Genomic DNA, 72089 nt, shown 5'->3' on the forward strand with positions numbered 1-72089 from the left:
CCTGAGGGAAATCAATGTAGAACAATTTGAAAAGTAAAATATATATTATATATTATCCAATACCTCTTTTGGACAAAAGTATTTACATCCCTATCCCTTCCTTCACCTCGGGATGAAATTTCACATGCTGCTTGCAATAGACAATACAGAGAAGCCTGAGAAATTCATGAAACATGAGATGTCCTAAATGATATTTTCTGCCGAAAAACATTCACTCAAACAACACAACGGTTAGCTGTAAAAACCATTCAACTGTTATCCAAATTTTCATGAAAAAAAAACAGCAATAAAGTGTGAGATAAAAACTATTACAAAAAGAAATTCAAACTAATTATGAGGGAGAAGAATTCTAAATAAATTAGGAACAGCTTATAAGATATTATTAGAACCAATTATAGTACAAATAACTGGAGGATCTTAGGTGTAATTAACCCACTGAAGGTAGATTACTTGCAGTTATAGATCTAGCAGCTACTTTAATAATAAGATATCACCAATGTTCTATTTGCTAAATTAATGAAATGGAGCTGACAAAAATAGATGAGCAATTCTTTGAGTATAAAACCTCCAAAACTGCACGACAAAAATTGCTGCATGCAAACACAATAATTGTCCCACTACCCTACATTGTAGATATGATAAAGGAAAGATGAATGCCTGAGAACTTTATACATGCATATCACACAATTGAAAAAATAAAGTAGCAAAGGCAAGGTGAAATATGTCCACACATCTAAGAGTGAGAAAAGACCTGATAAGACAGTGTTTTCACCCATGCATTCCTGTCTACTCCGACCCAGGCTGTTGAAAACCAGGATAATTTTGAAAGATATCCCTGTTCTTTAATTGACAACTCAAAAACCCTTGCTGCATCATGTAAATATTGAACAAGTCTACTCCCATCATCTTCACCTTGCAATGTCTGACTGAGTTTGATTCTCATTTCATCTACATTAGAACTGGTACTTGGTTGGGGACTTCCATTAACAGATACACTATCATCTGCAGATGAAAATGAAAAGAAGGGTCCCATCCTTCTTGTTTTATGACTGGCCAATTTCGATTTCCTATTTACTGTGAGAATATGGTTGTCATTTCCAAACTTAGCACGCCTCATAAGATATCTTTTCTTTGAATTACCCCAACAGCTCAATATGTAATCCAATTGAGCAACTCTTGTGTAGGAAACATGCTTTCCAATCAAATTTCGTGAGATGCATGGATTTGAAGCACTGCATTTTAAAATACAAAATTAGTGATATAGGTTCATTCAAGAATGTTTCCGAGTTCCAATAGAAATAATGACTCTAAGAGAATCACAAAAGTTTAAAACACAAAACAGGTATAGCATGCCCAAGTGCAAAATAAAGTAATTGTAACATCATTTTTTATTCCCTAACTGTTTTTCAATTCCTCTCTTATTTCATTCTTTTCCCCTTAACAAACAAAAGAAAAAACGTCCATAAGCAAAGACAATAGCGCTAAAACTCCAATCCTAGAGCAATCAAGACAGACAGTTAACTCAATCATGAAGAAGTAGTCCTTACCTCACTCCAAACACTTAAATTAACAATAACGCCATTCAACTCGCCAAATTAGCCACTAACAAAAAATAGCTACGATTAAACGAATTATCCCCAAAGTAAACAAAAGAAAAAAGAAACCGTGCATTGAAAAGACAGGTAATAACAATAATAAGAATAATCACAATTCACCTAAAGAAAACAAGCAGATTTCAGAAATTCAAAAATAGCACAAAAGATATATACAATTGAAAAGGAAAATCAAAAACCTCAATGTAATAGTAGCAGAAGAACTCGATTATTCAATTCAGCAACGGAAAACATCGGTCTAAGATTTCATTTCCAAAAATAGAATCGCCAATTCAATTTTCGCCAGTTTCTTAGTATCCAACACATAACTCAACTAAAAAACCAGCGGATAACTAATTCCGTAAAACCTAGCTGCACCGAGAGTGATAATTAAGAAATCAACCACCAAATGCATAAAAACACAATATAGTGACGAAAATGAGGAAAAATAGCATGTCAGTGTAGAGAAGAAGACCTTGTAGGTATGAAGCTATGATTCTGCAACTTAATTGCCATAAACAAAGGAAAATCAAAAATCTCAATGTAATCGTAGCAGAAGAACTCGATTATTCAATTCAGCAATGGAAAACATCGGCCTCAGATTTTAATTCCAAAAATAGAATCGCGCATTCAATTTTCGCCAGTTTCTTAGTATCCAACACATAACTCGACTAAAAAACCAGCGGATAACTAAATTCTGTAAAACCTAGCTGCACCGAGAGTGATAAGTAAGACATCAACCACCAAATGCATAAAAACACAATAAAATGAGGAAAAATAACATGTCAATGTAGAGAAGAAGACCTTGTAGGTATGAAGCTATGATTCTGCAACTTAATTGCCATAAACAAGTAGGAAGAGACAGAATTCAGCAGGAAATTTTAGTGTTAGGTACGCGGGAAAATGGAGTGAAAGAGGGAAAAGATGAAGAGAAAAAGTGAAAATCTGAGGAAGAAAGAGAGGAGAGGTTGATGACGTGGCAATGAGACTTTATCCGTAGACGTGGAGAAACGAATAATCACAGAGCTCGGGAGTGGTGCTTCTAAGATGTGGCGGCTTCAAACATATCCTAAAACGACGTCACTTTAAACTTTGTGGGCCGGTCCAGTTCAGGCCCGAATTTATTGGTACACGTGTCACCAATCGATGGCTTAGCATCAGGTCAAAGTCAAAGTGCTTCCTTGGTCCATCTTTTTAGAGGAGATTGCTCCCTTGTCGGTTTTTAAAAAATTTCAATTGGATCATTTTTAATTGACTAAAGTAAAAAATAATCTATTTTCGTGTTTGTTACGAACATTTTTTTTATCCAAACGGAAAGTAAATCTTTTTTCCCGATGGGAAGATAATTAAGGTTTTTTATTTTGTTAAAAAAAATCTCAAAATTAAAATAATTGATAATAATTTTAAAATTAAAAAATAATTAATGACTTAATGATATTCTAAATAATTTCAACTTCTTAGTTTTTTAATTTTGAGGTAATTTAGGTGTTATTTGTTAATAAGAGAGAAAGTGGCTGTTTAGATAAAAAAAAAAAAAACTCTGAAAATTATGATTTTGGAAAAAAAAAATTGGTTTTATAGTAAATGTGGTATTAACCAACTTTAATTCTTGGAATTTTTCATTTTGATATCGTTAACGGTTATTTTCATAATGTCAAATTAAAAGATCTTTTTTTAGTAAAAAGAAAACTCCAGTCATTATTTGGACAAAAAAAAATTTGCATGTACCTGTTTGACAAAACGTGAAAGCAGCGAAATCTTTTTTAGACTTTATCCTTTTCAATTTTAGCCCTTAAACATTCTAACAGTGACTTTAAATGATACGGTACAAAATGTTGACGATTAAGAATAACTATATATTTAACGTAATAGTTAGTAGAATTAATGATCTAACATTAATAAGGTTGTTAATGGAATAGAGATTCCATATCCTTACCCTAATGACGATTCACCGTAATGAGAATGGAGAATTTTTGAAAAAATTCTCATGGAATGGAAATGTAGAATTTGTTTGTCTTCAAAATTAAAATAGGTCAAAGATGGGAAAACGCTCATGTCCTACGGGGTATGATCCTTGACTTTGTTAGGATCCCGAAATTATTAGTAAAATTATATATATATATATTTGCTGACATTTATATCGTTTTCACCTCATCTCACTTACATGTTCACCTATCTCATCTTCATACCACATTTTGTCATTATCATTGTGATTGGGAATATTTTCGGTTACTTCTAAAAGGTGTCAACTCTTAGAGAAAAAGTCAAATTAGCTATTCTCACCTACATTTGATAATCTGTTAGAATTTAACTATTTTGGCGCCTAATTTCTCAACGGATTTGAACAATTTTTTTTATCTTTGATTAGTTATTTTTTATTGTATAAATACATGTAAAGCTTCTTTGTACATTTAAGATTATTTAGTATATTTGTTGAACCATTTCTTCCTTTCATATACTTAACGCTGACTCGTCTTGAAATTTCCTTTACCGTAAACAAGCTTTGTCAATTTTTGCACACTCTCACTAATGAGTACTGAAAATGTGTCAAAAGGGTGATTTGCTACATTCAAGGTACATCTGGCCATGTCATACTTATCTCCTCCAGCATATTCATTGTTACTCTGACAGTGACCGGAGGGAAGTCTTGATGATCGGCGCTCGACTAGAGCATTCTCTGTTTTTTTTTTTTTGCAACAACTTAGTATACCGGCACACTAGGAAACAACTGAGTATAGCTAATGTCACTGCAGAATTGATATGGCTTCGCTATCTAATCAATGATATTGGTTACCCTATTTCTACTTCTATACAACTCTAGTGTGACAATGTTGGGGCCATTTATCCCACTAGTAATCCGGTTTTCATACTCGGACTAAGCATATTGAACTCAATTATCATTTTGTTCAAGAACATGTCCTATCTGGCTTTATTGTCGTTCATTTCATTACAACCGATGATCAAGTAGCAGATGTTCTTACCAAGCTTCTGATGAGCGCTCGGTTTCATTTACTTCGCTCTTGTCTCTCGGTTTATTCTCATCACCAGCTTGCGAGGTGTTAGAGATAATATTCCTATTATCTCTGAATTATCTCTGGATTCCCTCCCATTCCGGTGTCCGACGCTGGTCCTGCTTTTGGCCCGATTTCTGACACTGATATTAGAGCTGCCATCTTTGGCATGGGTCCTACTAAGGCTCCTAGTCCGGACGGCCTGCCTACCGGATTCTATCAAAAACACTGGAAGATTGTCAAAGAGGGGGGTCTGTAGGTTTGTTAGGGGAGTCTTTGCGGGCACTCAGTCGATCTCTGAGGTTAATGATACTCGCCTGGTTCTCATCCCCAAGGTGGAAAATCCTACCTACTTCAATCAGATGTGTCCTATTAGCCTCTGCAATGTAATCTACAAGACGGTCACAAAGATTATTGCTAACAGAATCCGGCTTATCGTCCATAGCCTCATCAGTCAGAATCAATCGAGCTTTGTGCCGGGGAGACATATGGTTAACAACATAGTTATAGTCCAAGAGATGGTCCACTCGATGCATATGAAGAAAGGGAGAAAAAGGATTATTGTTTTGAAGCTTGATCTTGAAAAAGCCTATGACAGGCTTGACTGGAGATTTCTGATTGACACCGTTAAGCTTGCTGGCTTTCCCCCTGCCTGGTGTGAGATAATTGAGAAGTGCGTGTCTACGATGGCTATGAGGGTCCTTATCAATGGTGACCTTTCAGACCACCTCACCCCTTCTAAAGGGCTTAGGCAGGGTGATCCTATATCCCCATATCTCTTCGTCCTTGCTATGGAAAGGCTTGCCCACCTCATTCAGGATGCGGTTGCTAATAAGAGGCTTCGCCAGGGGAAGATTTGTCATGGCTGTCCTCCTATCTCGCACCTGTTCTTTGCGGATGATGTTCTCTTGTTTGTGGAAGGTAATGAGGAGAAACTTTCCACCTTGATGGGCATCCTTCACACCTTCTGTTCGGCCTCGGGTCAGAAACTGAACGTCCAGAAGTCAAGTCTTCTGTGCTTAAAGAATATGTCTCCTAGCTTATGTAAGAAGCTCAGTGATATGTGTGGCATCCCACTTACTACCTCCCTTGGAAAATATCTTGGTGTCCCCCTCTACAGCGGCCGGGTGACCAAATCGGATTTCAAGGACCTCTTTGACTCAGTGAACTCTAAACTCCCTCATTGGAAAGCTAACTCTCTTTCTCTTGCAGGAAGGATTACTCTTATCCAGTCGGTGACCGGGTCAACCCCAAACCACATGATGCTCTCCAACCTTTTGCCTTGTAATGTGCTAAATCGCCTTGATATGCTGAACCGTCGGTTCTTATGGGGAGGCTCGGGGGAAGTGCAGAAACTCCACTTTATCCCATGGGAGAAGGTTTGTCGCCCTAAACGAGTGGGTGGGGCGGGAATTCGGAAGGCCGTCGACAACAATAAGGTACTCCTTATGAAGCTTCTCTGGAGAATGTGGCAGAATTCGGATGAGCTTTGGGTCCGAATCCTCCATGGTAAATACAAGAAGGATGGGATTTTTAGAGGCACGAGGGCGGGTCAAAAATTGCTCCTACCTTTGGAAAAGCATTAATGTTGTTTTTGAGGAATTTTGTAAGGGGATTGCCTGGAATGTGGGAAACGGGCGAAACATAAGATTCTGGACGAATAACTGGCTCAAAGGTAGGCGCCCTATTGACATCTGCTTGAGTTACCCTCCACCGTATATGTGAAACTGTCTGGTCTCTGACATGCTGCGTCGGGATGGAAATTGGGCCTGGTCCGAGTTTGAGCAATTCTTTAGTGAGGAGTGGCTGCTTAAAATTCGAGTGGTTAAGATTAGCCCCGGGATGACTGATGCGGATGCTCGATGTTGGGCCTACACGAACAGCGGTCGGTACTCCTGTAGCTCAGCCTACGATGCCTTGAATGACCTTGGGGCGGGGGACACTGAACCTATGTGGAAACGAATTTGGTCCCTCAAACTCCCTTATCGCATAAGAAGTTTCGCCTGGCTCGCGGCTCAGAACCGCCTTCTAACTAACTCGGAACGCCTTCGTCGTCACATCTCACATACAGATAGATGTGCTCGATGTCCTGGGCTCCAGGAAACCCTCGCACACTCTCTACGAGATTGTGAGTTTAACAACCGTGTTTGGCGCCTTATTCTTCCGCCAAACTTGCAGCATCAATTCTTTGCCATGGAAAGAGACACCTGGTTTCAAACTTGCTTAAGGAGCGACTTGTTTAACACTTGGGAGGAGGGTCAATTGCTGTTCGTGACCTCTTGTTATTTCCTTTGGCGTTGGAGGAATGAGGCTATTTTTAATGACAGCAAAAAGCATCCCTTACAAGCCGCATGAAGTGATTAAAGAAAGTGTGTTGGCCTATAAATCCTGTTTTTCTATGCTTGGGATTATGGGGGTTAGGCCGAGATAGGCGGAAAGCCTTGTTAAGTGGACCCACCCCCTCGAAGGTTGGTGGAAGCTAAACACGGATGGCTCGTGTCTTCAGTCAGGGAGGATTACTGTAGGTGGGGTTATCTGTGACGCTGCTGGTAATTGGGTAGCGGGCTTCATCCACAACATCGGCTCGGGTAACTCGTTTGAAGCTAAATTATGGGGCCTCTACTCGGGCCTATGCTTAGCCTCTACTGTGGGTGCCACGAATCTGATGATAGAATCAGATAACCAATAGGTGGTCAACCTTGTGGCCTCGGCGGGAAGGTCCCGGAGTGGTTCTTCGGCCTTAATGTCCTGTATCAGAAGACTGTTCCATGAGTTCAGCCAATCAAGCATCCATCATATTTTCTGGGAACAAAACCGCGTAGCCGACAAACTTGCTAATGACGCTCATGAGGCCCAGTTGGGTGTTACCAATATTGACACCCCCTGGGGACCTGTTGCTGCCTTGTTTTGGACGATAATGTTGGTGTCGTTTTTCCTAGGCTCATTCCGGGCTGCTCGCTTTTGTTTTTGTGTTTAGCTTTCGTTTTGTTACTAAAAAAAATAGATCATTCTTGTAATTATTTCTTTGACTTTTAGTCTATGTTAACGACTTAATTACAATTATATTTATACTCAATCAATATACTTCCCAATTCAAGGGAAAACAATTCAATTATATTCTCTCACACATTCCCAACTCAGCCCATTGAGTTTATTAAATAATTTTTCATTACCACATCAAATGAAATTGATGAACTATATAGGATATAATTTCACAGTATAAATACCTCTTATAGACTTTCAAGCAAAACTTCAATTCGATTCATGGAAAATAATAAAGTATGAGTTAGAGAGTAAGGAACGGAGTTGGAGATTTCGTGCGTTTCTTGTTTCTATAAAAAAGAAAAACATATATTTCTTTTTACCCAGGATGAAAAGTTATTTGTTTCATTCAGTATCCCAAATAAGTTAATATCAGTTAATTAATTTTCTTTCCCACATACATTTTTTTTAATATATAATTTATTCGATTACTCGATTCGAGTATCATCATATGTCATTTAAGTGGATCATCTCTCAATTGTAGCTTTCTCAAACACATATCTCCAATTTAAACGATTTGAGACCTTTAACCACTCAAGTCAACTTTAATTGGCCGGTCAACACATCTTGACCGTATGTAATATACTATTTCCAAGTGCTAATCCAAAATAAGATAAAGGATAAAATTAAATTTAAACTTAAACATTTTATTAGGTGAATTTGATTTTCCAATAAGTATGGATTAATATGTGTTTAGCAAATCTCTATAATATTCAGAGAGCCACTTGGCTATAATTTTGATCTCTTTTTTCCTCACTTCCTTCAACCATTTTGGGTCTTCACTAGTTGCAAATCTCAAATCCACATGATGAGCTCCTTTTTAAAAAAATAATAATTAGCAAAAGTTCAAATTCAAATTTCTAATTAAGACATTCTAATTAGATCTATCCATGGGCCCATCAGGCCCGTATCATTTGGATCAGGTTTGGACAATGAAAATTGATCGTAAGTCCGCCCGCTATAGTCCGATTATTTTTGAGCGGGCTTGAGACTAATGAAAATAGTACGGGCCAGCCCAACTCGGCCCGCTGTATTAATATTAATTAGAAAATTTATATATTTATAATTAAATATTTATTTGGCATAATACTCATTTAGGTCCCCAAACTAAAACTTCAAAGTCAATTAAAACCTTAAACTATCAAAATCATCAATCAGGTCCTTGAACTAAGTAAATATCATCAATTGAGTCATCATCCTAAGCAAAAATCATCAATTGAGTCTTCATCGAAAATCAGTATGTTGAACAGTTTCAGACTCTCTTCTCCAAATCTATTTTGAGCCAACACATAGATCATTACAGTCAATATCAAATAGTCACGGTTTCTGATTTTAGGATAGCATAAGGACTCAATTGATGATTTTTGCTTAGTTCCGGGACTTAATTGATGATTTTAATAGTTTAAGGTCCTAATTCACTTTGAAGTTTTAGTTTAGGGGGTTAAAATGAGTGTTATGCCTATTTATTTTTGAGTAAAAATTTTATTTTTTATAATTAAATATTATATACATTTTTTTAGGTGGACTTATACGAACTGGGCTTAGGATTCGATTTTTAAGCCCGAGCGCAACCTAGCCCAAGTCCGCCTAAATTAATATTAGACCGTGCTAGGTTTAGAATGCACATTTTTACATAAAAGCTTGTTAGGTCCTGTCCGAATCCAACAGGTCCTGTCCGAATCCAACTCAGTCCGACCCATGAATAAATCTAATTCTAGTCAATCCACTAAGTACTGACCTTTTTCTGCTACTAAAGCAATTAAGCTCTTAGATATGTCTTTAAGCACCCTGTTCAAGCAAAGCACAACACATTGAGAAAGGATTATCATATATTATTAATGGCAAAAAAAATGTACTTGATTAAACTCCTAATGATTATATTATTCAACAGTAAACATAAAACTCTGTTAGTATGAGAGAAAGTATAAAAATAAATTTTGTGGTTTGATCGATTTATATATAAAAACAGTTCTCGTGGTTTGCAGTTTACAAACAAAGATTCTGTGTTTTTGTGCAGTTTACAAACTCAATCCTAAAAAATTGTTATCGTGATTGTTTACCCCAAAAGGGACCATTTGGAGCAATTAAAAAAATAAAATTTGTAAATTACTCAAAATATAAGATCCGATTTTATAAATTAACTAAACCACAAGTATTTTTTGACTGAAAATTTGACTCACAGATCCTTTAACCGCAAATTTCATAAATATAAAATCTCAATTTATAAATTTTTAAACCACAAAAAAAAATATTTTTTGCAAATTCAACAAATCAGAATGTACTTTTCTCTTAATATTAATTAAGTTATTTATTAAAGAGAACTTACCCTCCACCACTCCAAGGATCTCTTAATCCATTAAAGAAAATGATGTTACTTCCAAATCTTCTCAATAGCCTCTTAAAATCCTGTTCAAAAGATTTAGCAAATTCAATTATTATATTGAATTCATGCTCTGTTTAAATAGGCAAAAAAAAAAAAAATAAATAAAATAAAATAAGCCTCTAAATTTTATATGTTTTAAGGACAAAGGTTTTAATAAATTATTTTTCCTCATTATTGATTATGTTATGGATTCAGCCTTTATTTAACTTTTCCATCGAGTTTGGAAAAAAAGATGATCGGTTTGGTGATTCTAATGCTGAAAATCACAAAATGTGAGATGAGAAGATCGAGTTTGGAAGAACATATTGAAAATTAATTTCCGTAATTTCTTTTTACTTTTTTATTCTCTATCTATTCTAGTCAATAAATTCTTATTTTTATTCATGTCAATAGGCCGAATTGGCCTAACGATGTGTGCCGCCCAAACTCGACGTCAAAGGTTCAATGTGAAAAAATAATTGATAAGAGACTTGATCCTTAAAACAGTAAAGTTCAGGAATTTAATTATGCTGGGTAAATTACATACATGTTGTACAATCTTTGTCCCTTTAACATTTTAGTGTACAATCTTCAATTTTGCACACTAAAATGTACAATCTTCTCCCACTAAAGTGTATAGCCGGTAATAATGACCGGTCAACACGAAGTCAACATGTCACATCAGAAATTTAACCTCTATAAAAGTCAAAATTGCTCACGTGACACGTTGACTTGCATTGACTAGTCAACTTTTGACTTTTAAGGATGTCAAATGGCTGACGTGACGTGTTGACTTCGCGTTGACCGGTCATAAGTACTGGATATACACTTTAGTGAAAGGTCATCAAAAGGTTGTACCCGTAAAAATGCAAAATTGAAGGTTGTGCACCAAATGTGAAATAATACAAAGTTGTACATAATTTACCTAATTATGTTTTTTTTTTGCCATTTTTTAATTGAAAATGAATTATATATATATATATATATTATATAATATGAAAATGAAAAACTCACATGAGCACCAAATTCAATGGGAATCCAATTGGGTCTAGGTTGAATGCCAAAGGTAAAGTTGCAGAAAGCAGCCCTATCATTATACTCCCATTTTGTAGCTGGAAATATGCTCTCCTCATTATTCCCTCCTGTTGGCAATATCATCTCTGTACATGCCTGCATTCATTTCATTTTAATAACAAAATTAATAAATAATATGCTCAAAATAATAATAAATAATTAAGAAATTTCCTATTTCCATTTTTCAAATATTAATGCTTATTGTAGGAATATAAACGGAGTGGAACGGGATAAAGTGTCCGTTTATTTTCATTTTTCGAAACTGCTTTTTGTCTTTCAATACTAAACATGAGATAGAAAGTGTTCGGTAAAATTCCGAAACAACTGCTTTTTTGCAGAAAAAACAACTAAGACCCGTTTGTTTCAACTGTTCTTGTTTGCTGTTGCTAATAAACAGTAAATGTTAATTGTTGTTTCTGCAAAAAAAAAAAAAAGAGCTGTTTCAGAATTTTACCAAACATTTTCTATCTTATGTTTAGTATTGAAAGACCAAAAACAGTCCCGAAAAATGGGAACAAACGGACACTAATATTTACTGCCTATCAGCAACAGCAAACAAGAACAACTGAAACAAACGGGCCCTAAAGTCTCCATCATCGATCCCTGACCTATCAGGGTTTTCCGTCCCGAATCCTGAACCGGGAAAATTTTCTCCCTTTCTTCACCCGAAGGGATCCTCATACCCCGTTTTTGTTTTTTTTATCATAATTTTTTTTATTCTATTTTTTCTCATTTTCTTGGCAACGACAAAGAATAAAATTAAGTTTAAGTCAAATGTCGGAAAGAAAAAATAAAATTGACCTAACCTAATAACTTTAAAAAGAATCACAAAAAAATATATAAGTAAAATAAATGTTAGACGAGAAATTAATTGGAGAATCTGCGGGGATTCTCGTGGGGGCATAACACATCCCCGCTTGCGGGGGACAAAACAAATTCACATCCATGCCCACGTGGATTCTAACCAGAGATTCTCCGTCCAAGACGAGGTGGATCCCCAACAGGGACGGGTAATTCCCATCCCGTTTGCAACCCTAATTAATACCTATGTGTTTTTTTTTATCTATTTTTATGTTTTTTTACTCCAAATAGTAGAACATAAGTGTTAGGTTAGAATTAAGAAACAATTATTCATATCTTTTCAAAATGAAAATTAACTATCTATTAACTATTAGTAAGAGAACTTCTACTGTACTCCTCGAATAATAAATCTCACCAATCAAAAGAATGATCGATGCATACTACTATAATAAATCTCACCAATCAAAAGAGGGATGCATACCACTATACGAGAGGTTATTGGTATAAACAAATAAATAAATAGATATAAATGACATCAATTGATTGATAGAGTATATTGCATTATAAATATTATAGAATTTTTCATATCAGTAATAATCAATAGTAAATAACAAACAAGAACAACCGAACCAAACAGAATGTTCTGTCATTAGAAATTTTAAAGAAAAATGTGATATTAAATATAAACATGGATTACTAATCATGAGGTTTTCTTTTGGCTCCAAAATTTGAAGTGGTAAATATTAGTATTAATTAACAATGATTACAAGGTAAAAAAAAACTTTAGCATGTGAAAGGAACGTGCATTTCTTGGATACTCTCTCTCGCATGCCCTCAAATTAATTATTTTGCATTCAAACTCAAGAAATCTCATGCTTTTTTATTTATCTTATAAACTAAGCTCTTCTTCCATTAATTTTAATAATCTTTGATAAACTTAAATAAATTTAAAGAGCTAATTTACTTGGAATCGGAGTTCCCTATCTCCAACGAAAAATCCTGAGTAGGGTGCTACATTCGCTAGAATTAGCCCTCCGTTTCTTTTCGACCTTCTCCTTCCCTTCTGAAGTCTAAGCTCTTTTTGAGAGTGGGTGAGGGAGAGTTGGAGTCTCCTACTCCAACGAAAATCCTGAGTAGGGTGCTGCCTTTGTCAGAATTAGCACCCTGCTTTTTTTTTCCCAACCTTCTCCCTCTCTTCTGAAAGTCTGAGCTCCTTTTGAGGGTGGAGAGTTGGAATCCTCCCATTCCAGTGAAAATCCTGATTAGGGAGTTACCTTGGAACATAATTAACCCACCGCTTCTTTTCGACCTTATCTCTATCTTATGAAATACAGCCTTCCGTTTCTTTTCGACCTTCAATCCTCTTTTTTTAAGTCTGAGCTCCTTCTGAAGGTGGGGGATGAGGGTTGGAGTCCTCTACCCAAGCGAAAAATCCTAAATAGGGTGCTACCTTCGTTAGAATTAGCTTCTTGCTTTTTTTCGGCCTTTTCCTTTTTTATGAAGTCTGAGCTCCTTTTGAGAGTGAGTTATAATGTATAGTATAATCTAAATCATTTAAATGTTTTTAACTTTTTTTTAGAGATAAATGTTTTTAATTTTCAAACTAGTTAAATATTACTCACACACAGCTTAATTAATCCCCTAAAAAGATAATCCACGTTTACTTTCATTGATGTGTAAATGTGTAATTATACATTAATCTTAGGGCTCATTTGTTTTACTTACAGTTTGTTGTTACTTTACATTTTGTTGTTTGTTATTTGAAAAGTTGCTCTTCTAAAAAGCAATGATTTCTTATTTTTCATATTTAAAAGGCTGTTTTTCAGGTTTAAAAGACAAATAGCAGGTCACTAACTAAACATCTAAAGCTCTTATTTTTTAAATGAAAAAGACAAACATAAGCAGAAAAGTAGCTACCAAACGCTCCGTAGAGGATACAAATAAATATATATATTTTTTTTGGATAAATAATTTATTAGTTCCTGAGTTTGTGCATATTACACTAGTTAGTCCCTCTGTTTTTAAAAGCATGCTATAACATCCTTAAGTTTTGACAAAACTAACTATTTAGTCATTTATTCATAAATTATATAAAAAATGACAAGTTTGCCCTTGTATCACTAATTAACTTTTATCTATATTTAATTACGTTGTATCAAATTTTATTTATATCCATAAATAAAATTATTTTAATAAATAATTATAAATAAAATGATAAATTTACCAATCTACCATAAATTAGTTTAGTGTTTCATAATATTCGATAAATCAATATATTAAAAAATCAATGTAGTATTTAACTATTTTTTTTCTAAACCAATTAATATTGAGTTGATTGGTAAAAGACCTCAAGTCGTTTAAACTAAAGAGCTTGAGTTCGAGTCTTAGTATCCGTAAAAAAAATTAATTGCAAGAGAATCCTCCTAAAGGGTGTCTAACGAATCTTGAACCGAGCAATAAGATAAATTATATATAAAAAATATTTTTATACTAAAATAGTGTGTAATAAAATTAATTAGAATTTTTTCATAAATTTTAATTTTACTCATTAGGTTAAAAAATATTAATAACTATTTAACTTATATTTCATTTAATATTATTTAATAAATTAGAAACTCAATAATGCATGTATAACAATTACCACGTAAAATAGATATTATATAAACGATATATTTAAATTATAATACTAAATTATAATAAAATTGATTATGTATTTTTAATTAAAAATATAATATAATATAATTTTATTACTAATATTATTTTTTATTCTTGAATTAATATAATAATAAAAAGTTAGATAAAACTTAATTAAATATATAAAAAAGTTAATTAGTGGTAGAAGGATAAATTTATCATTTTCTATAAAATTTATAGATCGAATGATTAAGTAGTTAGTTTTATCAAAACTCATAAATATTGTAGTATGCTTCGAAAAACAAAGAGACTAATTAGTATAATAGGCATAAACCCGATGAACTAATGAATTGTTGACTTTTTTTTTTTTTTGAAAAGCGAATAAATATTTTATTCACCTGCCAAGACCATGCAGCGAGGCCGTGAGGATCAGAGTCGTCATCAAGATCGAAACACGTGGCAGTTCCAGAATAGTTATAGTAAATACTAGCTGCAGCGTATAACTTTGCAAACGTATCATTTCCGGTCGCTGGATCATCAATCGCCTTGCACATCTACACATTGCCAAAAGTCTTTTAAGTCCTACCGCATGATGTGATGACCATTCTAAAAAAAATTTCTAATTTTAATAGAATGCAGTGTTTGAAATTAGACACTTAATTATCAAAAAAATTATAACTATACATATATAAATATACATATTTATATTTATCTTTTAAATTAAAAATATTTTAAAAAAATTTCATCAAAAAAAAATATTTAAAAATTTTGTATAAGAGTTTTTAAATTGATTTAATATTTTAATAATTAAAAATTTCAAAGTTAATAATTACAGTCTTTTCACAAAAAAATCATTAATAATGGGTCAAATACATAAATATCATAATTAAGTATAAAATTACAACTAAGTCATATCACCAAATTTAATTCTTAATATGTCATTATTCTCAATATATTATGATTTTACATTCTAATTTAAAAATTATAGACTCTAATTCATAAATCATAAATCCTAGAAAATATATTTTAGACTTCTAATTTATAAATTATACCCTTAAAATATATTAAAAGTACTGATTTTACTAGTTTGATATAATCTAAAATTATGATTTGACATAGTTGTCAATAGTTTTTAAAAAATGAATTTCTGTGTAATTTTCCCTAATTAACTGATAAAAATACAGATTAACCAACCGAAATAACAAAGCTTTTTATTTATGAGAACCGAAATAACAAAATTAATCAATATATAGTCAGTTGATTTTAATAAACTAATTAATCGATCTTTAATTTATTTTTTTATTTTTTATTTTGTTAATGAACTAATTAACCGACATAATACCTGTTTGACGGGATAAGCCGGCATAGGGCTTAAAAAATTAGATGGTGTTGGATAATCTGTCATAGCTGTATAAACCCAAGCAGTATACAGCCAATTTTCAAGAGATCCTGCACCTATAGAATTCCTGTAAACACATAATTTATTAATTAAATTATAATCAAATTTTAATTATAATTAAGAAAAGTAATTAGAAATTAGAAATTAGAAATTCTTACTTGCAAATTTTAAATGAATTTCGAAGTTTTTCAAGGCCACCAGGTTGGGCAGCAGTGTCTTCAATTTGTTGCCATGATACTTTTATCACTTTGTAACAATTCTCACTCTCACTCTGTTTTCAATTTCCACAAAAATTATAAATTAATTAGTCATTTTCCATCAATTAATATATTTTTTTTCATCTACTTACTAATTAATACTTCTTCTGTTTTATATTACATGTCTTTCTAGAGATTTTTTTATTTCATAATACATATCATTTTAATATGGCCAATACACATTAAATCACATTCTTTCTGCTATAAAACGTGGATTTATGGAGATTAATTAAAATAATGGACTTATTATAAAATAAATAAACAGTGAAATCAATAAATAAGGGGTAACAAACAAAGTTTTTTCCTAACATTCCTAATTTCTGTACAATTCGCTAGAAATACATGTAATATGAAACGGATGGAGTATTTAATTATAGTTAATACTCATGAGTATGCAAGCAAAACAATAGTAAATTGGGTAAATAATTTAGGGTAAAGTAAAAAAAAATCTTGTGAGTTTCGCTATTTGGAAACAGGTTTCCGAGGTTTAAAAGTGTACAAACAAAGGTCTACCGTTTTTTTTAAGTTGTTTGGAGAAGAGATTATAAATACAAATAGTAAAAAAAAAACACGAAAAATCCCTTATTTGGTAATGACGTTTACCACAGACCTTTGTTTTTTCAATTTTAAACATCGAGAATCTGTTTGCAAATGGTGAAAATCACAAGATTTATTTATTTATTTATTTTACACAATAATTTATTAGTCTTTACATTGATACCTACTACATTGTTTAGTCATCGTATTTTTAATACAAAGTCCTTAATTTTTATTTTATTTTAATTAATATTTTATTCTATTTATCTATTTAAATTACTGATTTGCGGGATAAATTATATTTTTGATACCTGAACTCTAATTCAAATATTTTAGTATATAAAAATAAAAATATTAAAATACTATAGTTTTAAAAATATTATTCTCAATATCACTTTGTATCTAAATTTTAATCTTAAACTTAATAACACTATTATTATAAATATTAAAAATACACTTTTATATATTTAATATTTTATTTTCATATTTCTTGAAAAAATATTTTTACTTTTATATACCGAGATATGTGAATTATACTTTTATTAAAATCAGATAGGAAAATGTAAACATACTTTTTATAATTTACTTTTAATAAGTAAAAGGCAAACCAAGTCATTTAAATAGAGTGGGCAATTAAACTGTTGAATTTGGTCATTCACCGTTAGAATTTTAATGTGGAAATTCAAAACATCATAAGCCTTAGATTTAATAAGTCTATATCTAACGATAAATGACTAAATTCACTTGGTTATTACGGGGTGTTTGTTAGAAGGGACATAAGTGGTGGGATAGGGATAAAAAACACGAGATAAGTTATCCCGTGTTTGTTTGGGAGATAGAAGAGTGAGACGGATGAGGGATAAGCTCTTTATCCCTCAAATCCTATACCCAGGAGGGGGTGATATAAGAAGGTGGGATAAGCTTTTGCGATTTTAATAGGATGGAAAAGTCCATCTTATCTTTCAAATTAATGTTATGTAGTTTAAATAAGGTTAAAATAGTAAAATGTATTATTTTATCTCAATCTTTATCCCACATACCAAACATAAAGTAATAATTCTCGACTATCATATTTTTATCCTTATCCCAACCATTTATCCTTATTCATATCTCAACATTTATCCCCATCCCAATAGAATACCAAACGCACCGTTAAGGTGCATGTGAACATTGCTGTTGAAATACATATTACTAAACCATAATATTTTAGATTATAATATAAGGACTAATAAATTATTTATCATAGTAAATATAATTTATTACACCTAATATTGTTGAATATCTGTTTTGTGTTATTACTAGGGCTGTTAATTAGTTGGGGATTTCCCATCCCCGTTGGAGACCCGACCCGTTGGGTACGAGGAATCCCCGTTTGTGATCTCCATGGGGCGGGGATGGTTTTTATTTTGTCCCCGATAGTCGGGGACGGGGCGAGTATGGTTATAAGTGTTTCATCCCCATTCCTGTCCCCGAATGTCCTCAACGGGGATCCCCGACTAAATACCTAAATATAAAAAAAAAATAAACTAAAATATATATATATATATATATATATATATATATATATATATATATATATATATATATATATATATATAATTTAGATAAACTAAAAAAGGATTGAGTTGTAACCTGGTTGCAACCTAGTTGCTTTAAAACGGAATATATTCTAAAAATAAATTAAGATAAACTCTAACTAGGTTGGTTTAAAATTAAAACGGAACCTATGCAATTAAGAGTAAAAATTATAAAATAAAAAAAAAATTGAAAGCTAATAAGTAATGCATGCACCGGAGATGGGCATTCCCCGCGAGGATGAGAATTTTAGATAATCAAAACCTTGAAACCTTAAAAAGAAAAGTAAAGAAATCAAAAAGTTAAACAGGGATGGAGATTTCCCGCGGTGATTAGGATTCCTCGCGGGGTGGGAATGGTAGCCGAAATTTTCCCCATATGTTACTCGGGGCGGGGACGTGAAATCCCCGATAGACCAGTGGTCGGGGATGGTTAATGGAATCTCCGCCGGACCCAGCTATTACCTAATTTTGTGACATTTTGGTTATCTCAAATTTTATTATGCCTATTTTTTTTGTGCAATTACACCTAATATTGTTGAATATCTGTTTTTACTTTTTACCCTTGTCGCTTTTGGAATAGTTCGATTTTAACTTTTTCAAGGAATTCAAGTAGGTAAAATTGAACAAAATTGGCAGAATGAGAGAAAAAAGTTACCCTAAAGTCATTGGTGACGATATCAGTAAAGCTATAAGGAGAAGTAATATTGATAAAGCCAAGAATTGGTGCAGAAGATGCCAATGCTCCTATTGTAATATGTGGATATTTTAACCTAAACCATGCTGCCAACACTGCAAAATCCAAAAAAAAAAAAAAACAAAAAAACAAAAAAAAAAAATTACTTTTTCTCAAAATCATAAAAATAATGGGTTAAACCTGAAAATGGGGAATTGTCAATCCGGTAATGGTAACGAAATAATTCTATGAAAGAAACTGTTTTTAGGGATAAGGTGCAAAAATAACCATAATGTTTACAGTCAGAAGCAATTTTACTCCTAACGTCTAAAATGATGCAATTTTACCCCTAACGTTGGCTACCAAAAGCAATTCTACATTTACGTTGACAAGTTGGGTCAAGTTAAGAAATAATTCATCAAATTGTCTTCTCGGTCATAAATCTTGTCAATTACACTACATATTTGCGTCATTTTATCACTCATTAGTAACATATCACAAACATATGATTAAATGTGAAAAAATTTCAAAAAGATTTTAAAAAATATACTGTATTTTGTACGAGTAGGACAAAAATTTCAAATATTTAGCCGGATTTAAAAATATTAATCTTCAATTCTATTATTAAATTACAAAAAATATATGAAATCTTTTTTTAGAATCAACAAGTGTGCAATTGGTGTAGAATAAAGAACAAAATATTTGCATTTTATAATAATGTTTGAAATTGGTCAACCTTGCTAACATTAGCGATAAAATTGCTCTTGGCTACTTAGGAGTAAAATTATACTATTTTAGACGTTAGGGGTAAAGTTGCTCCTGATTGTAAATATTACGGATATTTTTGCATCTTATTCTCTGTTTTTAACTGGTTGCTCAAAAGAGCTCAATTACAATGTCTAAGACGCCATTATGACGGTCTTGCCACTATAATGAGGTTATTTTAATCAACAAGGTTAAAAATAGTCCCTTTCAGAAAATTATTTTCCAATCATTACTCGATTGAGAACAATTCTACCAAAAAGCCTCATTCGGGTGTTTAACCCACAAATATTATTATTTTTGAGTTAAACCCCAAATAAGATTTTTCAGGAAAGTTATTCTCAATCTGGTAACAGTTGGAAAATAATTACTTAGAAGGAGTTGTTTTTAACCTTATTGATTAAAACAATCCCAGTACAGTGGTGGAACCGCTGCAATGAAACCATTACAGTGGTGGAATTCCTATAATGAAACCATTACGGTGGTAGGACCACCGTAATGGGTGTTATGGGTCCACCTTCGTAATGGTTTCATTACGACGGTCCCACCACTGTAATGGGGTTGTTTTAATCAATAAGGTTAAAAACAACCTCTTCTAAGTAATTATTTTCCAACTGTTACTAGATTGAGAGTAATTTTCCTGAAAAATCCATTTTGGGGTTTATTCTAATGTTTATTATTGACATACTTCCTCCATAGGAGCCACCAAAAACCACAACAGGAGAATCCACTGCAGATAAATTGGCCTTAAGATCAGTAATAAGAGTAGCATAATCAGCAAGTGCCTGTGTTGAAGTAAGATAACCAAGTGTACTTGCATTTTTATATGCCACTTTTTTATTTCCTCCATATGGCATTGATTTTCCATAATATCTATGCTGCAAAACAAACCAAATTCACCGTAAATCAGTCGCGGAACCAGAACCAAAGCTCGTAACATCAAACTACAAAACTTTAATAAGAAAAAAAAACAGATTTTTTGGGATCAAATATTAACAGCTGATTCTATCACTGGTGCTGAAATTACTGACCTAAATTTCAACCTCTAGTGACGAAATTTCTTTCGGTAAATATAATTTTTTGTCATTAGTCGAAGGGTCGATAGATCTTTTGTGACTCCCTATACTTCCACCCCTGCCGTTAATTACTTGAGCAACGTGAAGGGTGGTGTCGGGATGACATGTTCGTTTAAGCAAGGTGAGGTTTTAAAAGATAATAAAAGGGACCATAATGAACTCAATCTCATATTAGAAAAGAGAGAGATTTACGGGCAGTGATGAATACAAGATTGTTCTGGTGGGGGACAATTTTACACTTTCATGCGTTTTTATTTTTTGCTAAATCTATACTTTACAATATTTTTTTCCGTATATATACATGTTATCATCTGAGTGAGTCAGAACTAATTTTTGGATACCACTGTAAAACTTCTCAAAATTAAGCTATATTTCAACTACAGAAGTAAGATTTAATCGTTTTGAGCGAAATTAGAGAAATTTATCCAAATCAAAGTATAATTTTTATTTAAATATAATTATATAAACTAATTAATCACCACAACTTTAATCTGCCGAAAACAAGGAGGCCAGAACCACCTATGGTGGGTCATTCCGGTGGCTAGAGAGGCATGGCCTCCTATCTCCACCCCCTATTTAAAGGGTATATTTTTAATACAAATAGACAATGACAGAGCCAGAACTAAAAATGAAAACTTTAAATTATTATTTTTTGTTTACGGAGCATAAAAAGGGGAATTCCATCACATATTCCGTGAATAATGTTAAAATCGTGACATACTCAATGAAAATTATATGTTTCATGAGATAAATTTTCGTAAAAATTGTACTTTTTCATTATTTCTCTAGAGTCGGGGCGGGTCAACGGACCCTCCTGACCCTCCTACTCTATCGCTATATATAAACACATTTTAAAATCACAAACCGTCCAAAAATACGAGTTATCCAAAACGGACAATATGTACATTGTATCGGGTTTGTACAATTTACATATAAAAGAGTCATTCTTGAATGCCCATATATATTGAATTATTAATTCAATTTATCTTGGTTTGGTGGCCTAAACAAGAAATTAATTAACAAAAACCAACTATAATTACTTGAATTAATGGTTAAAAAAAGGCATAATATCCATTTAACTCCCAAACTAAGAATTTAAAGTCAATTAGAACCTTAAACTATCAAAATTATCAATCAGGTCCTGAACTAAGCAAAAATCACCAATTGAGTCTCCATTCTAAACAAAAAATCATCAATTGAGGCCTCATCGAAAATCATACGGTTGAATAGTTTCAGACCCTCTTTCTCAAACTCATTTTGAACCAACACAGAGATGATTACAGTCTATATCAAAGAGTCACAGTTTCTGATTTTAGAATAGAATAGCGACTTGATTGATGATTTTTGCTTAGTTCAGGGACCTGATTGATGATTTTAATAGTTTAGGATTCTAATTGACTTTGAACCTTTAGTTTGGAGATCCAAATGGATATAATGTCATTAAAAAAACATTATATACTAATTATTGCCCCGTTTGTTTCTATGTTTCGGAACTGCTTTATGCCTTTCAATACTAATAAGGAGATTGAAAGTGTTCGGTAAAAGTCTGAAACAGCTGCTTTTTGCGGAAAAAACAACAGCAAACATCAAAAAGTAACAGGGGAAACAAACGGGCCGTTAATTAAATTAATTAATTACTTTACTAACCTCAACAAAAACAAGAAGAGCTTTGAACTTAGGAGCAATATCAAACATGAAACCAGTATTCTGAGCAAACCAATCTATATCTCCTTCATTCCCAGTATACATAAAAATTGGAGAATTCTTGTTTGCTCCTCCTCCTCCCCAGAAAGTATCATTAATCAAGTACCTCTGCTGAAACATTTGATAACTTTGAGGATTGAAATTGAAATGATCCAGAATTTGGGTAAAGAACTTTTCTCTGTATAATCCATTACTTTTTTTACTTGAAACTGAAATTTGTTTCTCAGGATGAGTGATTGAGGAAGGGAATTTTGGGATTATGTGATGAGAAGAAGAAGATGAAGATGATGGGAGGGCTGAAAGGAAGAAGGATAAAATTGAAAAGGAAAGAAAGATGGAGGACCTGAATTCCATTGTTGATTTTTTGGGAAGAAGATGAGTGAGTGAGAGATGGGAGAAGTAGGAGATGAAGGAGTTGTAAGAGTTTGTCTTTTTGTCTGTTTGCTTTGTAATGTGCGTGAGAAACGGACATATGAAGAAGAGGAGTGTGGGGTTCTTCAACTAAGGGTAAATTACAATATGATCCCTTAACTTTGTTTATTTTCTTTATGGTCCATAAACTTCAGAACGGGAATATAAACGCTTAATACATCACGAGCCTACTCAACTTGACTAAGGGTCCATTTGGTGGCTTTTGTAAAAAGCTGCTTTTTAACTGTGAAAGGCAAACACGAAACGTCTAACCAAACATTTAAAATTCTATCTTTTAGAGTGAAAAGACAAAATAAAGAGAAAAACGAGTAAACAAACACTCTCTAAAAGAATTGAAAATCTCATGTACTTGCTTAAAGTTATATCTTAAAGTTATATGATTAACCTTTTGAGTACACGTGACATAACAAAATTAAATTAGAAAAAATTGAAATATATTATGTTAACCAAGTTTAGAAGGGGAATGAATTATTGTAAGTTTAGAAGGCTACTCATATATTAAGTTGGACATAAAAGTGATGAAATTTGTCATGTACTTTATGGCTCATTTTTACTGATCACTTTAATAACTTTAATAATAGATTATCCTTCGTTATAAAGCTAATAAAAATGATATTTTAAATAATTTTAATTCTTAACTTACTATTTATATTAATTGAGATTTCACTAATTCTGTAGATTAGAGAGAAAATATTACCAAATAATAGGGGGAAAATGTCATCATTTTGGATAGATGGGGAGGAAAATGTATTAAATAATAGGTTAGAGGGGAAAAACTAATATTTTCTATAAGTTAAGGGGTTAATAGTGTTTTAAGTTATTTTGAAATGATTTAGGTATTGTTTGGCTAAGAACGGGAAAGTAGTTGTTTAGAAGAAAAAATAAATTTTCAAATGGTGATTTTATAATAAATATGATTCTACACAACTTTAGTTTTTAAACTTTTTTATTTTGAAGTCGTCATTAATTACAAAAAGAAAAAAGAAAGTAAATAACAAAATTCAAAGGTTCTTATGTCTGGTTTTAAAATTCACGGGACATAAAAAAATAAATGGCAAAATTCAAAAGCTTTTATGTCCTAATTTAAAGTTTCACGGACATAAAGAAAAATAAATGACAAAATTTAGAAGATTTTATATCGGGTTTTAAAGTTCACGGGTTATAAAAAAAATGAGAAAAATTTCTGAGTTTTTTTTATATAAAATGCCAAAATAGGTCTAAGGTTTTTGGAAAAGTATGAATTAGGTTCGACGTAGAAAATAGCATCAATGTAGGGTTAACGTTTAAAAATAGTACAAATTTAGACATTGATAACGGAATGTGATACGTCATTCATATTACTCTATTAAGTTCCGTCAATTGTATGCGGAGAGAGAAATCAAAACTTAACGGAGCAATATGAATAACGTGTCATATTTCGTTATCGAGACCTAAATTTATACTCTTTTTTAAACGTTAAGCTTATATTAGTGTTATTTTGTACTTGAAATCTAAATTGATACTTTTCAAAAAAAAAAAAAAAAAACCTTAGACGTTTTTTACACCTTATTTTTTTGTTTTGTCGGATGTAAAGTTGATAGTTAATAAAGAAAGTAAACAATAAAATTTAAAGGTTTTTATACCTAACGAGGTGTTTGTTAGAAGAGATATAGGAGGTGAGATATAGATAAAAAAACACGAGATAAGTTATCCCGTGTTTGTTTGGGAGATAGAATAGTGAGACAGATGAGGGATAAGCTTCGTATTCCTCAAATCCTATACCCATGAGGGGGGTGGTATAAGGTGGTGGGATAAGCTCCTGCGATTTTAATAAGATGGAAAATTCTATCTTATCCCTCAAATTAATGTTATTTAGTTTAAATAAGGTTAAAATAGTAAAATGTATTATTTTATCCCCATTCATATCCCACATACCAAACATTGAATAATAATTCTCGACTATCATATTTTTTATCCTTATCCCAACCATGTATCCTTATCCTTATCCATATCCCAATAGAATACCAAACGCCCCATAAATTTATAGTTTATGGGCTATAAAAAAGTAAGAATAAATTTGAAGGACTATGAATGTAATTTATCCAGAAAATAAAATAATAATTGGAGATTGGATTCTTTTCATATAACACGGGATATTTTTAGTATTGGTAGGAGTACTTTTAGAAAAAACATAAATAATAATAATAATAAATCAAATCACAAGAAACGATTTTCTCGCATTGGAGAAGTGAAGGAATATTCAATGGATGGCCTCAATTTCTATAATTTAATTCAATTTCTATATCATGACATTGAATACTACAAATTGACCCATTTAATTTCATTTTCTCAATTCTATGAGTATTAAATTAGGAAAAAAATTATATCTATTAATCTCGGGCATTACAAGTATAAATATATTAGTTTTAGAGTAATTTTTTTTTTTTTAAAAAAAAAAATGTGGTTTCACTTTTTTCTTTCAGAAAAAAGAGTGTGGTTTTTTCTTTTCAAATACAGGACTGTGGTTTATTCCGTTACACTATTTACAGATTTGGTGAAGATGTCGTTTATTTGTTGACGTGGCTGAAAGGTAAATATGAGTTTTTAAAAAAATTGGGGTAAATTAAAAAAAACCCTGCGGTTGCAATTTTTTTACAGAAAAATGACTGGTTTTTCTCTTTTCAAATACAAGAATGTGGTTCATTCTGTTATGTGGTTTATTCTGTTACACTATTTACGAATTTGGTGAAGATACCATTTATTTGTTGACATGGCTGAATGACAAATATGGATTTTTAAAAAAATTGACCAATGAATTTTTTTATAACTATTTTGGGTCTACAATATTGACCAATGGATTTTTATAACTATTTTGTGGTTACAATATTGACTATAAAATCTCACATGGACGCAAATCTCACATTGTTGTTCAAGACCTTTTATAGTCATTTTTAAAAAAAAAAACTCATATTTATCCTTCAGCCACGTCAGCAAATAAACGGTATCTTCACCAAATCCGTAAATAGTCTAATGGAATAAACACAGTCATGTATTTGAAAAGAAAAAAACCATAGTCATTTTTTTTTGCAAAAAAAGTGAAACCACAGGGTATTTTTTTAATTTACCCCAATTTTTTTAAAAAAAACTCATATTTGCCTTTTAGTCACGTCAGCAAATAAACTGCATCTTCACCAAATTTATAAATAGTGTAACGGAATAAACCACAGTCATTTTTCTGCAAAAAAAAAAGTGAAACCACATGGTTTTTTTTTTAATTTACCCTTATTTTTTATTTTTTATTTTTTATTAGAATAGAAAGCTAAAAAATAAGCATAAAAAATTAGGCTTTACTAGAACAAACCAACAATCACAAATAGGGGTGAGCAGAACCAAACTAAAAATCTAAAGACCGAAAAACTCGGATTGAAAAAACTAGATCAAACCGGACCGAATTATATTTTGGTTTGGTTCGATCCTAATTTTTAAGCTAGTTTGGTTTTTGGTTCGGTCCAAAACTGAACCGAACTACAATATATACTACTTTTAGTTTTAAGGTTTTAAATTAATTAATTATATATAGAAAAAATAATTAAACATGTTTCTTCTCTCTTAAATTAATTATATATTGGGCAAATTACAAATCTAGCCCAACTAAAATGGTCCATTTATATATCTAACCCACTTTACTTCAATCTCACCAAATTAGATACTTTTATCCATTTTGGACAAAATTATCCTTAGTTCTATTCGATCGATCCATCTGCTCCTGCTCCCGCTTCGTCCGCTTCTTCTTCTTCTTCTTCTTCTTCTTCTTCTTCTTCGGTTCACCTTCTTCGATTTCTGATACCAATCGTTAGCGATTTTTGAGATTATTGAAATATTATGTTCAATTTCCCGTAAAAAATTATATGTTTTTAGCTTATACGCCTGATTTTCTCGCTGGTTTTGTCTTTTTCTTTATCTGTAATGGTATCGTTTCAAAAATTCTCAATTTCCTCCATTTCCCTCCATTGTTGTTGCATTTGTGACGAAATTTATCATATTTCGTCATAAATGCGACAACAGTTGTTGCATATAGTCACAAATGCGACAACAGTTGTCACATTTCATCACAAATGCGCTAACTGTTGTCGCAGATGCGACAACTTTTGTCGCATTTGTCGCAAATGCGACATCGCAGCAGTTCAATTGTTAGATTTTTTTCTCATTTTTTGAGCTTTCCATCCCAATCCTTTTCCGCATACACTAATTCTTCAAAAGTTGAACGAAACATAATCTCTTCTCTCTATAAACCACCGTCTTTTCGTCGGTTTGGGATGGCAAAGAAGACGTTGAGAGTCTGAGGAAGAATGTGAACTGAAATAGAGGTATTCTTATCCAAAGTGGATGAAAGTGTCTAATTTGGTGAGATGGAAGCAATGTGAGTCAAATATGTTAGTGTACCCCTTCAAATGGGCTGGATTAGTAATTAGCCCTTATATATACAAAAGATAAAACTAATTATATGATTATTGTCTTTATATAATTGTTTAGTTAACCAAGACACAAGTAGTACTATGTCTCTAATACTTTGTTTGGTCCAAACATGAACCAAACCGGATCGAAATAATTCGGTTCGGTCCAGAACAAACCGAATTATAATTTGATTTGGTTTGGTTCTAAAAAATAAATGTAATTTGGTTCGATCCAATTCGGTTTGATTTGGTTTTTGGATCGAACCGGACCATGCTCATCCCTAATCACAAACACCGATAAAATTTTTTTAAGGAATAAGATACTAAAATACTGATTTTGTTTGGAAGTATCAATTTAAGATCCACGTACAAAATAACATTAATATAGGCAGTGGCGGAGCCAACAATTTAGACATAGAAGGCTAATTTTAGTCATACAGTTGAGCGCAAATTATCAAAGTCCAGCCTATTAAGGCTGGACAAAATTCTTTTAGTCTCCAACGAGTTAAAACAACGTCGTTTTCATGTGTTTGCTAAAATATTAAAAGTATCCAACGTAAAAAGAGTACACATATTTAATTTTCTATTAGTTTAATTCTAGTTGCTAAATAATTAATTTTTACAGTTTTTATTTTTAGTTTTAAATTTTTTATACTTTTTATAAATTAAAATTTAATTTAGAAACAAAGTTAATGAGAAATTATTTTTTTAATGGAAAAGATATAATAAAAATGAATCAAAAGTGTTATAGTCCATTTAAATTAATTAATAATGGTAACATATTTTTATAATTATTAAAAAATAAATAAAAACATTTTAAAATAAAATGAGGTTGTTGAGAGTTCAACCTAAAATCTATTTAGCATACATCTTTAATTATTTTATCTACCTTTAAACATTGAAATAATACTACATAGAGTTTATATACACTAATATTAATGGGGCTACAAGGGAAAAATGATCGTTACTTAAGAGTGGAGCCGGTGGCCGAGGGGCTTCCGTCCCCCGGGCCTTGGGTTGGCTCCACCCCCTACATATAGGTTTAACTTAAAAAAAAATACTAATTTATCATTCATATTACTCCTTTAAGTTCTGATTTGTTTCTCCATGTACAATTGATAGGACTTAATGGAGTAATATGAATGATGTGCCACGTTCCATTATCGGGGGCTTAAATTGACACCCTTTTTTAAACGTTAAACCTATTGATGTTATTTTATATGTGGAGCTGAAATTGATACTTCTTCAAAACAACAGACCTATTTTAGTACCTTATCCATTTTTTAAAAGCTGACTAATCCTTCTAGAGACTCATTCTCATGTTTAGTTATTCCATGTGTTTGTCAACAATAGTGAAATGAACCAGTGTTCCAAAAAATTCAAGGAAATGTTTTACTTTTTTTCAAAGGGTAAAACATTTTTTTCACTTTCTTTATTTATTTTGCTATTAACACTATATTTTTCTCACTTTCTTTACCTCTTTCCTTTTTCAAGTTTTGGTATGAAAAGCAAGTTTGAATAATAAAGAGCATTGCTAAATATACAAAAGGATAAGGTATCAAAATAGGCTTATGGTTTTTGAGAAAGTAACAATTTAGGTTTCACATACAAAATAACACCAATATATGCTTAACATTTAAAAAAGGTATCAATTTAGGCATCGAGAACGGATTGGACATGACATTCCTATTATTCCGTTAGGTTTTGTTATCGAGTCCTAAATTGGTAACTTTTTTACACATTAAGCCTATATTGATGCTATTTTCATACATGAAACCTAAATTGATACTTTCTCAAAAACCATAGACCTATTTTGGTACATTATCCTTAAAAAAAACAATATAAAACTAGATAATGTAGGAACTGAATATACAAGTAGGAACGCAATCCAAATCGAAACAAAACAAAGGAGAACTTGGGTTGGTATTTTTTTAAACTAAACTCATAGTTGCTGTGATGGTGAAAAACGCTCGACTAGCAGAGGAGCAAACACGAACATTAGAGACACTAAAAATGAGAGAGAGAGAGATGTATTACCGTGAAAGAGAGTGCCGACTATCCGAAGAAGTTTTGGGTAAAAGGTGAGAAGCGGGATGCTGGTTCTGGTTTGTCTAAGAGGGGTGAGGAGTATTGGTTCCTGAAAAGTCATTGTATCGTGAAGGAGGAGTGCTCTGCCAAATGTAGATGACTATTTTCTATTATTATTTATCGAAAAAAGTGTATATTTTTAATAATTAAATTAATTATAATATTTTTTAATATTTGACAATGTCAATCTATTGTAGCAAATAACTAAATTTTAAACACAACAATAATTTGTCGTTGCTATATATGTCTTATTTTAATGCAACGACCTCCTTGTTGCCAAACATGATACCTTAATTCTCGCTCCCGCCTATGCGAAAAGTATGTGGAGGGAACGCCAAAAATATATGTGGGGAAAGTGTTAAGTGAATTATATTTCATAACGACCGGACAAATTTGTTACCAAGAATATGTTTCACAACGGCGGAGGTTGTAGCTATATATATTAATGTATATATTTTTTTAAGGGTTAATACACATATTTGCCCCCGTGTTATCACGGATAAACAGATATGCTCTTATATTAAATAAACCCACAAAAATACCCATGAGTTTTTCAAAAACACGCAATTATACCCTAATCTAACAGACCTTCGACGTGGCATAAACGGCCGTGAAATGTGTGAGGTCATTTCTCTCTTTTCTCTCCATGTTTCTTCTTATCTTCTTCTCTTCCTAACCCATATATGCAATTGAAGAACTGAAAATCACAGAATACCAGAAAAATTTGTCACAAAAACCAAAAGCTCATACATATGAACCGTTCCTCCCAATAAATCAAAGAAATCAAAGTTATCCAAACACTTCGAGGAAGCCTAAACCTACTGTATTAACCCTTTTTTTAATTAATCTAATAAAATTAAACTGCAACAAAATAAAGTCGTTGTTAACTTCTTCCATTAACCGTAGCAACCTAGTGTCGTTGCAGTAAATGGTCATATATATAGTAATGATTATTATTTGTAGCTGTAAATGAAATAATTTATGGCAATAAACTTTTTGTTGCCAAATATATTACATGTCTTACAAATTTTTTACCCTGCGAACTTTTTTTAAAGAGAGTGTGGAAACATTTACCGCAACAACCATTGGCAACGACCAAATGATTTTCATTAATAAAGTTATTTTCTAGCAACGCTTTTTTATTATCGTTGCCATAAGCGATTTTCTTGTAGGGTGACGAATCCTAAAAATTTTCGATTACTTATTTTCCTAAGTAAACAAACATCGAAAAACTAGAAAAATTATTTTCCGGCAAACAAACGGCCCAAACTTCCACCTTACTATACTTCCTAATTTTATTTCTATCACTCATAATTTTATTTTGAAAAAATCAACTTGATGTTTTAAAATAGAAACTCTTAAATTTTATATAGGTATTTAAATTTCAAAATATAAGATAAACAATACCAATTAATCTTAAATGACATGGAATGAAATTTACTTATATTAATCTTAAAATGACATGAATTTGAAATTTGAAGGGAAGGTATTCAATTAATGATAACATCGAGATATTATCCAAGGGATCCAAGAGGATATTTACCAAAACGGCAACGTATTGGGAACGCCGGGGAAGCGATGGCGTATCAAGTAAGTCATTTCAGTGGCGGATCTCCTAGACTCCGCCACACGTTATCCGTAGTCAAACCTACGTGAGATCCGCCAATGCATCTCAATCCGCCCGCATCTCAAAGGGAATGCTAGTAGCGTATGATCAAACACGCAAGCGCATATTTTCACTTTGCATATGAACCTTCATATACCATCTATAAATATGCACTCCCTTTGTTTCATATTACATGTCTTTTCAGAGATTTTTTTTGTTTCATATTACATGTCATATTATCTGATCAATACACATTAAGTCACTTTATTTCTACTATAAAACATGAGTTTATGAAAATTAATTAGAATTAATGGACTTATTATAAAATAAATAAATAGTGGAATCAATAAATAATGGAGCAAAAAAGTCTTATATCTTCGAGATGCACCCAGCTATATATCTTCCGGACCTGATTTCAGAAATAAAAAATCAAACCCAATGTGAAATATAGAAAACAAAAGGAAAAGAAACTGAAGAAAGAAAACTGACCATTGACCACTTTGATTAGGGTGTTTTTGAATCTGAATTAGTTGAGAAGGATATAAGTTTATCTATACTCAAACCACCATGATAGATGTGAAGATTGGATCCGTTTGAGAAAGGATGTGAGTTTACATGCACGCAAAATGCGAGAGACAGAAAGACACGATGAGGGTCTCTTGGAGCATCTTCAATATAAGATGCTTGAAAGAGTGCTGAATGACATGAATGGTGCTTGAAAGAGTGTCTTGCATTGAAGTAACAACTGATGCTTAAATGATTATGGTAATGTTGCTAATTTTTGACACCTTTACTTTTTCTTTTTTTAATATAAAAAATGATTTAATTGCTTACTATTGGTGGAGTTTTATGACAATATTTATTATTAAAATAAATTATATATAAGATAATGATTTGTGAGACCATAGTAACAACTTTTAGAGTTGCTTAACATTGAAGACTTTTTTTAGAAAAAGTTGCCAAATGTAACGTGGATAAAAGAGAAAATAAAATAATATATTTTGAGATTATGTGTTAAATTTTGACAACTTTGAAAGGTGCTTGCATTAGAGATACTTTTATGCAAGCACCTTTCAAAATCGCCAAAACTTAACACATCATTTCAAAATATATTATTTTATTTTCTGTCACATCCACATCACATTGGACAAAAGCTAAAAAAAAGACTCAAATGCTTGGCCGTTCAAAGAGAATGAGAAATTTTGAGCTAGGAGCAAACTCGAATTCTTCTAATTTTGGATTCTTTTCCGTAAGTTCACGCTCAACCGACTCGTCGATTAGAATTGGATTGAAACTTCCATTTTCTCACAATTGAGATAATTTTCATTATATGAGGAGTTCTTTTGAAGAAGCTCAACTGAGTCGAGCTTTTCATTCTGACTAATCAAATTGACGTCTCTAATTGATTCCTTCGAGATTGATTTAAGTGGATATTTCAATTGGACAAGTTGAGTCCCTAAATCCATGCAATATATCTCATTGTTAGATAATTAATTTGAATATCTTTAAACAAAGAGATTGCCAAATAGACTTGCAAGGTTGATTGCTCTTGTGAATAGTTGTCATCTATGTAATCACTTGATATATAATGGTTATAAGTCATCAGATAATGGAAGAAGAATTATTAGTAACAAAATAAAAATATTCACAAATGCTTACAATAACAATAAAATATTTTGGTATGATATTGCAAAGGAATCCTCGGCAACGACGTCAAAAATAGTGGCGAATACATGATTGGTCCGTTGTGGAGGCCAATTTTGTACATGCATGTGATTTTTTTTTGTTAAATCGAACTCGCTCAAAATTATTTTACATATATATACATGTTAATATCTGAGTAGTTTAGAACAAATTTTTTTCGTACCACCGTAAAATTCTCAAAATTAAGCTAAATTTGAACTGCAAAAGCAAAATTGGATCGTTTTGGATAAACTTAGGGAAAATCATATATTAATTGGATTTTGTAATTAAATATAAACTCAATGAGCTAATTAACCACTCTGACCTTAATTTATCAGAAACAGGAGGCCAAAACCATCCATGGTTAGGGGGTGGGCAAAAAACCCGATCAAACCGGTAACCGAACCGAAAACCGATAATCCGAACCGAAAAAAGCGGTTAACCGAACCGGTGGTTTTCTTAATGGTTAAAAAAATATATAGGTACCGGTTTCGGTTTCGGGTTAGAGTCAAAAACCGCGGTTAACGGTTAACCGAACCGTTTAATAAATATAACCAATTTTTTTAAAAAAATTAATATATAATTATACAACATATATTATATAACATAGATTATAAGATTAAAAAAAGTCTTTAACATAGATTATAACCTATATTAATATAAATATATAACATAGATTATATTTGAATGTAAACTTGATGGATTAATGTTGTAATAAGCACTTTGACGAAATATTATTTACATTTCTTTATGTTTTAAATGTAAATTTGATGGATTGTTTTTTAGTTCGGTACTTATGTTTGAATTTGAACTTTTAAATGAATTCGTTTCGTTTGAATATTTGAAATGTGTATTTTAATATTGTTTAAAAATTTAGGTTTGGGTAAAAATTATGGTTAACCGTTGATTTTTGGTTAACTGGTGAGAATTGGTTAAAAACCGTTAACCAAAAAACCTAACCGAAATTAATGGTTAACCGGTTGATATGGACCGGTTTCGATTTGGATGATTAAAAAACTGTTATCAACGATTCGGTTAATTTATGGACCGGTTAACCGAACCGTGCCCACCCCTATCCATGGTAGGGTGTTTTCGGCGGTGGGGGGGGGGGGGGGGGGGGGTGAAACCATCCATAGTATAGGTGGTTCCAGTGGCTGGAGGGGCCTTGGCCCCTTTAGACCCTTCACTGTCTCCGCCGCTGACAAAAAACTTGGTGCGAATCCCAAGCTAGTCATTCAAAATGCTCACTAAGGGATAAGTGTATCCCATCATTATCAAGTAATAAATATAGTTTAAGTTCAAGTATCGATTTGTGGGATTGACACTACAAACACCAAACTACTCGGTTTTACGTAAGTGATAAATAATTTTGGGTTTATTTTTATACCAATTAACAATTTAACTATTCCTAAACTATGTGCGAGACATAAATTATACTTTTATCCCATCAGGCGGGTCACGGTTCAACCAACCGAGTTGAGTGGTTTTGACCGATTTTCAAAATTGTGGTTATTTAACTACATTTGGATCAGAATTGTGACTAATTTTGGTCGAACCAGATCGAACCGGCCGGTCATGTGGGCTTTTAGAACACACCCGCACGTCATGGACGATGATAATGCTAAACCAAAATGGCGACTCTCAGGCCAACCACCTTTTGGCTTGATCTGTTACCTTTTTATTTTTCAATAGTCAGAACCTTTTGAATTCTAAAACTATTGTAAATTCAAAAATTGAGTGTTAACTATAATCAAACAAATTTATGAATTAACATTTGAGTGTTTCAACCACATTTATATATTTTCATTCGACTATATACACTTACTAGAAAGATATCCTTGTTTCGTTTTGGAAAAAAATGACTTGATAATTTTTATTAAATTGATTTGTATTTTAACCACGTGATTGGTGTTGGTTAATTTTCTACTTACAATAGATATATAATAACTTAAAATATCTTTAAAAAAACTAAAAATATAAAGATTTTCTCCACTAAACGTCTACTTAACCAAATCAATATTCGAATTTAAAAATCTGACAATCCAAAAATTATAAGACTGGAGATAAAAAAACTACAATTAACTATAAACAAATGTCTGATTCACTTTAAAAGGCACATCAAATGGTTAAGATTGTTTCATATATTATAACGAGTCATATAGCTTTTCAATTTAGTAATGTGGGATGTTTAACACGCCCCTCACGTTCAATCCATTTGGTGTGTGACGCTAATACATTGGGCTAACATTGAACCATGACTCTAATACTATGTAAACAAATGCCTAATTTGCCAAAAAGATACCTTAGAGGCCGAGGATAGCCTCGTATGTTTAAGGAGCCATGTAGCTTCACTGGCCTCTGAATTTCAAAATCTTAAAACTAACCCCATCAAGTTGCTTACTTGGAACTAATAACTTATCAAATACCACGTGGCGACACGTGATTGAAACTTCAGAAAATTACAACTAACCCCTTTGATATCACGCGTTGCCAATCACACACTGCCACCACGTGATATTTAAGAGGTTATTTGTTCCAAATAAATAAGTTGAGGGATTACTTACAACTTTAAATAACTTAAGGGAGTTAGGGATATATTAGGCCAATTTTAAAACATTGTAATAAAAAATATTTTTTAAAATTATATAAAATTAACTTTCAACAGGTATGTCTGAAAGTGATGATCTCTACTTTTTTTAGTTTTTCAATTTTTGGACTAAAACTTGTCATATCTAAGATAGTTAGGAAAGGTTGGGCCAAAAAGTGCGTTTGGTATTGAAAAGATATACGGTGCCGTTTTGTTGTTTGGTAGATGAAGCATTTGATTTGAGCTAACTGCAGGGACAAAAGTGTAAAGTAATTTGAAAGGGTAGGAAAGGTTGGGCCAAAAAGTGTGTTTGGTATTGAAAAGATATACGGTGCCGTTTTGTTGTTTGGTAGATGAAGCATTTGATTTGAGCTAACTGCAGGGACAAAAGTGTAAAGTAATTTGAAAAGGTAGGAAAGGTTGGGCCAAAAAGTGCGTTTGGTATTGAAAAGATATACGGTGCCGTTTTGTTGTTTGGTAGATGAAGCATTTGATTTGAGCTAACTGCAGGGACAAAAGTGTAAAGTAATTTGAAAGGGTAGGAAAGGTTGGGCCAAAAAGTGTGTTTGGTATTGAAAAGATATACGGTGCCGTTTTGTTGTTTGGTAGATGAAGCATTTGATTTGAGCTAACTGCAGGGACAAAAGTGTAAAGTAATTTGAAAAGGTAGGAAAGGTTGGGCCAAAAAGTGCGTTTGGTATTGAAAAGATATACGGTGCCGTTTTGTTGTTTGGTAGATGAAGCATTTGATTTGAGCTAACTGCAGGGACAAAAGTGTAAAGTAATTTGAAAAGGTAGGAAAGGTTGGGCCAAAAAGTGCGTTTGGTATTGAAAAGATATACGGTGTCGTTTTGTTGTTTAGTAGATGAAGCATTTGATTTGAGCTAACTGCAGGGACAAAAGTGTAAAGTAATTTGAAAGCGTAGGAAAGAATTTGTGACTAATTTGGAGAGGTAATATTGTAATATATGTTAAAAGGGTAAGATTGGAAAATTTATGTCACAAATTCTCAATTTCTACTGTTCACACTCTTATTTCATATGTATATATAATTATTTTTATAATTTAATTTAATAAAATTATCATTGGTGTTTATGTTTCTTTTATGGCCAACATTATGCTTCTTGGAATTATGCCAATGTAACGGGAGTCAAGTCAAAGGTTCCATATCCAAATAATAAAAAAATCCACCATAATTTTGCATTAAAAATCGGGTTAAATCCGCTACAAAGGAAAGTAGGATAAGCAATTGAAAACAACCAAAAAAGAAGTACGAAAAATTTAGAATGAAAGGAACAAATAGCAAATATCTCTAATATTGTCAATTAGCACTAATTTTACTTGTAATGATATAATTTTATTTTTAATGTTAGTTGGAAATAGCAAATTTATAATAATTTATTAAACTATCTTTTCAATCTGAATCGTGTCATCTACACTTCATATATGCGTCATTTTATCACTTATTAATAATCAATCACAATTATATGAATAGACATAATTCGTTTAAAAAATAAAATAAAAAATTATACTATATTTATACGATTTTGATAAAAAAATCTAAATATTTCGTTAAATTCTATTATTAAATCATAGAAAATGTAATTTTTTAGAACCAAATGATAGCCAATTGGTACATAATAAGGAATAAAATATATGTGTTTTATAACAGTGCCCGAAATTCATTCAACTTGCCATCGTCAGAGAGAAAATTACACAATTTTAGACGTTAGGTACAAAGTTGATCTTGATTGTCAATGTTAGAGATGACAACTGGTAGGGTACCACCCACAAATAGTGTCAACTCTAGACCCTTACCCATTTATTTTTGGCTTAATGCTTCCACAACCTCCTTAACTTGTCCAAATTGGTCATTTTACTCCCCTCAACTCATTGAATGTCCTATTTACCCCCCCTTAACTCCATAAAAGTGGTATTTCTCACACCCTCAACTTGTCCATTTAGCCCACCAATTCATAGAATGTCCTATTTACCCCCTTAACTCCATAAAAGTGGTATTTCTCACCCCTTACAATCCGTTATCGACGCCTAAATTGATACCATTTTTTTAAACGTTAAACCTATATTGATGTCATTTTGTACGTGAAACCTAAATTGATACTTCCCCAAAAATCATAGGCTCATTTTGGTACCTTATCCCTACATATAATGTCTTTAACTTGTTTAACAAAATAAAAAGTTGATATTAAAAAAAATATATTTTCAAACTCATTTGAATAAGTCCTATTAATTTTGCACTATAATGGGGTAAGAAATACCATTTTTATGGAGTTAAGGACGTAAACAGGATCATAATTGGTGAGAAATACCACTTTTATGGAGTTAAAAGGGTAAATATGATATTCAATGAGTTGTGAAGGGGTAAAATGACGAATTTGGACAAGTTAAGGGAGTGAGAAATACCATTTTTATGGAGTTAAGGGGGGTAAATAGAACATTCGATGAGTTGGAGGGGTAAAATGACCAATTTGGACAAGTTAAGGGGGGTTGGAGGAGCATTAGACCTTTATTTTTTCATTACTCGTACACGTCTCATTATACTAACATATATATTTCATGAATCCCATAACTGTTCCATTTAAATCGCGGGTACAATTACCCGTTAGGAGTCAATACCTAAAATAAAAAATATTACAAATTTAACCAAAAAAAACTATCCATAAATAATTCATCTATAAATTTAATAAATATTCAAAATTCAAAAATTATAAATGAATCTTACACAATCTCCAACCCACTTCATCATTTTTGCAACACTAAACTCTATTTTCTTCGATTCTCTCTTTGTTTTGATGTTGATACGTTGATTTTGCTCCGACTCGTTTTATCATTTCATTTCTCCAAATATAAGATTATCTTTCAAATAATAATATTATATAACAAAATATAGAATTAACTATATTTATATATAAAATATTATTTGATGTTGCATTAAATTTGATGGAAAAAATCCCGTATTCAATCAAAATGAGAGTATAGTTTGATGATTGTTGGGGATTCAGCCATCATCAAACCTCATTCTCATAACAATTTGATTTTGGATTAGAGATCGTCTTAATCAATAAAAATAAATTGACTTAATAGTTAAAATAAAATAATGACAGTCAAATATATGGCAAATACCAAGTAATAGGTATTCGAAAGGGGTTTCCCATCCATTTGACGGGTAAATTTTAAGTCTATACCCGTCTCATATTCTTTTATACATAATCCAAACAATTCTACAGTAAAACAACTTTCATAAATCAATACTCGATAAATTAATAATCTTTTTTTTATTGAAAGCCGGTTAACGAGAGAGTGCAAAAAACAGACATCCCAGCTATGTTGACACTTCTGAAAATCACATCAAACCCGAACCAATATTATTAAAGAAGAAAAGAAAAGTTACAAAGAACCAAATACAAAAGTTTAAAACAAAACCATGTCAAGCGAAGCGATAAGAACCACGCCCCACAAGATCATATAAAAAAGTCGGACAACAAAAATCAGGAATTAAATCCCATCAATGCAAACTATCAATCAAACGACCAAAAGAGGTAAGAGAATCAGCAACCGCATTTCATTCACGATAAATATGAGAAATGACAAATTGCATGGAATCTAACTTTGATAAACAATCAATCCAACTCTGACGAATCACCCAAGGAACAATAGTAGACTTACTACGCAATAACTGAACGACATAAGTCGAGTCACTCTCTAACCAAAGGTGACGCCAACCCTTATCAAAAGCCGTATAAATTGCATAAATGGCAACCTTCAACTCAGCTAAGAAAGCAAAAGAAATGTCAAACGGGAATGCAAAAGCACTAAGAAACGTACCACTTGAGGAACGGTAAATACCGCCACAACCCACAGCACCCGGACTACCCAAAACAAAAACGTCAATATTAACCTTAGTCCAACCCACTATTCGAAACGAAGGTCGCCTGGACCGCCTAGGCCCTCGAAATCGAGAATCCGCCCCGATTTTCTATAATTAGTCCCTCTAGGCGTTTTATTGATTCCTAAGTGATTTTTAGCCGCTTGGGCTCCGTCTAGGCCGCCTCGACACCGCCTAGACTGCTTAGGTACCACCTAAACGACAATGAACAAAAACATTTTTAATTGTGAATTTATTTCTTTGCTTTATTATAATTCATTTTTAAGTTGTTTTAATGATATTATTGTTGAAATGTTGATGTTTGCACAATTTTAAAGATATATGTTACAAATATACGTGTTTTTGTATATTAAATAATTTTATATCATTATTTTTAGATAATATAATACATATTTTAATTGTATTTATACAATAATTTGTCGATTAATGAATAAAAAGTACAAAAATACAAATCCGATTAATCTCCGACTAATCCCCGATTAATCTTCGAGAACCCTGTCCGCCCGACTAGCACCTAACATTTTTTACAACAACCAATCGAAAGATATTGCCAAACCACATAAATAATACGAGATCTCTTAAAAACAATCTTATATCAATTTTCAATTCAATGTAATTCCACAAAAGAATTCCAGCCACTAAAGTAACTATTGATATTTTTACGCCTTGTCGCAATGTAAAAAAACAAGTCAGCACGATTCAAGCTCAGTGTAGTTGCTGCTACAGTGGATAATTACTTGCGTCTCCTACACTTTACACCATCAGAGTAGTAGAGTACAGTCTGTACCGATCAAATTCCAAAGCAGAACAAAACCAATAGTAGAAGACGCAACAATACTCTGCGCAAAATTAATAAACAAACAAACAAAAAGCTCTCAAATTTCTTTTCAGCCTCTTCAAAATCCCTCTTTGCCTTTCACATTTCCCAATCTACTTCTCTCTTCAACTATTCCCATCCCATTTTCCCCAATTTCAAATTCTGGAGCCATGAAACCTAACAGTAAGCCATTTCTTCTCTATTCCCTACTTTTCGTGTAACATTGAAGAATTCCGTTTCGAAATTTCAATTTTAGTGTCAATTTTCTGGTTGATTTGGTCCCGATTATGTTTTGTTTGGCAGATTGGTAAGATCTAAGGTCGGGGGTTTACAGGAATTTAAGTAATGTCAAGGCAAAACCGAGCTGCGATGGAAGAATTGCTCCCTGGGAAAATTAGGAAACGTGGGTGTTCATCATCGGCGTCGTCGTCTTCTTCGGTAATTCAGAATTATAGATTTAAGAGAGCGATTTTGGTTGGGAGAAGGGGCGGATCCAGTACGCCTGTGCCTACTTGGAAGTTAATGGGGTCTGCGAGGGCTACATCGTCGACATTGCGGACCATGGACTCGCCTAAGTACGCTGGTTCGCAGAATTGTGGTGTGATTAAGGGGAAACTACAGCAACAGCAGCAGCAGGCTCCGGTTTCGGCGAGAAAACTGGCGGCTACGCTTTGGGAAATGAATGAGATGCCGTCGCCGAGGATGAAGGAGGCAGCGGTGGGATCAGATGAGAGGAGGTTGAGGAAGGAGGGTAGAGCTAAAGAAAGGGCACCCAGGTCTGTTCATTCGGGTTCTCTGCCTCCTCATTTGTCTGATCCATCTCATAGTCCTGTATCCGAGGTGCGTTTTAAGTGTTTGTTTTTGGTTTCAAAGGTATTCAGGTGTTGCTTTGATTGGAGCAGAATAATTGAAAAGGAAAGCTGATTTTGGAATTGAAATTTGTTAATTCTAATTAAGGGAAAGAGATTTTGAGTTTTGTGACCTTAATCCATGTGTTATTTTGGTTTTTGTAGTGTAGATTGTGATTGTGATGGTGATGGTGATTGTGATTGGTTTGGTATGATGTTGATGGGTTTGTTGAGAAGCTCTTAAGTTTTTTTCTGCTGCGGAAAATTTTAGGCTGAATACATCATCAGGGCCCTGAAGCCAAAGAACCAATTGGCCCCTTGAAATTTAAGATGTCTCGTTAGCCCTCTAAATTTAAAGTGATATGATTAACCATCTAGTGTTACTTGACGAAGTAAGAGTCGATTTGGATAAGTTGAAGCACACGTTACTTTAAGCAAGTTTAGGAGCCATTAGGTCACTTTGAGTTTAGGGGAGGTTAGTTTAAGTAACTCTTGGGAGCTAACGAGACATCTTTAAAGTTTAGGGGGTCAATTGTAATTTTGGACCAAGTACGGGGAGCCCCTGATGTATATGGGGTAAGTTGAAGCACACATCACTTTAAACAAGTTTAGGAGTCATTAGGTCACTTTGAGTTGAGGGGAGGTCAGTTTAAGTAAGTTTAGGGAGCTAATTTGTTAATTCTAATTAGGGGAAAGAGATTTTGGAATGAGTTGAGGGAAGCTGATTTTGGAATTGAAATTTTTAATTCTAATTAGGGGAAAGAGATTTTGAGTTTTGTGACCTTAATCCATGTGTTAGTTTGGTTTTTATAGCGTAGGTGGTGATTGTGATTGGTTTGGTATGATGTTGATGGGTTTGTTGAGAAGCTCTTAACTTTTTTTCTGGTGCAGAAAATTTTAGGTTGAATACATCAGGGCCCTGAAGCCAAATAACCAATTGGCCCCTTAATTTCAAGAGGTCTGGTTAGCCGTCTAAATTTAAAGTGATATGATTAACCATCTAGTGTTACTTGACGAAGTAAGAGGCGATTTTGATAAGTTGAAGCACACTTTACTTTAAGCAAGTTCATGAGGCCAAGCAAGTTTAGGAGCCATTAGGTCACTTTGAGTTTAGGGGAGGTCAGTTTAAGTAAAAGTTTAGGGAGCTAACGAGACATCTTTAAAGTTTAGGGGGCCATTTGTAATTTTGGACCAAGTATGGGGAGCCCCTGATCTATATGGGTTAGTTGAAGCGCACATTACTTTAAACAAGTTTAGGAGTCATTAGGTCAGTTTAAGGAAGTTCAGGGAGCTAATGAGACATCTTTAAAGTTTAGGGGGCCAATTGTATTTTTGGATCAAGTACAGGGAGCCCTTGATGTATTAAGCAGAAAATTTTAAGATCATATATTAGTTTATTTCTTTACTGTTCTTACCTTTATTGTTGATGGAACTGAAGAAATATTCCTTGGCCTAGAAAACAATAATAGGTGTTAAAATGCGAGCATCTGGTGCGTTTAACTGTTTGTTTTTTGGTTTCAAAGATATTCAGGTGTTGCTTTGAATGGAGCAGAATAATTGAAAAGGAAAGCTGATTTTGGAATTGAAACTAGTTAATTCTAACTAGGGGAAAGAGATTTTGAGTTTTGTGACCTTAATCCATGTGTTAATTTGGTTTTTATAGGGTAGGTGGTGATTGTGATTGTGATTGGTTTGGTATGACGTTGATGGGTTTATTGAGAAGCTCTTAAGTTTTTTCTGGTGCAGAAAATTTTAGGCTGAATACATCATCAGGGCCCTGAAGCCAAAGAACCAATTGGCCCCTTGAAATTTAAGATGTCTCGTTAGCTCTCTAAATATAAAGTGACATGATTAACCATGTAGTGCTACATGATCACTTTAAGCAATTTCATGAGACCAATATGTCGCTTTAAGCAAGTTTAGGGAGGTCTATTAGCTCACTCTAAGTAAGTTTAGGCGGTTAACAGGTCACTTTAAGTAAGTCTAGGGAGCTAAGGAGACATCTTCGAAGTTCATGGAGACATCTTTAAAGTTCATGGAGACAATTGGTCTTTTGGACCAAGTCCAAGGAGCCCCTTCAGCAAAAAAAATTTAAGATTATATATTAGTTTATTTCTTTACTGTTCTTATTATTATTGTTGATGGAACTATAATGGAATTTCCTTGGCCTAAAAAACAACAGTAGGCCCCGTTTGTTTATCGGAAAATATTGTATTTTGTAAAATATTGAGTAAGGGAAAATATTTTGTTGGAAAATAAAATAATTTCCAGTAATATTTTCCAGCAAACAAACGGGCTAGGTGTTACCTTAATTGTGGTTATGAGTAGTTTAAAATGCTAGCATCTAGTTATACCCTATATGCTTTTGGCGATGAATGTCAACTATTTGGACCTAGGGCCGATTATGTGGCAAGAGTTATCGAGTTTTGATCTGACCAACGGTCCCATTAACACATCTGTAGAGAGAGGGTGAGGAGCCTTAAATGTACTAATAAGCCCAAACAAGATTGTTTCATTGAAGATATTTGGAGTTTGAAAATCTTTCTTTACTGTGGAATTGTTACATAATCTCGGGTTTTATAAGTTTATGATGTGATTTCATACTGTTTTGTTTTGGGTACGAAGAGCCTGTGCTTATTGCCATTAATTCAAAGTTGGACTTAATTGGTTAAATTTTGTTCATTGGTGGTAATTTGTGAAAGTAAATTGATTTTCATGTTGATATTTGATATTATTGCTTGTAGCGGATGGATCGTTCTGGAACTGGCAGTCGTCATAGAAGATCATCGTCAATTTCTCAAAGGCTTAAGCTTACAGAACACAGTGTTGGAGCATTTGATTCGGTCAGCAATGCTAGTTTAATGGAGGTAATTAAATTGAATGCTAGTTCTTAAGCTCTTAATGGGATATGCCTTAAGTTCTTCATTATCAAAGAGGTGCATCTCAAGCTCAAAAGGCGCTAGGCTCCAGGCATATCGCCTGAGAAGCCAAAAAGTGGGCTCTTTTCAAGAGGCGCATGCACCCCTGAGTTTGCTTTCTGAGCCTAGTGCCTTGCCAGAGGCGTGCCTAGGCACAAATTTGGAAGCTACACATTGTTTTTTAAGGGTTCCGAGTTAAAAATAGGATGTTTTAAAGGCGGGTTCTGTTCAAGAGGCACACGCCTGAGTGTGCCTTTCTGAGCCTCGTGCCTTGTCGGGGGTGTGCCTAGCACACATTTGGAAGCTACACAATGTTCTTTTTAGGGATGCAAGTTAAAAATAGGATGTTTTAATCTCAGCCGTTTCCTATCTATATAATCTACGGCTAAAATTAAATTAGAATAAAATGAAAGAAGTAAAAAAGGAACGAAGATCTGGACAGCAAAAATATCGAAAATAACAACACAAAAAAATGTTGCTCCATTTTGAAGAGTCTAGAAATATTGCAAATGGAGACTTTAGTGTTGATGAAAAGTAGTCATTCGAGAATTATGATTATGGACGAGTTAATCGTTAATAGTTAATTTAGAATTTATTTTATGCGTTTTATGATTAAGATTATGGATAATTGCCAATTAGATATGATTTAGTATTTGACTAGCTGTTGCATTTTAGTGCAAAAATATTATGATTTTATATATTAATTTTCTTTAGTGCTCCTTGTGTTGCTCGGGTGCGCACCTGAGCCTTGCTCCTAGGCTCGAGAACCCCCTTGCGCCTTTAATTAACTATACAATGTTTTTTTTCGTTTGTTTATCTTAAAAGGAAGATATGTAAAGCGTATAATTTTCTCATTTATGATGCAGATTGAGACTAGATCTCGAGTTCAAACGCCTAGAGGATCTACAGTTGGAAATAAGCCTCGTCTGAAGGATGTTAGTAGTGCTTTGACAACATCGAAGGAACTGTTAAAGATTATAAACCGAGTCTGGGGTAATGAGGATCGCCCTTCATCAACCATGTCTCTCATCTCGGCCCTGCATGCTGAGCTCGAGAGGGCTCGCTTGCAGGTTAATCATCTTATCCAAGATCAGCGCTCAGACCAGAACGAGATAGCCTATTTGATGAAATGCTTTGCTGAAGAAAAGGCTGCCTGGAAAAACAAGGAGCAGAAAATGATAGAGGCTGCTATCGAGTCCGTTGCTGGACAACTCGAGGTAGAGAAAAAGCTGAGAAGAAGAATGGAAAGCTTGAACAAGAAGCTCGGGAAAGAACTAGCTGAGACAAAGTCGTCTCTGTTGAAGGCAGTGAAAGAGCTCGAAAACGAGAAGAGAGCAAGAGTCGTGATGGAGCAGGTGTGTGATGAGTTAGCTAGGGATGTCGGTGAAGATCAAGCTGAGGTCGCAGAGTTGAAGAGAGAATCTGTAAAACTCTGTGCAGAAGTTGAGAAAGAACGGGAGATGATGCAGTTGGCTGATGTGTTGCGTGAAGAACGTGTGCATATGAAACTTTCAGAAGCCAAGTACCAGCTCGAGGAGAAGAATGCAGCCGTAGACAAACTTAGGAATCAACTCGAAGCTTTTCTCGGGCCAAAAAAATCCAGAGATAGAAGTCGTGCTGGCGCTTCTTATCTTATGAACGATGAAGATGTTGCAGCTTATTTAAATAAATCTTGCATTGTTTCGAACAATAATGAAGTAAAAGACGACGATGGAGGTGAAGTAGAAGACGGTGTAGAATTTGAAGAAGACTCCGCTGAAAGTGATCTTCATTCCATTGAGTTGAATATGGATAACTTTAACAAGAGCTACAAATGGAATGCCGGAACTCCTCGCGACTCACGAAAACTGGCAATTGATGAAGAAGAAATCAAAGGAAGGAAATCAAGCTCCGGCAAAGTACCGAGGAGAAGTAGTACTTCTTTGCAAAGAAGCATATCAGATGGAGTCGAATGGGGTGGACAACACGAGCGACTTCCGATCACAGGAGATGCGGTAGACTGGGAGGGAATATCCGAGGTTGAGAGACATTTGCAAGGAAAAGGTTACGGAGATGAAATGCACGGATATCAATCCGTGAAGGGTCTTCGGGATTACTTACTGTCAGGTTCTAGAGGTTATGCTAGTCCGACACGACAACACCACCACCACCACCGCCTTAGCAACGTGTCTCAAGAGAGACCACCTACGGCGCCTGGGAATGTTTCCAAGTCGAGGCTAGCAGAGTCGAGAGGTGAGAACCTCAACGGAAGAAAATCGAAATGGTAAGCAACTCGGTGCAGTACTTCTTTGAGGCGTAACTAGAGAGTGCTGCTCTAACTGCAGCAATTGCTGCCCCCCGGGATTTGACTTTTGGCAATGTGCAAAAACTCGTGTTTATAGAGTACCGTAGAGAACGGAAAAAAAAGAAACAAAGTTGTGATCATTCAGTCAAGTTTCTTCTGTACAAAAACTTCTGGAAATGTTGCATTTAACAATGCTTTGAGGCATTTTAATATATGCTTTTGATATTTAAGTTGTCTTCTATTGACCTGCATTTTATTTGTCTTAATTAGGGGTAACGATTATTGAGTTAGTGTCGTGTTTATGTTAATTATAGAGTTAGTATCAAATGAGTCAACACTAAACTAATCCATAAAATGTATGTTGTGTTATAATTGTGTCGGTCCGGGTTACCATCGTTTATGTATCGTGTTTATGGGTCACATGTAAGTTTACTATAAATGTTAATTGCATTGTCATAACCGGACTGGTAAAAAAAAGGGTAAATTACATCTACAGCCAGACCTTTGTTCTTTTTAACATTATGACCACTGAATTTCAAAACTTAATATAAAAGCCACTTAACTTTATATATTTTAACATCCGTGACAACTCAACGCTTCAAAATGACACGGGTCAAAGGGTTTCTAGCAGTTTTGAATATGTAATAGTTTATGCTTTTCCATACTAGTTTGTCTACCGAATCAGATTCAGTCGGATTCGGGTCAGGTTTAACAACACTGGTTAATTATGTTATTAGTTAATCACGTCAGTTTTGTTAATCTTGGCCACCTAAAAGTTCAACCTAAAATCTAAGGATTAAACTCTTGTTTGGGGTAATTTTTATAAAAAATTACCACATTGTTTTCCAACCAGGGTTAAATATTGTAGTAATTTTTTAAATTTTTTTACTCATTAGGGCGCCGTAGGTCCCGTAATGAGTTAGTGGCTAAATAACAAAAAAAATATACGTTATTGAATTTTTATTTTATAAAAATTTGATTAAAATTTAAATATAATTTTACTTGGAAATGTTAGAATTAAATTTGCACAATTTCATACGATAGGATTAAATCTGTACTTCACTTGAAACGTTACGGTTAATATTTAGTGCATTACTAACAAAAAAAAAATATTTAGTATATTAATAACGGAGTAAAATATTTTAGACATTTTCAAAGAAATTGTGATTAATTTATACGTAACAGGTTTAGTTTTTTGAAACTGTCTAAAATATTTTACTATATGATTAATATAGTTACGAAAAAATGTATAAAACTGATTCAATTTATCGACAAACTGGTTTAGAAGGTCTGGCGTGGCTAAATAACAGTCAAACAAATTTTGTTCAAATTTTCGGTAGCGTATGGTTAAAATTGATCTTTCTAAAATTTGCACAATTTCATACATTAGGGCTAAACTTGCACTTCGCTTAAAACGTTAAGGTTAAATATTTAGTACATTACTAACAAAAAAAATAAATATATTTAGTGCATTAATAACATGGTACCTTGAGGTTCATTCCGTTAGCAAACACATACCAAATTGACTAACGGTGTTAAAAAAAAAAACTAAAAAAAATAGAACAAAAAAACTAACGACCTAGAGCCTCTAAAATACAAGAGCTGCCCCTGCTAGCAGATAATGTCATAACCTTGCCGGTTAGAGTAATTGGACGGAATGAGTTATTCAAAATATAAACGGGTAATGTTATAAATAGCTACGATATTATTTTTTTGACAAAATATCTAAAACTGCACAAACTACAAAATCCTATTTGCAAGTTTTTAAACCACGGTACCGTGTTTACAAAAAGGTTAAACCTTAGTCTTTTTTGTATTTTACTCTAATAATAATATAATTGCTAACTCTTTCGTCTTCTCTCCAAATTACCCTAAAGTTTGATTTTATTTGTTTTTTCTTCGTTCAGTCAAAAATTTATTTCAATTAAAAATAGAATATAAAAGTGGTCTAGAACTTTTAAAATACCGGAGCTGTCCTTCATGCGGATAATTTGATACTCTTATATTTTAGGGTTTGAACAGGATGAGTAATTCAAAAAATAAACGAGTAATGTTAATGTCACGTTCGTGTCTAAATTTTTTATCTATGAGAAAAAAAGTTTGGTTCGTTATCCTGTTTTCCGTTCATATCCGATGCCGTTTAGGGTCGGATGTGATAATTAATTTCATAACCTTACCCATCAGAAGACATAATAAAAGAGGTAATGTGAAATATATATTATACTCTAAAAAAATATAAAATTCACAACATATATAATATAAAAATAATTTTTAATATAAAATAAAAATTAATAAAAATCATATATTATAATTTTATTTTTATATATTATTGTGATGCCACTGCCAACTATTGCTGCTTTCACTCCATTACGGTGTCTGCACCACGGTAATGGGGTAAAACAATTAACTAAGGTTTAAAAACAGTCCCAACGAAATAATTTTTAATTATACCTAAATAAAGAATTATTTTTAAAATTAATACCATTTAGGAGTTTAACCCAAAATGAATTTATTTTCCAATTAGTAGGTCAATTCTAACCCAATCGATTATTTTACTAAATTCGTATTGTGTTAGGGTTTTCTTATTAAATTCGTAGTGTTACGTTTGTTTCGTATTGTCAGGTTGCGTGTATAACTGTCAACTCTAGCAAAATTTAATTTACATTTCATAGCCACTGATATTTTCAGCATTCTATTAGTAAAATAGAGTATTCATACATTGCCCAAACTTTTTTAGACATTTGCATTTCAATTTCTACCCGAAACCAGCACGAAGTTGCAAATGCTCGAAACCTAGACATTTGCATTTCGATTTCTACCCGAGCTTTATCTACAAGAACTATATAAAAACCAGCAAGAACTTGCAAATGCTCGAAACCTAGACATTAACATTTCGATTTCTACCCGAGCTTTATCTACAAAAACTGCACAAAACCAGCAAGAAGTTGTAAATGCTTGAAACCTAGTCAGTTGCATTTCGATTTCTACCCGAGCTTTATCTACAAAACTTAAAAAACCAGCAAGAAGTTGCAATTGCTCGAAACCTAGACATTCACATTTCGATTTCTACCCGAGCTTTATCTACAAGAACTTTACAAAACCAGCAAGAAATTGCAAATGCTTGAAACCTAGTCAGTTGCATTTCGATTCCTACACGAGCTTTATCCACAAGAACTGCACAAAACCAGCAAGAAGTTGCAAATGCTTGAAACCTAGTCAGTTACATTTCGATTCCTACCCGAGCTTTATCTGCAAGAACTGCACAAAACCAGCAAGAAATTGCAAATGCTTGAAACCTAGTCAGTTACATTTCGATTTCTACCCCGAGCTTTATCTACAAGAACTGTACAAAACCAGCAAGAAGCAAAATCCTAGCATGTCGTTGCGATGGCAAGTTTCGAGAAGATTGAGCAAAAATCATCTTAAGCAACCAAGTCGCTTGAGAGCAGCTCTGGACCTTCCTTCACTTCTACACTAATCAAAGATTGATCAGCTTCACTTGCTGTGCAATCATCACGGTTTTGGTTGAAACTGTTTGGAACTACACCGTTGAAAATGCTTCGAACTACACCAAATTCGGTCTTAGCTTTTTCGATTGCTGGAATATCTGCAATAGTAATTAATCTAAGATTGATTTTCTACACGAACTAGTATGCGAGTTTTAGATCAGTAGAATACAGTGTAGTGTTAATCATACCTAGGTCCGCCCAGACAAGGCATTCGCCTTGGTAATTAGGTCCGGCCAATACTTTTCCGGATGGCGAAACAATAAGACTACCTCCAGAGCATTTAATATCTTCTCCTTGCTGGAGCGGATAGTCTTGCCAACAGTGAAACTGGTTTGCAGAAAGCACAAAGCAGCAACCTTCAATAGCTACATGAATCATCGACGCCTTCCACGCTTCTCTTTCATCAGCAGAAGGCGCACAATATAATTCAACGCCTTATTAAACAGCAATCAATTAGTTTCACACGGAGTTTGAAAAATGAGAAATTCGACAACAATTAGTAATTACCGTTAGCATATAATTCACTACGGAGAAACGGGGATTTGTTATCCCAACCAGTGAGACCACCAATGTTGCCAATGGAAGTAGGAAATACATGCAATGGCAATTTCTTCCCGGAATGCCAAATTGCAGTTTCGGATGGCGATAGCATTTGCTTCCGCTGCTTTCCAAGGCGGTCGCCAGTGGAACTGAAGAACACGAGTGTACTAAAGAGAGAAGATTTAGTTCTCTCCACCACTCCCATTACTAAGTGAACTCTATACTTAGCAGCAACTACTGAAAGCCTATCAGTTTCCGGACCTGTTCAAACACATCTCATTTCCAAATTGGCCAATTCAAAGATAAAAATGGGGGATAAAGTACAAATGTGCCCTATGGGACGGGACCAGTACTGGTCCCTTCCACTCAGATGATGCCACATCATCCTAACTGCTGATGTGGCATCATCTGAGTGGAAGGACTAGTACTCGTCCCGGTCCACAATAGAAAGTGCACATATAGCCATAATGTAAGAAATGTAAAAGTTTATCCTTATCGTGTCCAATTTGGAGCAATATTAGACCTTAGTGCAGATATACTCCTAACGTAAGAAATGGTAAATTTTTGTCCTCTATTTTCAATGTGGAGCAATTTTCAGCCCAGATATTGACAAAGTCAACCTTTGACGTATTACACTTTTTTTGCCCCTTTCAAGCCAAAAGCGACATCGTTTTAGTCGGGATTTGGGCAAAAAAAGAAAAAATACATTCATTCATCTACTGAGAGTGCAATCAACATGCGTGAATAACGATGAAAGGGTGGACAAGGATGGTTCTCAACAACCGGGGATGCATCGACATCTTGTGTCCCAGTCTTCGCCTCTAGACCCAGGTAATCGTCCCGTTTTATGGGTTTTGTTATTTGATCCCAAAATTATACCATGCGATGTTATCTAGGGTCAAAATTGATCCGTGTTGGAAATAAAATCTTACCATTTCTTAAGTTTGTGTTAAGAGTAGGCAAAAAGCATTATAAGACTTATTTTATTTTTTATTTAGATAAGTTAAGCTCCTTATCTTTTATTTTTTTTATCACATTTAGCCACTGATGACTACAAAAATCAGCTTTGAACATAAAATTCAGTTAACATATTGTTATTCATTTCAAGTATGTTTGAAATTTGTATTTTTCACAATAAAAAATATTATTTGAAACACAGTAGAAATGAACAATGCACTTTTAAATGATAACTAAAAAATCAGCTTTGAACATAAAACTCGATTAACAAGAGTGTTTTTCATTTCAAGTACTTTTTCAATGTAAAAAATACCGTTTCAAAGACAGAAGAAATGAACAATGATTAGGGCTTAATAAACAACAAACAACAACAAAGCCTTAGTCCCGAAATGATTCGGGATCGGCTAACATGAACCATGTACAAACCCGTAAAATCAAGTCGTGTCAGAGAATACATAAATTCTCTACATGCACCCGGTCCTATCCACTATCATATTTTCCTCCATCCCCAATGATTACGGCTTAATATATCCAAATAAAAAGTTAGGGGCTCTTTACTCAAGAGTATATATGCATTCCCAAAAAAAAAAGTTAGGGGCAAATTTGAACTTAATCCCGAAAAACAGAAGCTTAATTTTGAAGGGATGCGATCAAACCAGGCACATCGACGGCTGAATCACGGTACTTTTTCTGATCATCACCGTCAAATCTCATCATAAGCCGTGGATAGCCGCCGAGAAATGCTTCTGGAAACACCACCAACTGCGACCCATATGAAGCTGCTTTTCCAACCAGTCTCTCTGCTTTATCTGTTCACAAATACAACAAAAAATTCTTCTAAGATTTTGATTCCAAACAAAGCATACAAGATAAAATCACAATCAATTCATCTCTTAAGTTTCTAGTACCTAATGTAGCAGGAGTATTAAAAAATAAGGTCGACGCCTGAACCACAGTAGCTCTAACCCGCCGTCTAGGAGCCGGAGCCGGAGCCGGAGCCGGAGCAGGAGCAGGAGTCGAAGCAGAAGAAGAAGCAGAAGCGGAGGCGAGGCTACCGGTGGTGATCCCGTAGTCCATGCAGAGGGGTTTTGAAGCAGATTTGCGAATCGGACGATTCCGAGTCGAGTTAGGCGGTGTAGGAGCGGGAACGAGTTGAGGTCGAGCTTGATGAATGAGCCAGTGGAGTATATCGGCATCGTAGCGGAAACCTAGTTCCTGTCTGAGTTGGAAAAAGGCTGGGTAGCAGGAGGATGGTAAGCGGACCTTTTTTTGTTGAGGGATGGGACCGTCGCCGGTGGAAGGACGGCGGGGATTCTTATTTTGGGGGTTTTGAGTGGGGTTAGGTTCAGCATTGTCAGATGATAGGTTAACTTGTATTGTCTCCATTGATGTATAAGCTTCAGTTTTTGAAGTTGTTCAGTTTGGAATTTGGGAAAGGAGAGGGTTTATGGATAGTTTCAATAGTGTGAATAATTTTAACTTATTAGTATGACATCTTGAGTGGAGTGGCGAACACAGTATTGCTCGGTTGGGTTAATTTTACACGTGCGTTCGTAATTTTTTTTTTTTAAATCGAATTTGTTTAATTTTATTTATATATGCGTATTATAATTTGAATGGTTAAAAACCAATTTTTAAATTTTATTGTACAATTTTTCAAAATTAAGCTAGATTTCGTTTAATAATCCTAACATGTAAAAAAATTTGGATTTAGGGAGGGTTAAACAGGTAAAAAAAAATAAAAAATTTTGATTTCAAAGGGCCTACTATGCAATTTCTTTTAATAATTTGGATTTAAGGAGGGCTAAAAACAACAACAACAAAGCCTTAGTCCCGAAATGATTCGGGTCGGCTTAAGGAGGGCTAACAAGCAAAAAAAAAAAAGAAATTAGAAAATTGGATTTAGGAAGGCCTAACATGCCAAAAAAAAAATTAAAAAATTGGATTTAGAGAGACCTAACAGGTAAAAAAAAATTAGAAATTTGGATTCATAGAAACCAAACAGGCCAAAAAATAAGAAATTTGGATTTAGATAGGCCTAACCGGCCCAAAAAAAATTAGCAATTTGGATTTAGGGAATACCTAATAGGCCCAAAGTATTGAAATTTTGGATTTTGGACAAGCCTAACACGTAATGGGCCATTTTGGGGGGCTAATTCAACACCCCGGTAAAAAAAAATTGAGACAGGGGGGCCGAAACTACCCGGAGTCAAGGTGGTTCGGGCGGCCAGAGGGGCCCGGACCCCTCTGTCTACGTCCTTGCTTGGGTCCTAATAAGGACAAATTATTAGGAGTAGCTGATTCTCCATGTCAAATAGAAGCAACCGATTCATTTGAATATAGATCCACATGTATTACAAGAGATCCTACTATTTTTAAAAAAAATATTAGAAACACTCGATTCTCTGTATCAACTAGTCTATGCTTATTAGAAGTTCTATTTAATTGAGTAAACTAGTCTATGCTTGGAAACAGAGCACAATTATACCTAACGGTGTCTCCAAATCCAAAGTGTTAAAAAAATTATAAGTATAATAAAAATAATCACTCATTTGAGTTTCGATATCTTAGTACAAGAATACTTTTGTTCTTCAACTATCTTGACTCTGCTTGTGTTGAGAAATCAAGTTTGTTATTTAGTATTATAATAAGCAGATTGTGCACTCAAGCTTGTGCTCCAGTTCTCCAAATTATATTTTGGTTCTGTTGTGTAAAATATCTGTTAAATAAATTAATACTATTTTGACAACGTTGTTTTTAAACCTTAAACATCTTCCATTCCATACCTACACCCTAACCCCATTACATATGTGAAGAAATACCTCTTGATTGATTGGAAAACTTGGATAAGCAATGTATTTTAGATACTTGTGCAAGCTTATGGTACATATAGTCTAGTTTAGGCCAAGGAGTGACAAACACCAACCTCAAAACACTAACTAAAACACTTATGTGAATGAGCGAACACATGTGCAAGTAGGATAATTGAGAGTCTGTTTCAATGAATCAGTTTCATTGGAAAATCTTGGGAAGCTATGAAAGTAAGAAATTTTTGAATCCTAGTGATCCTTGCTAATTTTCTAAAAGTTAAATATTCATTCTTGTTATTGTTAGTCTCGTGTAATGTAATAGGATTAGTTCCAAAGGGGGGGGGTTTAGGAACCAATATAACTTTTTCACTTAATTATGCTGACTTAATTAAGTATTTAAATAACTTCACTCAGTTTTGGTCAGCAAGGCTGAGCGTGATGTAAGACAACTTTAGTCAGAGGCTGACTAGAACTGTTTCACATGTGAGTTGAAAAATAACTCTTAAGGTCAGCTTCCAACTCAGCACTCAGATTACTCAACGTCGGCTTATACAAATTATATACTTAGTAATTTAAGCAAGCAACACATACATATATATCAAGAGAAGGGTTAGAGATTACTCAGCAGTCTTATCCTGGTTCGGCCTCACCGCCTACGTCCAGTCCCTAGAATCCTTCCGGGCTTTTTCAATCCACTACTGAGCTCTTTAAAGGTAGAGCACAAACCGTTTACAAAGTAATTGAGTACTAAAACCGAGTACTCAGCTTCACTCTCTCAACCTTTACAATTGATACAAGATTTGTTCTCTCTAAACGGAGAACACTTTAGATGAATACAAATTCACTCTAGACTTTTACACAGAGATTGGATTTGGGTGTAAGATCTTGCTTTTTCTATTTAGACAGCTTCTATTTTGGATTTTCACTCTTGTGAAGATTTGCTTTTGTCTGTGCTTTCTTGTATTTCGGCCAAGGATCCAAGTGATGAACTTGTCCTTTTATAGCAATTTTTGAAGCTCCAATGATTTGAATTCGGACATATCCGTTGAATTTAAACGGTCTTCTTTCGTCATTGATAGGTCAGCGTTCAGTAATTGCAGGCCAATCCTGTCGTCTGAATTTAGCAGGCGCCAGGCTTGCTAGTTTCGTTTTCTTGCACCAGGTTTCGTCTTCTAGCGCCAGGTTTGTCTTCTTGCCAAATGCCAAGTGATCCATGCGTCTCGAGAAGGTCTCTTGGCGGTAATTCCGAGGCTTCTGAATTGGTGCAGACCTTTGTCGGACTTTGTCTTCTAGTCAACGGATCATTGGTGCTGTCCTGACGAACACTCAGCTTGACTTAATTGACATTGCCTTTTAAGATCTCCTTTGACGAGGCTGAGTTACGTTCTACTCAGCTTCTTCGATCAGCTTCGTCTTCAAGCGTTTATTCTGAAGAATACTTTTCTTCTATGATGCTGAGTTGTGTTCTACTCAGCTTCTGTGGCTCATGCTGACTTTGTTCTGTCTTACTTTTTATTTCTGTTCTCATTTATTAATATACTCAACGTTGAACAAACACATTAGTACAATCAAAGCACTTAAATTTAATTGTCTTAATCATGGGATTAACTTAAATAATTTTGTCAAATCAAAATCATGTGGAAAGGTGTTTCAACAAACTCCCCCATTTTGATGTTGGCAAAAGTATTTAATTATAGAACTCAGCATTGAGGTTCCCCATGATTGTTTACCTTTATTCTTCTGAAGTTACTCCCCCGTAAGGGTTGCATCTATTGACTTAAATTAACTCTAAACCTTGAGTGAAATTAAGACATGCTTTTACTGACTTAGTTCAATTCTATACCTTCCAAGATCTAATTCAGATGAGCCTAAGGTCAGCTTTCAGAAGTAGGTCAATTCTTGGAACATAGTTATTACTCAGTGTCAATTATAGATATCAGAGTTTATGCTGAGTATGATTTACTTGTATATTCCTTATGTTCACAAGTTTTAATTTGTTGTTCAATGAATAGTTAAGTATGACAGATCAGCATACAAGCACAATAAGTAAGCATCGCATATGTAAAGTCAGTTTGGATAAAAGATGCTTATAAATAATATTACTCAGCTTAACATGAACATGCCATACAATATAAATTACAAGCAAAGACTATATAGACTATTGCTAGTACTATTTCTTGGGCTTGGTTTGGGCAGTTCGTTGTTGCTGAGTGTGGGTGCTCGGGTTAGCAGAAGTTGAACCAGGCTTCTGCTGAGTTCCGGCAGTTGGCTTAGATATCTCCCCCGTTTTCTGCTGAGTTCCAGCAGCGTGCTTTGTTCGTTCTTTCTCCCCCGTTTTGCCAGCATCATGAGATGGAGGAGAAGGAGCATAGAAGATCCCTTGTTGAACAGCACGAGTCAGTTTTGAGGAATACAGTTGGAGTTGACTCGTACTTTCTCTGAGACCTTGGAAGACCTGCATGCCATCGGCCATACTTGAAGCGGGGATTTTAATGTTGGCACTGAGCATACTGAGTAAATACTCTTGAGATTTCCCGATCCAAGTAATTGATTCTGTCATCCGGGCATAGGATTGATGATACATCCTGAGCAGCGCAGTATCGTATGTCTGACGCTGAGCATTTGTGTGTCGGATTTGCGCAAGTGTGGATTGCGTGCATTGCAGAATTTCATTGGTCTTGACCTGGTCAGTGTCCATTTCCTCTTTGCTTAAGTTGAGTAGGCGAATGGCTTCACCAATCTGTTCGATGGAGCACTGAGAAGAGGAGGAGATAAGGTCACGAGCTCCAGTCAGCTCAGAGGTCAGCTGGGAGAAGTGTTGATTGACCTCAGCAGAGGTTGCATATGTTGAGTTCACAGCTGATAAGGCATTGAGTTGACCTTGGATGGAGTTCATATGGTTCACCATCATCAGCTGGAGTTCATCCAGCTTCACTATTGACTCTTGCTTGGGCTGTTGAGATATAAAAGATGTCATGACACTCATCAAATCTTTGAGACCCTTGATTTCGGTCAGAAGTTGAGTGATAAAGGATATTTGGGTTTGCTCAGCAGGAACAGGCCCAGCAGCATCGGCGTGAGTTTGATGAATTTCCTGAAGTAGAGCTTGAGCTGAGTCGATGATTTTTCTTCCAGACTCATAAGCATTCAGATAAGCATAGGAATCATCAATGTTTTGCTCAGGGGCCGGAATCTTGTCAGCACCGGATGAAGGAGGTGTTTGGTGCTGGGAAGTGGAGGTGCCAGCTTGGTCAGCAGCTGCACTTTTATTCAGGTCAGCAGCAGGTGCTGACTGATTTTCTTTCTGCTTTGTAGGAGTAGGAAGAGGTGGATCAGCAGAGTTATTAACCTGCTCAGTGTCAGTCTGAAGTTGAGTAGATTTCGGAGGTTGAGGCAACTCAAACTATCTTGAGCAGGAGTTTCCTTTGCTAGCTCATTTGGTTGAACAACATGGACTTCGAGCACTTGCTCAGTGGAAAGTTGAGTAGAGGTGTCGGCAGAAATTTGATCCTTAGGAGCTTTCGGATTGGTTTGTTCCTCAGCTTGAGAAACAGAGGCTTGTTTTTCCTTCACTTGGTCAGGAGAGGGTTCAACAATGGTGGTGAAGAACTGAAACTGAAGCCCGGTTAAGTCAGTGATTGGATCTCTTAGCGGGGAGTCATCCAACAAATCGATGAGGTTGGGTTTTTGGGCTTTGCGTTTGAAATGCTTTTCTGCACTGTCCTTAGGAGTTTTGGCTGGTGGAGAGGGGTCAGTAGCAATGGAGTCGTGGGACTCGGAAGAAGAATTGAGTCCAAAGTCAGCATCAAGGCCTTCCACAACCTTGTCCTTCACTGGTGACTCAGCGGGGCTCTCAGTTTGCTCAGCATCAACTGGTTTACTTTGCTCAGCAGGACCCATCTTGTCAGCTTGAGGCTGTCCCTCAGTATCACCCAGTTCTTCCTCCTGATCACAGGGAGTTTTCTCCAGATCAATTTCTTGACTCCGTATGAAGTGTGATTCCTTTGTAATCACAAAGTCAAGTGGGTCAGCTTCAATCGGCTTCAACCCAGAGGTTTTCTTCCTCTTCAGGGGCTGATCAGGTGTCTCCTCACTTTCTTCCTCAGGCTCAACTTGCCTTTTCTATTTCTTCGCTGACTTAGGTTCCCCTTGAGCTTGCTCAGCAGTAGCTTTCTTTGCACTAGAGATTATCCGAAGCTTCCTCGGAGCTGTTTTAATGTCTTTTACGGATTGGTCAACTTTCCGCTTTTTGTCCTGCCTAGTGCGATCAGCGGGTTCTTTGTCACCCATCACTTTCTTCCCTTTCTTGGCCAGCTCAGCCTGTGCATCTTCAACCATATTATCCCCTTCAACCACATTATCCCCTTCCATATCTTCCTCAGCGGGATCTTCTTCAACCATAGTCCCCTTTCCTTTCTTAGGCTTAATGGGTTGGTTGTAGGCTAAGTCGAACAGTACTGCTGCGGTGATTTTCGTACCCGAAATCTTAATTTCCTCAAGCATGCTGACCTTATGATCCTGCAGTATCTTTGTGATGAGAGAACCCATCCTGAGTGTCCCGGTACTGCGTTGGAAGGCACCGATGAGAAATACGGGCATGTTGAGTGGCTTATAGTTCAGCATGTGCCAGATGAAGCATTGCTCAAAGTTCGAAGCTGATGAGGAGGAGTTGACCTTGGGGAATAGGAAGTTGGTCAGGATATAGTGGGCCATTTTCTGAGGCTGACCCATGCAGGTACTGGCTATTTCTCCTTTGTGGTTCTTTGGTTTACAAAACTCAACAGGGTAATCAACGCGCAAGTAATCGTTTGTGGATCTGAGTTCTGATCCTTTTGCCGTCAGTTTTAACAGCTTAGCGAGGTAGTACGGAGTGATGGTGATGTCCTTGTTTTTGACCTTGGTGACTAGGTGGTCAACATCATCTTCGGCAACCCTTAGATTTGCGTAAAATTCTCTTACCAACTGCAGGTAAGTGGTACTAGGGAGAGAGAAGAGGTCGGTCCAGCCATTTTTGGAGATCCACTCGCAAAAAGGTTTCTCAGCTTCTACGAATCCTTTGGAGAACCAACGGGAACGAAAGACTTTAAATTTTTTACGCTTTTATAGACTGGGAGGAATACCTTCTCCTTAGGCTGCTTGTTCTTTTTCTCTTTCTTCTTTCTTGACGGAGTTGCTTGGTCAGCTTGGGTTTTTTTTGCTAGGAGTGTTGACCTTGGATTGGTCATGCTGACCTTGTTCTTGAGACTCTGTGGAAGTCTCTTCATAGTCCTGCTCAGCAGGAGACCGAGGGTTTAGGTCGGAGCGATTGTCGTCGTAATCGGCACCGGAGATGTTCTGAGAATCGTTAGACATGGTGTTCTTAAGGATTCTTGAGAGAGTTTAGAGGATTTGGGATTTGAGAGAGAGAAATCGAATGCCAAAGATTTCAAGTGTAAAGATAATTTAGTGGGAAATCATCCACTATTTATAGTCATTTTGAATTGATCTGATAGGTCGGAATGGCGGTTTCACCTCGAGTTGATCAATCGACCGTTATCTCTGGCATTTATGACACATTTGACACATGTGTCTTCTATTTATTATGCTTACGTCATCCTAGGTGGCTACTTAATGCGCGTGCTAGCATTTATTGTGCAAGTGGCTTTACTCAGTATCTAGAATAGTAAACGTTTGAAGTTCTGAGTGCTCAGTTTTGCTTATAATGAATTTTTAGCATGCTTAGTGACTCAGCTCATAGTAATCACTCAATATATATGTCCACTCAGCATAAGGTGATTTTATGTTGTTCATATTAGCTCAGCATACTATCGTTACTCATTAAGCAATAATCACTCATCATGTAATAATCACTCAACATTCATTTAAGCGCAGAACTCTATTGAAGAGGATTAGACATACCGATAGCTTCCCGTAGTATGTTAAATTGCTCACGAGCCAAAGGCTTTGTAAAGATATCCGCAAGCTGTTCATCTGTTGGAACATAGGTCAGCTTGATCTCACCCTTGAGTACATGGTCTCTGATGAAGTGGTGCCTAATGCTGACATGCTTCATCCTGTTGTGTTGGATTGGATTTTTGGATAAGTCAATGGCACTTTTGTTGTCGCATTTGACTTCGATTGTTTTTGTTTGCATTCCATAATCCTCTAGTTGTTGCTTAATCCATAGGACTTGTGCCACACAGCTTCCAGTAGCAATGTACTCAGCTTCAGTTGTTGACAGGGCTACTGACGATTGCTTTTTACTGAACCAAGACACTAGGCAGCTTCCAAGGAAGTGACATCCTCCTGAGGTGCTTTTACGCTCCAGCTTGTCTCGTCCATAGTCAGCGTCAGTGTATCCAATGAGTGTGAAGTCATTTGTGTTTGGATACCATAAACCTGCATTAACTGAGCTCTGCAAATATCTAAAAATTCTTTTTACAGCTATATAGTGAGATTCCCTGGGGTCAGCTTGATATCTTGCACAGTAACATACAGAGTACTGAATGTCTGGCCCACTAGCAGTTAGATAAAGTAGAGAGCCAATCATACCTCGATATAACTTGCTGTCTACTGACTTACCTTTCTCATCAGCACAAAGCACAGTGTCAGTACCCATTGGGGTAGATATGGGCTTACATTCTTCCATATCAAATTTCTTTAATATTTCTTTGACATACTTGGTCTGACTAATGAAAATGCCATTCTTTCCTTGTTTAATTTGAAGTCCAAGGAAGAAGTTGAGTTCGCCCATCATTGACATCTCGAACTCAGTTTGCATCTGTTTACTAAATTTCTTGCACATAGATTCATTAGTAGCACCAAAGATAATATCATCTATGTATATTTGTGCCAGCAGGGTATCTTTACCCTTTTTCTTAATGAATAAGGTTGTGTCAGCTTTACCTCTGACATAGTTCCTGGTCAGCATGAAACTAGTCAACCTTTCGTACTAAGCACGTGGTGCTTGTTTCAGGACGTATATGGCCTTTTTGAGTTTATAAACGTAGTTTGGAAATTTTGGATCTTCACACTGGAGGCTGACTAACATATACCTCTTCGTTTATAACTCCATTAAAAAATGCACTCTGTGACATCCATTTGGAATAGTTTAAAGTTCATGAAGCTAGCATATGCACATAAAATTCTTATAGCCTCTAACCTAGCTATGGGTGCAAAGGTCTCACCATAGTCAAAGCCTTCTTGCTAACTGTAGCCCTGAGCTACGAGTCTGGCTTTGTTTCTGACTACATTACCTTGTTCATCTAGTTTATTTCGAAAGACCCATTTAGTTCCTATGGTCTTTTGATTCCTAGGTTTTGGCACTACATCCCATACCTCATTTCTCTTGAATTGATCAAGCTCTTCTTGCATCGCATTGATCCAGAATTCGTCGTGCTCAACTTCGGTGAAGTTCTTTGGTTCATGGACTGAGATGAACGCAACATTACTGAGATATCTCCTGAGTTGATTTCTGGTCATCAGGGTGTTTTCAGCACCATCAAGAATGGACTTCTCTGAGTGTCCTCTTGGAATTTTGATCTCTTTAGGCAGTGTTGAGTTTTCAGGAGCAGGTGTTTCAACAATCTCTGCAGTTTTAGATTGGTCAGCAAAGGTAATTTTAGGTTCGTTTTTACCTTTGGTCAGCCCGTGTAGTAATGACTCAGTGGCTCCATTTTGGTCAGCGGAAGCTGAGCATGGGTCATCTTCGGCAGACTGACTTGACTTTCCTGCAGGGTCAGTTTCATCGAACTCAACATGTACAGACTCTTCTATGAACTGAGTTCGTTTATTGAACACCCTATATGCTTTACTGTTAGTTGAGTACCCTAGAAAGATCGTTTCGTCAGCTTTAGAGTCAAACTTGGCAAGGTTGTCTTTCGTATTGAGTATAAAACATTTACAACCAAAGGCACGAAAATATCCAATGTTAGGTTTTCATCCTTTCCAAAGTTCATAGGGGGTTTTCTTAAGTATAGGTCTAACTAAAGCCCTATTGAGTATATAGCACGCTGTGTTGACAGCTTCACCCCAGAAATACTTTGGAAGCCTATTCTCACTCAGCATTGTCCTAGCTATTTTGACTAAGGTTCTATTCTTCCTCTCAACTACCCCATTTTGTTGAGGAGTTCTAGGAGCAGAAAAATTATGGTCAATGCCGCTGACTTCACAGAATTCGTCAAACTGTTGGTTTTTGAATTCTCCGCCATTATCACTTCGGATGTGAGCTAATTTTATGTCTTTGTCATTTTCAAGTTTTCTAATCAGTGTTGAAAACATATCAAAAGCTTCATCCTTGCTACTTAGCAAGATGACCCAAGTATAGCGAGAGAAATCATCTACAATGACCAAGGAAAATCTCTTACCGCCCAAGCTGAGTGGCTGGACAGGTCCGAAAAGATCCAAGTGTAGCAATTCCAATGGACGCTTGGTTGAGACAATATTTTTACTTTGAAAAGACTTTTTGGTTTGTTTACCTTGCTGACAAGCATTGCATAATTGATCTTTCTCAAATCTAAGTTTGGGCAAACCCTCAACTAATTGCTTTCTTGCTAATTTGGCAAGGAGGTCCATGCTTACATGACCAAGTCTCCTATGCCATAGCCAGGAATTATCTTCATTTGACACTAAGCATATATTTTTCGAAAACTTCTTTTCTAAACTCAACATGAAAACATTGTCAACACGAGGCGCAGTTAAAACTAAATCATTTGTTTTTCCCTCGAGTATCCGACACTCAGTGGCATCAAATACAACCTTTCTACCGCTGTCACACAGCTGAGCAATGCTCAGTAGGTTATATTTGAGACCCCTGACTAGGAATTATCTTCATTTGACACTAAGCATATATTTTTCGAAAACTTCTTTTCTAAACTCAACATGAAAACATTGTCAACACGAGGGGTAGTTAAAACTAAATCATTTGTTTTTCCCTCGAGTATCCGACACTCAGTGGCATCAAATACAACCTTTCTACCACTGTCACACAGCTGAGCAATGCTCAGTAGGTTATATTTGAGACCCCTGACTAGGGAGACTGACTCAATAGTAGGATTTCCTCCAATAGTACCTGATCCTACTATCTTACCCTTTTTGTTGTCTCCGAAACTTACACTTCCACCTCTTTTATGCATAAGTGTGATGAACTGAGTTTCATCACCAGTCATATGCCTCGAGCATGCGCTGTCAATATACCATAGCTTTGATTTCTCCACGCATCTCAGGCTCACCTGCAATTTAAACTATTCATTTTTAGGTACCCAATTCTTTTTGGGTCCTCGTTGGTTAGTGTGAACAGGTGAAGCATCGTATTTCATTTTGTGATGGCATACATTTATGGTGTGGCCATCTTTACCACAATAGTCACAAAAAACTACCCTTTTAGGGTATTTCTTCTTTTGGTCAGCACGATGGTGCTGAGCATACCAACACACATTTATACCGTGTCCTCTCTTTCGACAACAGTCACACTGACTGTTCTGCTGAGTGTACTGTCTATGCTGACCAGTACCTTGATACTCAGCATTTGGATAGAACCTTTTCTTAGCCGATGTACTCAGCTGGTTCTGTATAGATGTTATGTCCTTTCTCAGCTTCTTAGAGTCTGATTGAACTTCCGAGACAAACCGATGCATGATTTTTAGATTTTCATCTTGCCTGGTGTTGTCTTGAAGCAGATGTCGGAGGTCACTCAGTTTGACCTCTTCAATCTCATCACATCGCCTGCTGAGTGCTATTATTTTCTTATTACACTTTTTGGTCAGTGTATAGAGATCACTCAGGGCATTAACCATTTCATTTCTGAGCAAAAGGAGAGATGTTACCTCATTGGAGTGTTCCTCTTGGTCAGATCCATCTGAGAGGTTAGCTTGCTCAGATCGGCAGTGGTCAGCAGATTCGTCAGCCATGAAACATATGTTTGTTGACTCAGTGGCATCAGCTTCTGATGAGGTTGACTCATCACTATCGCTCCATGTTGCCACCATTGCTTTTCTGCTACCTTTCTTTTCTTTCTTCAGAGTGGGACAACTTGATTTAATGTGCCCAGTTTGATGGAATTCAAAGCAAGTGACAGGCTTCGAGTTGTCCTTCTTATATTTGCTGTCACTGGACTCAGCTTTGTATTTATCGCTTCTTCTGAATGGCCTTTTGCTGTTCTTGTCATTCTTTCTGAATAGCTTCTTCATCTTTCTGGTGAACATGGCCATGTCCTCATCATCTGATGAGTCAGCTTCTGTTGAGTCAGCTTTCATGACAAGAGATTTTTGCTTCTTGTCCTCTGACTTTTCTTTAGCTTCAAAATTCTTCATGGAGATCTCGTGGGTCAGCAAAGATCCTATGAGCTCATCATATTTGTATGTGGTCAGGTCCTGAGCTTCTTCCACAGCTATCTTCTTAGCTTGCCAGCTCTTGGGGAGACTCCTCAAGATTTTCTTCATATGTTCTTCTTCTGTGAAGTTCTTGTCGAGTCTCTTAAGCTCATTTATGATATTGGTGAACTTTGAGTTCATCTCAGAGATGTCTTCATTTTCGTTCATCTCAAACAGCTCGTATAGTCTCATGTGTTGATTCACCTTGGACTCCTTGACCTTGCTAATACCTTCATAGGTCACCTCTAGCTTTTTCCATATTTCCTGTGCTGACTCACAACCTAAGATTTTGTTGTACTCTGCAGCATCTAAAGCACGGTGAAGCATATTGATAGGCGAAGAATTATTCTGTAATTTCTTAAGGTCATCTTCTGACCACTCAGTTTCACTTTTAACAACTTTCTCGTTGTTTACAATTTTGTAAGGAACAAACATGCCTTGGACTATTGCAAGCCATGCACTCATGTTTGTTGCCTGAATAAAATTTTTCATCCTGTCTTCCAAAATGTATAATTTGACCCGAAGAACAAGGGAGGCCGACTAATAGATAATCCCTCAAGGAGTATCTGTGTTGTTTGATTTCTTGGAAGGAAACGAGTGTTGTTCTCAGCCATTTATAGGGATCAGCTCAAGATAGTTTTATCTTTGAGTAGTGAGATACTAAGCTCTGATACCACTTGTTGGTCCCGTGTAATGTAATAGGATTAGTTCCAAGGGGGGAGGGGTTAGGAACTAATATAACTTTTTCACTTAATTATGTTGACTTAATTAAGTATTTAAATAACTTCACTCAGTTTTGGTCAGCAAGGCAGAGCGTGATGTAAGAAAGCTTTAGTCAGAGGCTGACTAGAACTGTTTCACATGTGAGTTGGGAAATAAATCTTAAGGTCAGCTTCCAACTCAGCACTCAGATTACTCAGTGTCGGCTTATACAAATTATATACTTAGTAATTTAAGTAAGCAACACATACATATATATCAAGAGAAGTGTTAGAGATTACTCAGCAGTCTTATCCTGGTTCGGCCTCACCGCGTACGTCCAGTCCCTAGAATCCTTCCGGGCTTTTTCAATCCACTACTGAGCTCTTTAAAGGTAGAGCACAAATCGTTTACAAAGCAATTAAGTATGCAAGAGTACCATCCTCTATTCGTTTACTTAATCCTACTGAGCGCTATAACCGAACAGTCAGATTTTCTCTACCGTTGAGTACTAAAACCGAGTACTCAGCTTCACTCTCTCAACCTTTACAATTGATACAAGATTTGTTCTCTCTAAATGAAGAACACTTTAGATGAATACAAATTCACTCTAGACTTTTACACAGAGATTGGATTTGGGTGTAAGATCTTGCTTTTTCTATTTAGACAGCTTCTATTTTGGATTTTCACTCTTGTGAAGATTTGCATTTCTATCTATGCTTTCTTGTATTTCGGCCAAGGATCCAAGTGATGAACTTGTCCTTTTATAGCAATTTCTGAAGCTCCAATGATTTGAATTCGGACATATCCGTTGAATTCAAACGGTCTTCTTTCGTCATTGATAGGTCAGCGTTCTGTAATTGCAGGCCAATCCTATCGTCTGAATTTAGCAGGCGCCAGGCTTGCCAGTTTCGTCTTCTTGCACCAGGTTTCATCTTCTAGCACCAGGTTTGTCTTCTTGCCAAATGCCAGGTGATCCATGTGTCTCGAGAAGGTCTCTTGGCATAATTCCGAGGCTTCTGAATTGGTGCAGACCTTTGTCGGACTTTATCTTCTAGTCAACGGATCATTGGTGCTATCCTAACGAACACTCAGCTTGACTTAATTGACGTTGCCTTTTAAGATCTCATTTGACGAGGCTGAGTTACGTTCTACTCAGCTTCTTCGGTCAGCTTCGTCTTCAAGCGTTTGTTCTGAAGAAGACTTTTCTTCTATGATGTTGAGTTGTGTTCTACTCAGCTTCTGTAGCTCACGCTGACTTCGTTCTATCTTACTTTTTATTTCTGTTCTCATTTATTAATATACTCAACATTGAACAAACACATTAGTACAATCAAAGCACTTAAATTTAATTGTCTTAATCATAGGATTAACTTAAATAATTTTGTCAAATCAAAATCATGTGGAAAGGTGTTTCAACAGTTATATGGCATAACTTTTGACTATTCGAGGAGTTTGAGCAATAGGATGTGGCTCGAGAACCAACCCAAACTTACTCAAGACGGAGTGACTAATGATATTCACTTGACTTCCTCCGTCGATTATCATCTCACACTTCTTCCCAAGAACCAAGCATCGAGTTCTAAATAATTGATGTTGTGGGCTATGTTCCTCTTCACTGGACATTAGCACCCTCGTCACCAAATACACATTATGCTCATTGCCATCATCATCACCTCCATAGGTTTCTTCAATTTGGCTCCACTCAACACTTCCCGACTCATCCTCATCTTGGAACCGATCTTCTTCACCATCATAAGCTTCTTCGTTACTCATAGATATATTTGTTGTAGTTCCGTTCAACATCCTCCAATTCATCATCACAATAGAATCTACCTTCATTATCTTCATAAGGAGCCTCGTGTTGATCCTACTCAACACACTCACGCTCACTCTCTTCATAGTAGACTCCATTTTCGTCTTCTTCACAAGCGGCCCCATACCGGTTCCACTCAACTCTTCGACATTCATCCTCCTCATGGTGAACTCTACCATCTTCATCATAATCAAACTCATTTGCACTATGAAAAAGTTCACCATCCTCACATATTTCATCTTCGAAAGCGTGCTCTCTCTCTCTTCAACCTCATCCTCGAATTCGCCTTCATAATAATCACGTTCCTCATTTCGTTCTAGCTCATTATCGGATTGGTTCTCCTCTTCATTAATATCCTCTTTTAACTCCGCTTCTTTATGATCTCATTCAAATTCATTTCCCTATTCGTCCATGAACCACCTTTTCCCACGACCTCTTATTTCCTCCCACTCTCCATCATCATTTTCACCTTCATGACTCACCTTTACCTCATTGCACCCCGAGCATCTGGGCAATGTGCAAGAGAACAATCACTCAATAATCCTATCTCTATACAACCGAAACTCATTTGGCCAATCTGAAGATGCAACAGTGATTGCATGATCAATGATATCGAATATATCTGAATTAGCCATCTTAAAATAGTTCCTCCAGTAATCAAGTGTAAATTCCATGCTTGGTTCCTTTACACACTTGATTGTCCGTGCTTGGTTCCTCCTCCGACTTCCCTCGCCCGGACTCGATCTTCAAAGAAGATGCTTCGCATCGTTATTAACTACATATGTATTTGAAATTATTAAATATATATATATATATTACACTTTGAATTAAAGTTTTTACAATTTTCTTATAGCCACATTACACATCGAAAAATGTTTTCAAACATTGAAAAAGTACAATTTCGAATGCAGGTGCAATAAATAACAGTCTATTAAAGGGTTAATAAGATAAAAAAATAAAGGGTTTAATGAGATAAAAAATAAATGATCAGGAGTTTAATATATTAAAATAAAAGATAAGATCTTAATGAACCAAAAAATGAAAGATCAGGAACTGATACCAACAAAAGAAAATAAAAATAAAAAAAATAAAATTGTAATACCGATTCATAAACTGATAGAGATGGAGATGATGGTGAGTTGACTCGGTGCCGGAGTCACAAATTTAGTGCTGATTCATTCATGCTAGAGTCTGAAAATTGGAAACTGGTTCATTTCTATTCATCGATGTAGAAATGCAATTCACAGAAACGAATCAGTTATCAATTTACAGGCTTTAGCAAATTGGTGTTGCAATCAAGAATTAATCAGAGAAGAAGAAGAAGAAGAAGAAGGAATAAGTGAGATGATTAAGAAGAAAGGTGATGCGCCTCCCGTTACAGAAGGCTCACTAAGGGATAAGTGTACCCCGTCGTTATCAAGTAATAAAATCTGGACAAGTTCAGGTATTGAATCCACAGGATTTATTCCTGCAAGTATCGAGCTACTTGGTCTCAGGTGTTATGTAGGCTGTGTGGGTTTTGAGGTTGTTTGATTAAGTTAATCTACTCCTAGTTGAATTACTCTACTCCTAGCTAAGTTATTCTAAACCTAATTAAGTTATTCTACTCCTAATTAAGTTAAGCTACTCCTAGGTGATCTTTTACCAATGTAATTACCCGAAGGAACATGAGGTGATACGATAACAATGAAAATAGATTGTTTAGACAACGGAATTAGAACCTAATCTAAGTCATTTGTGTCCGAGAAGATTAACCCTACCTATCCTCCTGAGATCCCTAGTTCGTGATTCCCTTGTAAGGCCGAAACTAGCTCTAAGGCTCATCAATTTGGGCTTAATCTTCTATAGGGTCGTCAATCCTATAGGCACTGACTAGGTCAGATTCAGCTCGCAATATGTGCCAACTTAATTTTGGGATTATCGAATGAGTTAAACCAATCAGACAAAGCGTAAGACAAAGGATTAAGCAATAGAACAATTGAATAAACAAAACTATAACATATATTAAAGATGAAAGTATTGTCACGAAGATACAATGAGCCTAGGATTCATAACATAGATCAGAGGCTAGACATAATATAAAATAAGAAAAATCCCTTTCAGGGAACCTGTCTACCAATTCAGGCGTCTTCCTAGGACTTAAGGATGGAACTTGAGCAATCCTCAGTGAACGGAGCTTCGGAGGTGTCTTCAATGGAGGTTGAAGGAGATGGAGGAGGTGGAGAGGATTTCTTAAGGTGGAAGCTTAGGTTTTACAAAAGATAAAAGATATCTAATTTACTAGGGGTGGGCAAAAAAATCGGTCAAACCAGTAACCGAATCGAAAACCGGTAATCCGAACCGAAAACCGATAATCCGAACCAAAAAAAGCGGTTAACCGAACCGGTGGTTTTCTTAATGGTTAAAAAAATATATAGGTACCGGTTTCGGTTTCGGTTTCAGGTTAGAGTTTCAAAAACCGCGGTTAACGGTTAACCGAACCATTTAATAAATATAATTTTTTTTAAAATTAATATATAATTATATAACATATATTATATAACGTAGATTATAAGATTAAAAAAAGTCTTTAACATAGATTATACTTGAATGTAAACTTGATGGATTAATGTTGTAATAAGTACTTTGACGAAATGTTATTTACATTTCTTTATGTTTTAAATTGTAAACTTGATGGATTGTTTTTTAGTTCAGTACTTATGTTTGAATTATGAACTTTTATATGAATTCGTTTCGTTTGAATTTTTGAAATTATGTGTATTTTAATATTGTTTAAAAATTTAGGTTTGGATAAAAATTATGGTTAACGTTGATTTTTGGTTAACCGGTGAGAATTGGTTAAAAACCGTTAACCGAAAAACCTAACCGAAATTAATGGTTAACCGGTTGTATGGTTAACCGATTAATATGGACCGGTTTCGGTTTGGATGGTTAAAAAACCGTTGATAACGGCTCGGTTAATTTTTTTGCCTAATGGACCGGTTAACCGAACCGTGCCTACCCCTATAATTTACAATTGGAAATTCCTATTTATAGACGCAGTTCGGGCCCTCTTTCTGACCTAATTCGTATCCTTTTGCAGGTGGGAAGTCGTGGGGTCAATTGTGACTTCGTGGGACCGAGAATCAGTCTTTTGACTGATTCCCGCAGGGCAGCTCGCCGAGCTGGGCGAGCCAGCTCGGCGAGCTGGCCTGCGCAGGCCAGCTCATCGCGAGCTGGCCCCTTAGAGGCCCCAAAAGGCCAATTCGACGAGTAGGATTGCCCGAAACGCCTTGCGCGACTTCTGGATGTCCCGAAACGCAACTTTCACCAGAACTCGTTCATGTTTTAGCCTGCACATGCACGAAAACTCCAAACAACATTAGTTCCGAGGCTAAATTGACCCGCTAATCGCTCATTTTGAGTAAACACTCCGTTTGGTGCGACTTTTGGCGGATCAATTAGCTATCAAAGATAATGGAAATTTAACGTACATACCAATTTGGCCATATTTGCCTAAAATAACCAGAAAACGAGCCTAAACAACGAAAATTAAACAGAACATATCCAATCTCTAACTAACTCACACAAAAGCATATAAATGCGAGAATTGCTCGCTTATTCATGAAATAACGCTAAAAACCGTCCTAAAACCATACCCAAAGATAGGGTTTTTGACCCTTGTCAAACCTCCTCGCACTTAAAACTTTACTTGTCCCCAAGTAAACTAAAAAACTAAACCCGTAATCACAAGTAAGCTAGAAAACCTCCTGGTTTGACTAGGTGTTTGACACAATTTCGAGCATCTATAATTACATGCATTCAGAATTACAAAGTAGAGACACGATATCCAAAAGCCGCATTTCAATTATCACAGGTCATATGTTTAAGAGAAAGGACACATGTTCAATTAAACGAGCTTAAGGGGATAGCTAAGCAAAACACCTCACCATAGGTAGTTCACTCAATTCACACAATTTTGGTAGCTAAAGTGTTTACTCTCGGCTTATGTTCTTGCTTAGGATTACGTTGATTTTGCACGTTCATCCGAGTTCCTCTACTATGCTATATGACTCCGATGATATCAAAAACAACCTCGAATTGGGGTTGTAATGTGGGTAGAGGGTTAAAGGTACAACAAAGGTTAGGAGTTCTAGCGCTAGAAAAACAAAGTTTTAAAAATGGCTTTAGCAAATTGCGAAGTGATTGAGCTTTTTATTCACATATTTTTTCTAAGACGTTCTAATTTTAAGAACTGGGAGATAGGGTTCTCCTTCTTTTGTTCGTCTCTTTTCTTTTCCTTTTCTGTTTTTCTTTTTCTCTTTTTTTTCTTTTGGATAGTAATGCTCATTCACTTCTTAACCTTTTGGCTTGCTACCATGGTGCCATAAACAAAGATAAAACGCTAGAAGAAAACAAAGGCTCAATGTGAGCTTTGTAAAAACTCGGGTTAAGTAACAAACCAAGTGATGGTTTGCAAAAATTGGGTTAGAACGAAGGAAAAATCTACAAGATACAAAAATACAGGCTCAAAGGGGCTTCCTAGAGTAGATGAAAAAGAGAAAATAAGGTAAAGAAAAGGTTAATTATAATGAGGCTGATTCATCGTTTAACATCTCAAATCATCGCATGTAGGTTCAACTCAGTATTAGGTGCAAAATCTGTAATCTTTCCACAAGTCAAAGCATTCACACAAAAATGTCAAGAAAAAGAGCTTTTTGATGTTCACTCTTGGGCTCAAATTCAACTCACGGTTCTTGGGTTTCAAATTTGTGCTTACTAGTTCTCCCAAAACTCAAGTTTAATATCACATGTCTTCAATTCTTAAGTTATCTACCTAAGTAATGATTTTAGCATTTCTTCAAAAGTAGGGTCTAAATGCAAACTTTAGCTCATGCTTTTACAGAGACAAGGATTGTGTCCTACACCTAAACTAGTTGTCATGCAATCTTAGATTCGGTTCTCAGCCCTCAAGGACAAATAACGAAGTTTAGATTCGAAGGAGGTTCACGGTTTTAGGTCCTAAACATGCAAAAACATAAATGAAGCATAAATAAAACCCGAAAACGTTAAACTAAGCTAGACACGACGCAACAAAAATTTAAAAATTATACAAATTTTTGTAAGTTTGTCTACCCCTCCTCCTCACACTTAAATCATGTAATAAGTTCCAACATTGCATATAAAACAATAAAACACATGTGAAAGAAGTTAGGGTGGAGAAGACAACTTACTAACCAAAGTTAAAAACAGAAATCTATAATTGAATTAAAAAGAAAAACAAACCTAGAAAAAGTTTAATCCAAACTTGGGTTGCCTCCCAAGA

The 72089-nt window shown here is 35.0% G+C and overlaps 4 protein-coding genes across 7 annotated transcripts in view; 1 reads left to right on the top strand and 3 right to left on the bottom strand.

The window, feature by feature from the left end:
* The window catches only part of LOC136208291 (uncharacterized), a 14383-nt gene extending 11782 nt beyond the window's left edge, over window positions 1–2601 (bottom strand). For 2 of the 4 annotated variants that reach the window (XR_010677043.1, XM_065999103.1), the window contains exons 1-3: window positions 2397–2601; window positions 752–1232; window positions 64–155 (exon numbers count right to left, since the gene is read on the bottom strand). Coding sequence is in view for 3 of the 4 variants with exons in the window: in XM_065999103.1 (XP_065855175.1) it covers window positions 64–155; window positions 752–1232; window positions 2397–2437 (614 nt within the window). In the remaining variant the exon portion in view is untranslated. Of the gene's footprint in view, window positions 1–63; window positions 156–751; window positions 1233–1547; window positions 1603–2067; window positions 2303–2396 lie in introns of all 4 variants that reach the window. The other 2 variants (XM_065999104.1, XM_065999105.1) reach the window with 2 other exon arrangements.
* A 5607-nt stretch (window positions 2602–8208) lies between these two features.
* On the bottom strand, window positions 8209–22943 carry LOC136208977 (uncharacterized). Its single transcript, XM_066000295.1, has 10 exons — window positions 22445–22943; window positions 20410–20599; window positions 18942–19075; window positions 16074–16186; window positions 15859–15982; window positions 14915–15070; window positions 11022–11177; window positions 9972–10051; window positions 9384–9433; window positions 8209–8461 (listed from the first exon to the last, which is right to left on the bottom strand). Exons 1-10 carry the CDS (start codon window positions 22853–22855, stop codon window positions 8328–8330), a joined length of 1548 nt encoding a protein of 515 aa, XP_065856367.1. The 5' UTR covers window positions 22856–22943; the 3' UTR covers window positions 8209–8327.
* A 17092-nt stretch (window positions 22944–40035) lies between these two features.
* On the top strand, window positions 40036–46329 carry LOC136208702 (uncharacterized protein At5g41620). Its single transcript, XM_065999818.1, has 4 exons — window positions 40036–40237; window positions 40358–40894; window positions 43647–43769; window positions 44687–46329. The coding sequence occupies exons 2-4, from the start codon at window positions 40400–40402 to the stop codon at window positions 46085–46087; spliced, it is 2019 nt and encodes a 672-aa protein (XP_065855890.1). The 5' UTR covers window positions 40036–40237; window positions 40358–40399; the 3' UTR covers window positions 46088–46329.
* A 2727-nt stretch (window positions 46330–49056) lies between these two features.
* Window positions 49057–52572, bottom strand: LOC136207937 (bifunctional nitrilase/nitrile hydratase NIT4A-like). Its single transcript, XM_065998788.1, has 5 exons — window positions 52019–52572; window positions 51767–51919; window positions 50121–50414; window positions 49802–50047; window positions 49057–49711 (listed from the first exon to the last, which is right to left on the bottom strand). Exons 1-5 carry the CDS (start codon window positions 52494–52496, stop codon window positions 49527–49529), a joined length of 1356 nt encoding a protein of 451 aa, XP_065854860.1. The 5' UTR covers window positions 52497–52572; the 3' UTR covers window positions 49057–49526.
* Window positions 52573–72089: the final 19517 nt, after the last annotated feature.

Source organism: Euphorbia lathyris, chromosome 10, assembly GCF_963576675.1.
Source record: "Euphorbia lathyris chromosome 10, ddEupLath1.1, whole genome shotgun sequence".
NCBI classification, from domain to species: Eukaryota; Viridiplantae; Streptophyta; class Magnoliopsida; order Malpighiales; family Euphorbiaceae; genus Euphorbia; species Euphorbia lathyris.

What these genes read in the sequence shown, in the direction of transcription:
- LOC136208977 (XM_066000295.1), bottom strand. Translation starts at nt 22,855, where the DNA reads ATGGAATTCAGGTCCTCCATCTTTCTTTCCTTTTCAATTTTATCCTTC. An exon ending in TCGTCACCAATGACTTTAGG is followed by an intron (nt 16,187 to 18,941) that starts GTAACTTTTTTC and finishes AATTGAAAACAG; the next exon opens with AGTGAGAGTGAGAATTGTTA. An exon ending in AATTCATTTAAAATTTGCAA is followed by an intron (nt 15,983 to 16,073) that starts GTAAGAATTTCT and finishes ATGTGTTTACAG; the next exon opens with GAATTCTATAGGTGCAGGAT.
- LOC136208702 (XM_065999818.1), top strand. Translation starts at nt 40,400, where the DNA reads ATGTCAAGGCAAAACCGAGCTGCGATGGAAGAATTGCTCCCTGGGAAA. An exon ending in CTCATAGTCCTGTATCCGAG is followed by an intron (nt 40,895 to 43,646) that starts GTGCGTTTTAAG and finishes TATTGCTTGTAG; the next exon opens with CGGATGGATCGTTCTGGAAC. An exon ending in GCAATGCTAGTTTAATGGAG is followed by an intron (nt 43,770 to 44,686) that starts GTAATTAAATTG and finishes TTTATGATGCAG; the next exon opens with ATTGAGACTAGATCTCGAGT.
- LOC136207937 (XM_065998788.1), bottom strand. Translation starts at nt 52,496, where the DNA reads ATGGAGACAATACAAGTTAACCTATCATCTGACAATGCTGAACCTAAC. An exon ending in TTCAGCCGTCGATGTGCCTG is followed by an intron (nt 50,415 to 51,766) that starts GTTTGATCGCAT and finishes GTGTTTGAACAG; the next exon opens with GTCCGGAAACTGATAGGCTT. An exon ending in TAGTGAATTATATGCTAACG is followed by an intron (nt 50,048 to 50,120) that starts GTAATTACTAAT and finishes CTGTTTAATAAG; the next exon opens with GCGTTGAATTATATTGTGCG.